Raw genomic sequence first — 69849 nt, 5'->3', positions numbered from 1 at the left:
TTAGATAGACATCCCTCTAATCCTCTAAGTGATCACGTGATCCAAATCAACTAAACCATGTCCGATCATCACGTGAGATGGAGTAGTTTCAATGGTGAACATCACTATGTTGATCATATCTACTATATGATTCACGCTCGACCTTTCGGTCTCAGTGTTCCGAGGCCATATCTGTTATATGCTAGGCTCGTCAAGTTTAACCTGAGTATTCCGCGTGTGCAACTGTTTTGCACTCGTTGTATTTGAATGTAGAGCCTATCACACCCGATCATCACGTGGTGTCTCAGCACGAAGAACTTTCGCAACGGTGCATACTCAGGGAGAACACTTATACCTTGATAATTTAGTGAGAGATCATCTTATAATGCTACCTTCAATCAAAGCAAGATAAGATGTATAAAAGATAAACATCACATGCAATCATAATATGTGACATGATATGGCCATCATCATCTTGTGCCTTTGATCTCCATCTCTAAAGCATCGTCATGATCTTCATCGTCACCGGCATGACACCATGATCTCCATCATCTTGATCTATATCAATGTGTCGTCACATGGTCGTCTCGCCAACTATTGCTCTTGCAACTATTGCTATCGCATAGCGATAAAGTAAAGCAATTATTTGGCGCTTGCATCTTATGCAATAAAGAGACAACCATAAAACTTTTGCTAGTAGCCGATAAATTCAACAAAACATGATCATCTCATACAATAACTTATATCCCATCACGTCTTGACCATATCACATCACAACATGCCCTGAAAAAACAAGTTAGACGTCCTCTACTTTGTTGTTGCAAGTTTTACGTGGCTGCTATGGGCTGAGCAAGAACCGTTCTTACCTACGCATCAAAACCACAACGATAGTTTGTCAAGTTGGTGCTGTTTTAACCTTCGCAAGGACCGGGCGTAGCCACACTCGGTTCAACTAAAGTTGGAGAAACTGACACCCGCCAGCCACCTGTGTGCAAAGCACGTCGGTAGAACCAGTCTCGCGTAAGCGTGCGCGTAATGTCGGTCTGGGCCGCTTCATCCAACAATACCGCCGAACCAAAGTATGACATGCTGGTAAGCAGTATGACTTGTATCGCCCACAACTCACTTGTGTTCTACTCGTGCATATGACATCTACGCATAAAACCAGGCTCGGATGCCACTGTTGGGGAACGTAGTAATTTCAAAAAAAATCCTACGCACACACAGGATCATGGTGATGCATAGCAACGAGAGGGGAGAGTGTTGTCCACGTACCCTCGTAGACCGAAAGCGGAAGCGTTAGCACAACGCGGTTGATGTAGTCGTGCGTCTTCACGATCCGACCGATCAAGTACCGAACGCACGGCACCTCCGAGTTCAGCACACGTTCAGCCCGATGACGTCCCTCGAACTCCGATCCAGCCGAGTTTTGAGGGAGAGTTTCGTCAGCACGACGGCGTGGTGACAATGATGATGTTCTACCGACGCAGGGCTTCGCCTAAGCACCGCTACAGTATTATCGAGGTGGACTATGGTGGAGGGGGGCACCGCACACAGCTAAAAGATCAAATCAATTGTTGTGTCTATGGGGTGCCCCCTGCTCCCGTATATAAAGGAGTGGAGGAGGGGGGAGAGGGCCGGCCCCTATGGCGCCCTGGAGGAGTCCTACTCCCACCGGGAGTAGGATTTCCCCCTTCCAAGTAGTAGGAGTAGGAGTCAAGGAAAGGGAAGAGGGAAGAGAAGGAAGGAGGGGGCGCCGCCCCTCCCCCTAGTCCAATTCGGACTAGTCAATGGGGGGGGCGCGGCCTGCCTCTCCCTCTCCCCTAAAGCCCAATAAGGCCCATATACTTCTTCCCCCGTATTTCCATAACTCCCCGGTACTTCGAAAAATACTCGAACCACTCGGAACCTTTCCGATGTCCGAATATAGTCGTCCAATATATCGATCTTTACGTCTCGACCATTTCGAGACTCCTCGTCATGTCCCCGAGCTCATCCGGGACTCCGAACTACCTTCGGAACATCAAATCACATAAACTCATACTACAATCGTCATCGAACTTTAAGCGTGCGGACCCTACGGGTTCGAGAACTATGTAGACATGACCGAGACACTTCTCCGGTCAATAACCAATAGCGGAACCTGGATGCTCATATTGGCTCCCACATATTCTACGAAGATCTTTATCGGTCAAAGCGCATAACAACATACGTTGTTCCCTTTGTCATCGGTATGTTACTTACCCGAGATTCGATCGTCGGTATCTCAATACCTAGTTCAATCTCGTTACCGGCAAGTCTCTTTACTCGTTCCGTAATACATCATCCCGCAACTAACTCATTAGTTGCAATGCTTGCAAGGCTTAAGTGATGTGCATTACCGAGTGGGCCCAGAGATACCTCTCCGACAATCGGAGTGACAAATCCTAATCTCGAAATACGCCAACCCAACAAGTACCTTCGGAGACACCTGTAGAGCACCTTTATAATCACCCAGTTACGTTGTGATGTTTGGTAGCACACAAAGTGTTCCTCCGGTAAACGGGAGTTGCATAATCTCATAGTCATAGGAACATGTATAAGTCATGAAGAAAGCAATAGCAACATACTAAACGATCGAGTGCTAAGCTAACGGAATGGGTCAAATCAATCACATCATTCTCCTAATGATGTGATCCCGTTTATCAAATGACAACTCATGTCTATGGTTAGGAAACATAACCATCTTTGACAAACGAGCTAGTCAAGTAGAGGCATACTAGTGACACTCTATTTGTCTATGCATTCACACATGTATCATGTTTCTGGTTAATACAATTCTAGCATGAATAATAAACATTTATCATGATATAAGGAAATAAATAATAACTTTATTATTGCCTCTAGGGCATATTTCCTTCAGGTGGAACCTGTCTCACGTAAGTGTACGTGTAAGGGCGGTCCGGGCCGCTTCATCCCACAATGCCGCCGAATCAAGATAAGACTAGTAACGGCAAGCAAATTGAACAAATCATCGCCCACAACTACTTTGTGTTCTACTCGTGCATAGATTCTACGCATAGACCTAGCTCATGATGATGCCACTTTTGGGGAACGTAGCAATAATTCAAAATTTTCCTACGTGTCACCAAGATCAATCTAGGAGATGCTAGCAACGAGAGAGAGGGAGTGCATCTTCATACCCTTGAAGATCGCTAAGCGGAAGCGTTACAAGAACACGGTTGATGGAGTCGTACTCGCGGCGATTCAAATCACGGAAGATCCGATCCTAGCACCGAACGGACGGCGCCTCCACGTTCAACACACGTACAGCCCGGGGACGTCTCCTCCTTCTTGATCCAGCAAGGGTAGAGGAGAAGTTGAGGGAGGACTCCGGCAGCACGACGGCGTGGTGGTGGAGCTTGTGGTATTCCTGCAGGGCTTCACCAAGCTCTACGGAGGAGAAGGAAGAGTTGGAGGAGGGAGGGGCTGCGCCAGGGAAGGGGTGCGGCTGCCCTCTCTCTCTCCCTCACTATATATAGGGGGAAGGGGGTGGAGGAGGCGCCCTAGGGTTCCCTAGGGGAGGGGCGGAGGCCATAGGGGAAACCCTATATGGGTTTGGGCGCCCCCACCCCTAGGAAACTTGCCCCCCAAGCCGGGAGGGGTGGCTGCCCTAGGGGAGGCGCCCCCACCTCTCCAAGTTACGTGAGAGGGGTTGGGAGGGGCGCACAGCCCCTTAGTCGGCTGGTGTGCCCCCTCCCCTTGGCCCATAAGGCCCCCCAACGCTTGTCGGGGCCTCCGAAACACCTTTCGGTCACGCTGGTCGTCACCCGGTACTCCCAGAACAATTCCGGACTCCAATACCCTTCGTCCAATATATCGATCTTCACCTCCGGACCATTCCGGAGTTCCTCGTCATGTCCAGGCTCTCATCTGAGACTCCGAACAACCTTCGGTAACCACATACTATTTCCCATAACAACTCTAGCGTCACCGAACCTTAAGTGTGTAGACCCTACGGGTTTGGAAACCATGCAGACATGACCGAGACAACCTCCGGCCAATAACCAATAGCGGGATCTGGATACCCATATTGGCTCCCACATGTTCCACGATGATCTCATCGGATGAACCACGATGTCGGGGATTCAATCAATCCCGTATACAATTCCCTTTGTCCATCGGTATGTTACTTGCCCGAGATTCGATCGTCGGTATCCCCATACCTCGTTCAATCTCGTTACCGGCAAGTCTCTTTACTCGTTCCGTAACGCATGATCTCGTGGCTAACTCCTTAGTCACATTGAGCTCATTATGATGATGCATTACCGAGTGGGCCTAGAGATACCTCTCCGTCATACGGAGTGACAAATCCCAGTCTCGATGCGTGCCAACCCAACGGACACTTTCGGAGATACCTGTAGTGCACCTTTATAGTCACCCAGTTACGTTGTGACGTTTGATGCACCCAAAGCATTCCTACAGTATCCGGGAGTTGCACAATCTCATGGTCTAAGGAAACGATACTTGACATTAGAAAAGCTCTAGCAAATGAACTACACGATCTTGTGATATGCTTAGGATTGGGTCTTGTCCATCACATCATTCTCCCAATGATGTGATCCCGTTATCAATGACATCCAATGTCCATGGCCAGGAAACCACGACCATCTATTGATCAACGAGCTAGTCAACTAGAGGCTTACTAGGGACATGTTGTGGTCTATGTATTCACACATGTATTATGGTTTCCGGTTAATACAATTATAGCATGAACAATAGACAATTATCATGAACAAGGAAATATAATAATAACCATTTTATTATTGCCTCTAGGGCATATTTCCAACAAAGCAGTGGTTGTGTAGTGCAGCGGCGCGGACGGTAGGGGATCCGGCACTGCTCTGTCCCGGGGAGCTGCAGTCGATCTTGCTCCCTTGGGGTGGTAGCTTGCTCCCTCCGCCGGCGGTCAACGTGGCCGAGACCGGGGGGCTGGCGGTGCTGGGCGAATTGGTGGTCGGCGCAGCATGGGGGCTCGAGGGGTGGCTCACACGGCCCGGCAGGCTCCTTTGCTGTGGCTGGGGGTCTACTATGGCTGCTGTCGGCGGGGGTGGAGTGTGGTGGAGTGTTGTGGACGGCGGTGAGGGTTTGGGTTCAGGTGGCGGTCGAGATCGACCGGCTTTGTCTGTGCAGGTGCTCGAGGTGAGTGACTGCGATAGCGGATGTCTCTTGCTGGACCTAGCGGGGATGCTCACCGGGGACTGGCGAGAGGGGGAAGGTCTTGCGCTGTCGGACTTGGTGGCTGGCGCCGGCGGAGATGGCCGGGCTGGGGTGCTTCACGCGAAAGCCTTCTGCCGACATCGTCGGCAACTTTGATGACGACGTCCTCGGGCGCCATTTCCCTTCATGAAGGCATCATTGGGGAGCTACCGTTGCCCGCTTTTTTCCTGTGCTCTGGGCGAAAGCCTCAGATCCTTCTCTGGATCGGACGACGACGCCATCTTTGATGTCGTTTTCCCCCTTGGGGGCGTTGTTTTAGGATTCATGGATCCACAGTTAGTCTACTGATGTCTGGGTTGGAGCGTTTGTTCGGGTTGTTGGTTTCTAGCACTAGTAGAAAAAGGGGCTTTTGTCCCGGTTGGTAAGGCCCTTTAGTCCCGGTTTCGTTACTAATGCCTCTCCCCTTTAGTCCCGGTTCTTACACGAACCGGGACTAAAGGGCGTGGCCACGTGGCACGAACCGGGACTAAAGGGCCCAGGTGAACCGGGACTAATGCCTTAGCCGCACGAACCGGGATAAATGCTCACATTAGTCCCGGTTCGTGACTGAACCGGGACTAATGTGAAAACTGCCCTGTGACCAAAGCCCTGTTTTCTACTAGTGTAGGGCGGTGGCGGTGGAGGTGCTCTGTGGCGGTGACCAATGCCTTGGTCATCCTGTGTTGATGGTTGACCTCTCCTTTTGGGGGCTCATGGCGACGGTGAGGTCTCAGTGGTCGGTGCTCTTCGATGGCGTCTGATGTTTGGTTGCCTTGCACAGTGCTCTGGTTCTCTTTATTTGCGATGGCGGCCGTGGTGTGGCCCAGAGGAGGTGCAGGATTGTTTCGGCGGATCATTGCCCTTCGGCACGGTCTGTGGCTCTCTCTGTCGCGACGTTGCTAGGCAGTGGGATTCCCTTCGACGGTGGTTGCGACTTCCTAGCTCTTCAAGGTGCTGAGTGAATGCAGAGCAGCAGACGACTTCTTCTCTTCATCTTCTTGGCGGCGGATCTCCTTTCGACTAATCCAACAAAGTTAGTTCCCGCTCTTCTCGGTCCGACGGTGGCTATGGGTGCTAAATTCTTGGTGTTGGCTGCTTGTGGCAGCTTGCTTTTGGTTCTCTTTCTGTGGTTCTTTGTTCGTAGCTTGCGTCCGGTTCTCCTTTCTGTTTTTCTTGTTCTCTGTTGGGTGTGTTGGCTGCTATCTCTTGTACCCGTTGTCTTTTATCTCTCTTATTTATAATGAAAATGGTTCAGGCCGGCGTAAGCCCGCCGTAGCACCGTCAAAAAAAAAGTAATGCTCCTAGAGGAGCAAGAGCTGCTGCCCTGGCTTCTACAACCTGCTATTTGGAGCTAATGGAGCCAGAAGGCAGGAACAACCACTGTTCATGCAGTGTGAAGAGGAGGTCCTTTTTAGCCAGAATGCACCAGAAGCTAGCCAAAAATGCTCTCTGTGATGAAGGTCGGCCTGATGATTTGCATGACTTCTTATCTCTGTAGTTTAGATGACAATGCGATGAAGTTCATGAATGAACTTTTGGTTTGGCATAGTTCATGAATGAACTCTTGTCTCTGTAGTTTAGATGACAATGTGATGAACTGCTCCTTTTGTTGGGGTTAAGAAGAACCAGATATGTCACTTTTGGTTCCTTGGTTAAATGTTCGTCCAATTTATGATTGTGCACGAATTGTGCAACATTTTAATGAAAAGCATAAAAACAGCAAAAATGTTGTCCAATTTGGGCCATAATGGTGCTCAGAAATATTTGAAACTTATACATGAAATCAATCATAAGCGTGGGAGTAATCTGGAATATTTTGAGCTCATTTCGATGAGCCATTTGAGAGAAACTTCAAACTGAATTTCAAACAGCAAAGTTTTCGAATTTTTCAAAGTTCTCAGAAAAAATTGAAATTTGTACAGGCAATCAATGATAAGTGTGGGATTAATATGTGAAAATTTGAGCTCATTTTGTATGATCCATTTGAGAGAATCTTCAAACTGGAAATTCAAACAGAAAATGTTATTAAACATTTCAAAGTTGCCAGAAAAACTCGAAATTTGCACATAAACTCAGTCCTTCATTTCTGACTAGTCTGGGAAATTTTGAGCTGATTTGATGAGCCATTTGGGCAAAAAACAAAAATGATACAAAAGAACAACATGTCCTCGTGGGCTCGAACACATGCCCTGGGGGAACAGGCAGCGAGTACATATCCACTAGGACAGGAAGGGAACTACAAACATCTAACTCATCTCGTTCCTTTTATCTAAAGTTTCTCGCCCGGTTCAGCCGTCAAGCAGACACTGTTTTGCGTGTTTTGTAAAAAGGGCAGACGGTATTTTGTCAAAATGGCACGCACGTGGTGGCATCAGACGCGGACGGTGGACCAGGTATGCCATGCTATCACCTCATACGAGTCCGTACGGAATTTCTGACTGTAACTGCACGCATTCGCAAGTTATATGACTGGATTGACGTATTTTACAACTTTTAGCATTAAAGTGAACAAGTTTTGTGACTAACGGTGATATTACCTTATTGCTAAATTATTTGACGCATATAGGGTGCGCGCAAAGCACAAAGGCATTCACAGATGTACCCCTATCTCTTCACAGAGGATCATCAGGGCATGAACTATGGATGCATCACCCACAGATGCCCCATGACTCCACTTAGATGAAGCAGATGAAGCCATGGTATTTGCGCAACAGAATAAACAAGAATATGTCCCCCCCCCCCCCCCCTTTGTTGGACCCCTCTTCAATATATGGAAGTACTTTTCCATCTTTCTCTACTTTTGTGGAAAAAAAACAGTTTTGTGTCAAAATGGCACGCGTGTGGCGGCGTCAGAAACGGACGGTGGACCAGGTATGCCATGCTATCACCTCGTACGAGTCCATACGGGATTTATGACCGTAACTGCACACGTTCGCAAGTTATATTACTGGATTGACGTATTTTTACAACTTTTAGCACTAAAAAACATCAACTTTTGTGACTAGCGGTGATCACTAACGGAGCTATGGCAAGGCTCAAAGGGACGTGACCCCGCCCAGGGCCGTAGCAAAACAAAGTTTTACATGCAGTTTTTCCCACAATAATGTATTGATTTTTAATTTGGTGGCATTGTTTTATCATCCGGTCCGCCCAACATTTTTTTGATAGCTCCGCCACTGGTGGTGATATTACCTCATTGCTAAATTATTTGACGCATATAGGGTGCGCGCACCCGAGAGCACAAAGGCATTCCCAGGTGTACCCCCTATCTCTCCACAAGAGGATCATCAGGGCATGAACTATGAATGCATCACCACAGATATCCCATGACTCCACTTCGATAAAAACAAATGAAGCCATGGTATTTGCACAACGAAAGCAACAAGAAATCCCCCCTCCCCCCCTTGTTGGACCCCTTTTCAACATATATGAGTACCTTTTCATTTTCTCTATTTTTTCTTATCTTATATCCTCAACATGCTCTCTTTTCCCCTTGGACTAGCTATTTTTTTTCTTAATGAGGAGGGTGCATCCTCCACAAGATCCCGTCTCACCCTGCAGGCAATAGCTTTTTCTCCAGCTAGGGAATCTGGGTTGATATGGCAGCTGGGACAGTCAGTCCAGCGTGGCCCGTTGGCCATGCCCTTGCTCTTCAAGTGATCGGTCTTTGGGGGTCGTAATGTTTGTCTGATGGCATAGATGCAGTCTACTTTGCGCTTTCATGTTTGTTTTTGTGTGTGTCGTTATGCGCGGGTGTGGTGAATGTTTGGCATACGATGATTTGGTTTGGTTTTCGCGTGCCGTTCGTTTGAAGAGGCCTTGATGGGTTGTTCATGTTGAAGTCGGAGCCGTAGGCAACCTCGAGGGTGTGCGTGGGTCATGTGGGTAGCCAGATTCATGAGTGCCCTTTGTTATGGACGTGCTGTAACGGTTTTCGACGGATTTTCGGTAACTAACGGGGCAATCCTCCTCTACCTTTATTTTAATGAATCTCGGGCTCTAAGAAACCACGTATTAAAAAAATGGTGACGGGTTTATATATCCGCCAGATGAAAATGAAACACATGAAGAATGTCATTTGAAATTTGAAATTTACATACACTTCCTCCTAGTTAGACAAAGCCCCGGGTCCGGATGGTTTTCCCGCTGAGTTCTATCAGAACTTCTGGGAAGTCATCAAACCGGTTCTCCTACTTTTGTTTAGTGACCTACATGCTAGCCAACTAGAATTGTTTCGCTTAAACTTTGGTGAGATTATTTTATTACCTAAGGTTAATGAGGCTGAAAGGATACAACAATATAGACCTATTTGCCTCCTTAATGTTAGTTTTAAAATATTTACGAAGGTTGCGACGATCAGGCTAAATACGGTTGCTGAACACGTGGTTCGTCCTTCATAGACTGATTTTATGCAAGGAGACACATCCTAGATGAAGTTGTTATCCTTCATGAAACAATCCATGAATTACATCAAAAAAAGTTGAATGGGGTGGTACTCAAATTAGACTTTGAAAAAGCTTATGACAAAGTCAAATGGCCATTTCTTCAACAGACTCTCAGAATGAAAGGATTTTCTGCAGAGTGGCGCGCTATGATCCATAGCTTCGTTTCTGGAGGTAGTGTTGCCATTAAGGTCAATGATGACATTGGACACTATTTCCAAACGAAAAAGGGGTTGCGACAAGGTGACTCCATATCGCCCATGCTATTCAATATAGTGGCGGATATGCTAGCGGTCATGATTGAGCGTGCCAAGGTTGATGGCCAAATTGATGGGGTAGTAAATCATCTAGTTGATGGTGGTCTCTCTATACTTCAATATGCCGACGATACGATTCTCTTCATGGATCATGACCTCGAGAAAGTAAGAAATCTGAAATTAATTTTATCCGCATTCGAGCAACTCTCAGGTCTTAAGATCAATTTTCACAAAAGTGATTGTTTTGTTTTGGCGAGGCTCAAGACGACTCCCACCTATACGCCGAACTATTCGGATGCGGGTTGGGCCAGTTTCCGATCACATATTTGGGGATACCGATACATTATCGGAGACTCACAAATGCTGAATGGAAACACGTCGAGGAAAGACTGCAAAAAAGACTTAGCAGTTGGAAAGGTAAACTGCTGTCTCTGGGTGGAAGATTGGTCCTCATAAATTCAGTACTAAGTAACTTGGTACTATATATGATTTCCTTCTTCCAATTGCCGAAAGGAGTTTTACATAGATTGGATTATTTCCGATCAAGATTCTTTTGGCAAGGAGATAGCGAGAAAAAGAAATATCGATTGGCTAAATGGAGTGTGGTTTGCCGTCCCAAAGACCAAGGCGAGTTGGGCATTCATGACCTTGAGGTTAAGAATAGGGCCCTCCTTGGCAAATGGTTGTTTAAATTAATGACGGGAGATGGTGTATGGCAAACCCTCCTGACAAGGAAATATGTGGGTTCCAAAGCGGTATCTCAAGTATACTGGAAGCCTGGGGATTCTCACTTTTGGGCAGGTCTGATGGCTACGAAGAAATATTTCTTCTCCTATGGATCCTTCTCAATTAAGGACGGCTCGGAAATTAGATTCTGGGAGGACAAGTGGCTAGGAAATGCCACACTCCGAGAACAATATCCGGCTCTATACAACATTGTGCGTCATAAGGGTGATACTATCGCCACGGTAATGGAATCATTTCCGCCAAATATGACGTTCAGAAGAGATTTAATTGGACCCAGACTTCAAACATGATATATCCTACTCCAGCGGTTGTCCATGGTGCATTTGTCACATGGGTCTGATGTATTTCGATGGAACCTACATGGGAATGGACAATTCTCAGTGGAGTCATGTATAGAGCGTTAATCCAGTCTGATGTGCCAGTTGATAATAATAAGAAGATCTGGAAGATGAAGATACCTCTAAAGAATAAAATCTTTGCATGGTATCTTCGTCGCGGAGTCATTCTTACTAAAGATAACCTTATTAAGAGGAATTGGCATGGAAGCCCACAATGTGTCTTTTGTCACCATGATGAGACAATAAAACATTTATTCTTCCAATGCAAATTGGCTCGTTCTATATGGTCAGTCATCCAGATAGCTTCTGGCTTGTATCCTCCTTGTAGTGTTGCTAATGTATTTGGCAACTGGTTACATGGGATAGATTACAGGTTCAGAACTATTCTTAGGGTGGGAGCGCTTGCCATTATTTGGTCGCTTTGGCCATGTAGAAATGATAAGGTGTTTAACGATAAAAGTACTTCTCTGATGCAGGTTATCTACAGGTGTATCGGGACTTTTTGTTTATGGTCCTCTCTACAACGTATGGAGAATCGAGGCCTGTTTACGGAGGTGTGTACACGATTGAAGGATACGGCGAGGGATATTTTTACCCAACATGGGTGGCAGCATGATCTTAGAATTGGCTCACCTCCGCTTTAGGCGTTATACATACTCTGTTTCTTTGTATTTCGCCAGCAGATCTCCAGCTGGGACACATGGATCTGGATCAGGGTTGCAACCTTGCAGGGCTTCACCGGCGACCAGAAACCTTCATTGTTCCTTGAGAAGCCCCGGCCAAATGCTGGAGAAGAGGAGATGCGATCAGATGAAAGAATGTCCAGCCTGGACAGATCAACAGAGCCTTTCTCAGGATATTGTTATTTCAGAATGTGGAGACGTTCTCCAACCTCTGCTTGTATTGATCTGGTGACAGAATCAACCAGAACCTGATTGTCCTCAAAATGTTCCACCAAGCCTGTTTGACAGAAAGCCACCGTACATTGTAAAATATCATGGAATTCCTAAATTTTCAGATATTCCACATAACATCAAAGCAAACAGTGTTAAGGGCAGAATTACTATTATTAGCTACCCAGTATACTTAGCTGCTGAAGTAAAATCATGTCCAACCCGAGCTCCAAAAAAATCCCTAATGACATGCCAGATATTTCTAGCCACCACACAGTCAAACAAGAGATGTTGAATGGATCCACGTTCGTTGCAAAAGAGACATTCTAATGGTTTAATAATGTGCCTTTTCCTTAGATTATCTCTAGTCATGAGTTTATTATGGGAGAGCAACCAGAGAAAAATGCTAATTTTGGGAGGAACCCTTAGCTTCCAAACAATAGGAATGTAGACATGTTGGACTCCCCTAAAATTGATAACATGATACACTGAACTATTCCGTCCGTTCCGAATTACTTGTCGCAGGTATGGATGTATCTAGTTGTATTTTAGTTCTAGATACATCCATTTCTGCGACGAGTAATTTGGAACGGAAGGAGTAGTTGAGTAATGTCAGTTGCTTTCTAGCTGCCAGATTAAAGAGTCTGTTTCTCAGACAAATTAATCCATTTAGCTATTTCTAATAATTGGAATCAAAGTTCCTTCAAAAACTAAGCTTGAGCTGGTTACCATCCGAAATGCCGGCTCTAACCTAAGAAGACTCATTACAAATTACTCCCTTTGTTCTTTTATATAAGGTGTATTTGTTTTTTTTAAAGTAAAATGAGTGCATGTTTGACCTAGTTTTTAGAAAAATATATCAGTATTCATAATATGAAATTTGTATCATTTGATCCATCATGAAAAGTAGTTTCATATTTTATCTATTAGGTATTGCAGAGGTTTTTCTTTTTATTCTATAATCTTGGTCAAACATTTAAATGGTTGGCTTGCACGAAAATCAATACACCTTATATTCTGGAATTGCACAACCAGGGTGGAGGTACCAAACCAGGTGTCCTCCCAAAGCCTAACCTTGCACCATTCCCCATCACCCACCGGGCCATGGCAGGCTCCTCTTCTTCCAAGCTCTCGTTCACCTCTTCCCCAATGGCGCCCAAGCATCGCCATGAGGCGCTTTCCTCGCTTCCCAGCGGCGGCGACGACTCTTCCTCAGGCCCATGCGGAGCCTCCCAAAATGCGGCCTCCAGCATCATGTCCCAGATGGGGATACCACTGACGGCCCTCCGTCCCTTGCTAACCCAGTTCCACGGCATTATACTAGGAAGAAAGGCAGAGCACCTCGGCCAGATAACCTTGGAGGCCATCTTTGAACACACACAAAACTCTTCTCCCTCTGATTGAACCCTTGAAGTTCAGAATGTGCTTCATCTCCCTGTCTATTTCCTCTTGGATGCTTATGGTCATAATCATCTCGGCATCTTCATCCGACTTTGACAAATCAAAGAATTCCTTTTGCATTAATTCATCGAGCTCCTTGTTTTCCATACTCCTCATCCGACAAACTCTTTGAATTCATCGTTTTGCCTACAAAAGAATAAAAAAGAACTGCTCAGATAATTTGTTGAACACATAGAGAGAAAGGTGCAGTCCGAGAATAGCCGGACGTAATGTGACGGCGAGAATGGCCGGGAGGAATTTTGTGGCGGTGGTGACGGTGCTGAGGGGTCGGGACGGCGACGGAACTAGGGGAGGGCCGACGTGGACGAGGGAGAAGAGAGGAGAGGAAAGGAGCTGGTCCGACAAGGTCTGAAGGTGGGGGCGGATTTGATGGAATTAGCGGTGGATCATGTTTGTCAAATCCGGCGTGGCAGACGCACCCGGGAGCATCCGGGCCTCCCATATTCAACCCAGATATAGATTGGATACGGGGTGTCGATCAGCATGGATGTGTTGACACGATTCAAGTCGTCCGTAGATGCTCTAACAGGGGGTGACACGGAGTGGATTGGACGAGGCCTATATTCTGACCGCGAACAACGCCTCGACGGCGGATTCCTCTCGCACGCGAATTCGTCGACTGCCCATGTCCCCCACTCGTCGGCGCACGGCTGGGTCTTTTCGATCGCTATCCCGATTCGCCGCGATCCACAACGCATTGCGCAGGACACGGCGTCGGCACCGGCACCTTCGTCGGCAGCGGAAACTTCATACTCCTGCAAAAATACGTATGCTCTCTGATGCATCTCGATTCTTCTGTTTTAGACCAAAATCGATCTCACTGCGCCCTAATCGCCAGTTCAGCTTGGAAATCCTAGATACTGCAGACAACAAGGCTAGCACGAGTCGACTGAATTTTTCAGTTAGTGTCAGTCGATTCGTGGACCGTTGGATAAAAATCGTGTGGCAGCTAGATCTTCTTCTTCCTCAGCTCCCCGACCGCCAAACGTGCCGCCGGCCGAACCGCCGGCCACCGCCACCCGTGGCCGGCGGCGCTCCCGCGACCGCCTCGCCGCCCCGCCCTCCCCAGAACCGCCCCCCACCGCGGGTCTAGCTGCCGCCCCGGCCATCCCTCTAGCCCCGCCCATGACTGGATTTTTTCTCCGGCGAAGTGCGCCCCCGCCCCACCACCGGCCCCCACCACCGCCCCCACCCTGAACCCTAAGATAGATACTGGGGTGATGACGGCGAGTCCCTTCCTCATCTCCGGCGAGGTCTTTCCTTATCTCCGGTGAGCTCTTTCCTTCTCTTGCCTTCGTTCAAAAATCGACTGACCCCGAACTGAAAAATCAGTCGACTGATAAGTAGCTAAACTGCCTCTAATAATGTGTTTTTTTCTTTCAAAAAATCCTAGATAATCAATTTCAGCAAATTTCACATTATTGAGTAGTTTCTGACTATTTTAGCTTCTGTGCACAATCTTTTGACTTTTCATCTCTGGTTCGTGAGGATTCATAATTCTTTTTTGCAAAATTTGAGTTTTTTTTTCTCGAATACGCACGAGTGTGCGTATTATATATTAAAGAAGAGGATGGGGATTAGAAGACCCCTCCATGTTGGAGCTACAAAGTGTTACATAGCCCAACTCCACCCGCATGTCTAGGCTAACTACTCGCGTCATTGCCCACCTCAATGGCCGCAATGGCACTATCCATGACTGATCTAAATAGGCCTGCCGCCATCCACGCCCTACACTCTACGGCAATCCTGTTAATTACAAAAGAGCTCGAGGGAGCATCTCCATAAAAAACAACCCTGTTTCTATGCTTCCAAAGCTCCCATAAGACCAACACCAACATGGCCCTTGCATCCTTGCCTCCCACGGCCATGCCCGTGTTGCTCAAGCACCATGCTCCCAAGTTCGACGTAGAGGTCGGAGCCCAATCTGGTCTGCCCCAAGCAGCGCAGACGCGCACCCACACTTCCCTCACAAAGACGCATTGAAGTAGGATATGGTTTATGCTTTCTTCCTCTTGATCACAGGACGGGCATGCCTCCTGGTGGTCCAGCCCTCGTCTTACCAACCTGTCAGAAGTCCAGCAGCGGTCCTGCAGTGCCAGCCAAGCAAAGAAACGACATCTAAGTGGTGCTTTGGACTTTCAAGTGAATTCCGCCGTTGGCACTGTTTCCTTTGCCCAAAACTTCGCCTTATATGCTGATCTTGTGGAGTTGGCAAGTATTCCTGGAGCATTTGCGTATTAACCTCCGGCCCGACGTCCAGCGCCCAAGCTGCATTTGCAATCCCTTGGCTGACCGTGCAAAATTTGAGTTGCATGAGCAAAACTGAGACATATATACTTGAGAACTCTGCTGTGTTGCAGGTAGTGGGTCAAAGGCTTCATCCACTGAAACAAATGGTGCAACTTGCGAGCAAGGTGAAGGTGTCCAAAATATGAGACAAGAACTTGGTTTAGAGGAGCTCCCAGAGGTATGTGTTGCTGGCAATGAACTATCCTAGTCACAAGGATTTTGTTTTTTATCACAACTGCTAGCACTAGCACAGGAACACGATGCATCTGGGCATATGACTTCGGCGATGAATCCGCAACTGCTGGTGTAATTCATTGCAGTCAGCTCAGCTACTAGCTACAAGCTAACGGTTGAACTTATCAACATCGGTTCTGCAGGACATCTTTCATCATATACATTCTCTCATGCCAATACAAGATGCTGCTCGTGCCGCGCGCCTGCGTGTCCCGTGGATTTCTGCACTCCTGGAGACACTATTCCAACCTCATACTCAGTGACCGTACGCTTGGTTTGCTTGGCAGAACATTTGAGGAAACGAAAACCCATCTCACTTATAAAGTTGACAAAATTCTTACAAACCATTATGACAATGGGGTGAAGGTGAAGACACTTAAACTTAGTCTTGGCCCTTGCAAAGATATCAAAGCCTCCTACCTCGACAGGTGGCTCCGGATCATTAAATCTGGGATCCAAGAATTTAACTTGGTGTTGTCTTTGATCATGAATAAAAGCTACAGCTTCCTGTGTTCGGTTTTATCTAATGAGGCCGCTGCAAGTTCAATTCAGTCTCTTAGCCTCTTTGGTTGCGCTTTTCATCTTCCCTTTTATTCCCGCTCGCGAAAACAGAAAAACTGACAGTTTGGCCCCACCTGTCGGGCTGACTTGGCGTACCTATGTGGACAATATGCTGATGTGGACGAGGGTCCCACATGTCAGCTTCCCTTTTTTTTCGTATTTTCTACTTCCTCCTCATCTCTCTCTCCCTCTCTCCCTCTCTCTCTCCCGACGGCAGCAATTCCGGCAGTCTCAACCGCTGCCGCCTCCCAAGTCGACCCACATCCCCCATCCTTCGCCTGCAACACGGCTTCACTAGTGTATGCCATCTCGCCGGCTCCACGACCGCTTGACATCCCGGCGTTGTCCGCACTGGCAAGGCCGTGTGGCGGCGAGCGGCGGCGCACCGGAGAGCTGGTCATGGGAGCCACGGGCAAGTGGTTGCTACCTCTCCGGCCATGGGAGCAGCAGACGCGTAGGAATCCGGGCCCGCTGATCTTCGCGAGCCGAGCGGCGGCGCATCTTCCGCAGGTCTCCGGCCACGCTGACAAGCGGGTGAATTTGGGCGGGACGGACAAGGCCTTTAGCCATGGGAGCGCACTGGTCCTTGATTTGGATGTCTAGCCATGATTACGATGGTCAGCGAGCGTCAATTTGGACGGCCAAGGTGAGTTCTCTGTGTGATTGTGTGTGCGCGTGCTCTAGCTTGATGTGTGTGTGCGCGTTTGGTGTTTGTGAGCATGTCTGCTCCTCGCTGACAGACCTCTGCCAGCCTGCAGTTGCCGTGTTGGTGGCGTAGCTCGTTGCGCTGGCCATGGCGGCTCGCCGGGCTGTGCGACGCGACGGCTCCCACGGCTCCTCGCGCTGGGCATGGCGGCCAGTTCGGCTGTCGAAGCGACGGCTCCCGCGGCTCCCGTGGAGGCAAAAAACGCACAGGCAGATCCGAGCGTCTCCTCTCTACAGTGGCGTTCACAGTGATCACCGGAGGCACGACGCAGCAAACGTACTCCCGCCGCCCAGAACCTGCTCGACGGAATGCCCCTTAGAAAGAGATGTGAAGAAGATAGCGTTACAGTCATCGACAGGTAGGACCCACGTTTTTTTTGCCACATCAGCTGGTCAAAGTTTTTATCTTCGCCACGTCAGCCCGACAGGTGGGGCCAAACTGTCAGTTTTCCTGTTTTTGCGAGCAAATCGGACAATCAGTGCTCCGCGTTACCGATTAGGCACAAAGTTGGTGGTTTTTTGTGCCCTGGCACAAATATGGTACCAAGTTGCTACCCTAGCCCCAAGTATGGTGATTTTGCGTAAATAACTCCCCTACTAGCCTACTGGCTGGTGTGTCTATTTATTTGGTGACTTTGAACGATAAGAGGTTGATTGGCCTTTAAATTGGAGATGTTCACCTCTGTAAGTGGGACTATTTGCTATATTGAGTTATGTGTCCCTGAAGATATTAGAAGTAGCATTAATACAGTATTAAGAAATTATCAGTGGCTGTTTGAACTGGAGATGCTAGTGCAGTGATGTTTTGTTGTAGAGTTTCGAATGGCGATGATGTTTCATCCCATCATTCCACTTTCAATGGTTGATGCGGGTTGGCAATCAGTGAATATAAAGCCTCCACCATTAGATGTACTACTGCTCTGGAAGTAACCGTGAGCAGTTTAGATTTGATCATGATTTATTTTTATTTTTTTGTATCAGCATGTTTATTTCATTTTGGATGTAGTAGCTTAGATGGTCTAGGACACTCTAGGCCGGTTGAAGATTCAGCTGTGCACGCAAGGGACACCAGATTTCGCTGTCCTAGCTTCAGTCTAGGGTCTGCCAAAGTTGACAGTCATTAAAAAGTTTTAAAAATTATTACCGGCCAATCCATCACCAAATAACAAGGGCACTTACAAAAATATGAGAAATAGTATCACCAAATATATCCTCCATAAACAGGACAAAAGGTTCAGCCTACTTTTTGAGCAATATTCACCAATTACTAGCTAAGTTTCAAAAGCATTCTGTAGTTATACTAACTATTTGACCACAATCATAATAGATTCTTGACCCAGTTAGAATCTACACCAAAGAAAATAAAACACCAGTAAGCAATTCACGGTGCGGACCAAAATATTCAGTCTCAGTAGAAGTTCAAACTTTTGAAACAAAACAGGTTAAAGCACTGTTTATCTGAAATAAAGCGGAACCCAGCATTTGCCAGATTGTGAACCATCAGTGCAGTGGAAAACCTGGTGCAGCGCAGCGCAGTGCAGAATCTGCACCAAAGAGAGAAAGCATGTCGGTAACCAATTCGACGGTTCAGGCTGAAGCATTCCAGTCTCAGTAGAAATCAAATATGTGCAACAAAATAGGCAGAAGTACTCTTTATCAAGAAATAGCTAGACACCCAACATTTGCCACAGAACAGATTGTGAAATGTAAACAACAGATCAGTACATTGCAGAACCACCACTCTCGATTCGTAACATTAAGACACCATAGAAGGCATGGAGAACAGACCGTTAGCACCCCAACTCTGATCATTGGTCGGCGGCAATGGGGACATTCTCTAGTGGCGCCATATGTGGCTCTACTGGAGCCGTCTGTGGTTCCGGTGAAGTCGGCTGCTGCTGCTGTTCTGCATCCTGTTGCGGCTGTTCTGAGCTCGTGCCAGGTTCAGGGTGGAAGTTGATTGGGAACTTGGTGACACGGGGCTTGTCAGCCAAAATGTTTCTCTGCACCCTGTCAAGTAATAGCTTTGCCGGGGGCTCTTCTCTCAGCTGCTCCTCGTCGTAATCATTGTTCACATAATAACCCACCCTCATGAACTCCTGACCCACGTAGGAGCATGTCAACAGCAGCACGGTGACACCAATGATGTCTTCTTCACGTATCTTCAAAGGGTCCGGTGGGTCAGCCTGAAATGGAAATGGAACATTAACTTCTAGATGCATATTTAGTATTTTAAACTATGAAGTTCTCTTCCAAGTAACAAAAGGAAAAATAGTGCGATGAATGAAGATTTGAAACTGTGCAAGGAATTCTAGGTTTACTGACCACTATGAAGATATTGGACTTGACTGATCAATAAAGCACATCTGTTTTTACCTGGAAGACAAAACGGTAGGTCCCAACATTGACAGGTCCAACAAGCACGCTCTCAAGTTGCTGATCATAGGTTTCGTCTTCAGCTGATCCAACATATGTGAGCTTCCATTCCAGATCTAATAGGTCACCCAACAAAAAATCATCAATAGTTTAGCAAGTCAGTACCCTCAAGAATGAACATATAGCAATATCTGTTGTCCCCCCCATAATATACGGAAATCAAAATCAGCTCAACTTAGATGAAAATTGCCCTTGCTGCATGGAATAGAACATATCATAAAGACCATAATTCGTATACAGTATTAGTGTGATGTATTCCAATACAGGACAACAAATTATGCTATTCTATGTTGATTGTGAGCAAACCACTAGCCTATTGAAGCAAAGGCAAATATCTCTGAAGTCTGAACTAAAGCACTGTTTCCTTGCTAATGATCCACAGTCCCACACTACTGAATGGATTTTTGCAGAACCAAAACAGACATCACAGGAGAAGTCCCAGTGGACAAGTTAGAATGGCATAAAAACATGACTGCATACATTAGGGCAGATGTGATTTTCGTACAGCTACACTACTGCAGGCTGCTTCACTATTTTCAAACAGGGATGCATATAATTAAGGGGGCAAGGAAGCTAGAACCAATTAACTGCCTAGTCAGCTGACAAATTTATTAATAAACTGCTAGGATAATAGATTCAGTCCCACCTGTATCAGGAATTAAGTGAAGGACATGATAACTGAAATAAGCCCAGATAACAGAGAGGGGCGTAATCAAACTAAATTCATTGTTGTGCTTTATACTTAACTAAGGTGACAAATGTTGGTTACACGGTTGTGTTTTGGGGTGTGGGGCATCGGTCGTGACACGATCTTTGAAGCCCCATGCTCCTCCTCTTCGCAATTCTTGGCTGGAGGCTGGGCAAGGCAGGTTCACTGTCGCTGCAATGGGTGTTTGCCGGCGTCTACTCACCTACTCTGATCCTAGGCTTGCCGAAGATCTGCCTACACGGGTGGTGCATCCACTCATACCTCGGAGGTCATGTCCCTGTGTTGCCACAGAAGCAGTTTGGTTGTGAGCTTTCTTGGGCTCTGGTGCGGCTGCCGGTAGGCACTCCTGGTGCACTAGGCCTGGTTCCTTTGTTCTCATGCTGTGCTAGATCTAGGTCAGCTAGGGGTTCATCTTTTGGTCATTCAGTGAGGATGGTAGTTCTGTTTTTGTTGCTGCCAATATTCGTTATTCACGTTTGCACTATGCTAGTGCTTTCTTAACAAAAATTACACGCTCGAGAGGGGGGAAAAGTACTCTGGAAAGACCATCTGACTATGTAAATGACAAGTTAACAGAAGAAAAAAAAATCCAAGCTCAATGTAATTTCAGCATCAACAAAAAAAAAACAGAGCAATAGCTTCTGTGCTAGAACAAGGAGACAGCAGCTTCAGACTTGGCTCCACAAAATCCTCTGTAACCGGTTCTCTTGGTCACGGATCAACATCTAGTACCTAATCCAGAGGAGTAAATCGATCCACCCGGTTGCCTCTGAATCCAAGACGAAGCAGCGAGCAGAGCATTTCCGTCACACAGCCAGGCCAGTCGTTTACCCAGTCACAGCTGCAGAAATCGCCAAGATGTAGTGTACCAGAGGAAGAACTCGGCGAGAAACGCGTATTTCGTGATATTCAGAAACGTGCACGGCACACCAATCGCTGCTACCTCTGGAGGGGACAGAGCAGAAGAGAACCGAATCGAAGGCCGCCGGCAAGGTTCGGCGGACTCGAGAACGGCGCCTCCTAAAACGAAACCCTAGCGCGCCGCCGCCACGCACGAATCGAGCGAATCAGAAAGAGGGGGATGGGAGGGGGGAGCAGTTGGGGCGCGGGACGTACCGTCGTCGAGCGGGACGAGGCACTCGTAGGAGATCTCGAACTGGAAGGGGTTGAGGAAGGCGGTGGGGTTGTCCAGCACCGCCACGTTGGTGATGTTCACCGCGCTCATCGCCGCCGCCGCCGCCTTCTTCCGCCCACCCGGCCGCGTCTGATATCAATCGATCGAGGAGCGGGGGCCGCGGCGGGTCGGGATCTTGCGGGTCCGGGTGGAGGTGGAGGGGGAGCGGTGAATCAAGCCGAGGGAGGAGTGGGGCGGGGCCTTTTTGGAGGAGGGAGCGCAGCGGGGGCGGGAAAGGGGGATTGGGGTTGGCGGGAGACGATTTCGAGGGCGGCGGCACGGGGAAGCCGACTCCAGCCAGAGCCCTGCGCTGAAATCCTGGCTACTGAACCAACCGGGCCGAGACGGCGGGCTCCCCTGCCCACCTATGTGCGGCTCGGAAACCCCTATTTGCCGCTGGTTGCGGCAAATTGTCTTTTTTTTCTTCTTTTTTCACCTAAAAAAAAGGCAAATTGTCTTTTTTCTTTTCCTCCAGCAATGCGGCGAATTGTCGAGTCTACGCACGCACAGGCAGAGAAGAGCGAGCGTTTGAGCGATCCGGGTTCTGGGAACCTTCGGAGGTTTCCAGCCGGGTTTTTTTTTTCTTTTTCTTTTAGTGTTTCTTTTTCGTTTTTCTTCTTCCCTGTTTCTTTTCTCTCTTTTTTTCTTTTTTACTTTTATTTCCTTTTCCTGTTCTTAGTTTTCTTTCATTTCTCAACAACTGCTCAGAAACTTAAGAAATTGTTCGATTTTTTGGAAAATGCTCTCTTTTCAAATTTTAATAAGAAATACCAAAAAAATAATTTCAAAAAATTGTCCACTTTTTCTCTAAGAAAATTCGGAAAATCAAAAACATTTAAAATTCCAAAAATGTCGCATCTTTTCAATATTGTTCACAAATACAAAAAAAACATGTTTCCAAAAATAAATTGCAAAATCAAAGTACATGGAATTGCGCAAAAATGTTTGCTTTTCTGAAAAACTTGTTCATGTTTTCAAAAAAATTGCGTTTTCAAAAAAGTGTTCATGATTTCGGGAAATGTTCTCATTTTCAATTTTTGGGTGTAAATATTTCATATGTATTTAAAAAGGTATAATATGGATGAAAAATAGATGTCAAAACATATTTTCAAAAAAAATATTAATCGTGTATGTGAAAAATGTTAAACATGTATAAAAAATGTTTATGTTAAATCCAAAAACGTACAAATGTGTATGAAAAATATAGACATGTATTGAAGAAAAATTGAAATCTAAAATATATTTGAAAAAATATATATTAATCATGTTTTGGGACGGAGGGGGTATTAAAAAATGTTAAACATGTATAAACAAATGTTCATGATGTATGCAAAAAATGTAGAATGTGTATGAAGAAAAGTAGACATTAAAACATATATTAAAGAAGATGTTAACCATGTATAACTGAAAATGTTAAACGTGTAAAAAATCCATAACATTAATTGTTGTGCGGTGGAACCTATAATAATGTGTTGTTCTTACTTGAACAAAAACATATTTATGATTATACCCTCTAGGCAAGCATGCACAAATACAAAGGAGTAATTAAGATAACATCTGACCATAGCATTAAACTTTAGGGTTCCAATAGCCCCTTATGCAACAGTTCATAAACTTAGGGATTGGTAATTTCTGTCACTCCAACCACCCATCATAGATAAACTAATCGCATATAGCTCTTCTCTAGGCCCTTACGGTGAAGTGATATGCAGTCGATGTTCGCACATCACAACTAAAGAACACCACATCATAATATCAAAACATTGAACTTTGTTTAACTTCACATTATTATACTAGAGACTCTGCAGCCCAAAAGTATCCTGGCATACTCAGGTTTTTTAAAAGTAGTAGGGTCCAACTCTAAAGTTACACCAACCAAAGATCCAACATAGGCCACATTCTGCTCACACCATTAATCAGTTGGAACATTCCTGACATGTAGCCAAGCTTTGTTAAGGGACATGATGCACCCACATCATTCATTCAATGGGACCAACGAACCACTGATTTTCTAGATTCCAATTCCATGTGCTATCCTAAATATTAGGCACACTATACTATCCTAAGATTGGGAATCTCAACTAAACTAAGTGAAACTGATAGTCCTAGTAATGTACCTACATCCAGAAACAAAAAAAAACTTTAAACTCATGCTCAATAGCTCTAGAAGTAGCACTCCCTCACTAACAGTGATAACCACACTACTATATCGTCCCTTAACTTTTTTGAAGTACTATAGTCAGAGAAATATAAGAATACTGGGCCAAGAGACCTTATCCAAGAGCCGTATCCCGCAAACAACCCAATGCATTCTTAACGCATGATTGTGTGACAAATCTGAGTAATATGACCAAGGTTACTACATTGCTTACACCTAATCATAGGGTAATCAACAGGTAAGTGTCCATGAACACCATAGTTCATGCAATGGTTGAACTTATCTTGAGAAGGAGCTTGAAGGTTCCTCTGCGACACCAGTTGCTTTGTTGCGGTCCGAGAATATGACCGCCGACACGAGCATCATTAATTCTAGTGCACTACTCTCCTTGAACCTCATAGGCCATCTTGTCGCATTGCTCGTTGATGGGATCTGGACCAAAATTACCAGAGTTTTGCTAAGATCCTTCTGAAGCTTCGTGGTACCAGTCATAATTGTGCCCCTGGGCCCGATCTGATTTACCTCTTCCCATCTGACACCCCCCGTTGTCGCGTCGGCCACCCTAGAACCATACTTCACCTTGATCGTCCATTGATCTCGATGGCGTGGTGGAGTCTAGAGGTGGTGGAGTAGGAGACATATATTTTTGGCTACTTCTGCAACGGAACAAGGATCACTTGCAACCTTGCGCGGTCAAAACCCAAAGGATTCAGTGCTAGGAGGGACGTAAGCCAAAGCCCGTGTCGTTTCTAATTTGGTCCGTCTTCGTCCTCTTGAACAGGCCACTCGATATGCCCTAGGTGTGTCTCTTTTGGCGGATGTTTTTTTTTTGCGCCAAGATGAATGTAGATTTTTTTCGAGAATCGTGTAGATCCAAATTTTGTTACAAAAAACATGGCACCTTGCTTGGAACCAATGATTGATTGTATGGAGTAGCATTTTCAAATTTCGAAAACCACCTTTGCTTGGTCGCGGATGGATGAGCATGACCCCGGTCAAAAGCTGTCGAACGTTGGCCCACCCAGCAGGATCCTCCGCCCTCTTCAATAGACGCTCGACACGTGCCTAGCTCGTCGTCTAAAGCTCCAACCTTTCTCTTGTCTTCCTTCCCAACAAGACCCACCTCCGGCCGGCCTCAGAGTGAGCAAGAGAGAGAGAGAGAGAGAGCGCGGCCATGGCAGAGAAGGGGAGCAAGAAGGACATCGGATCCGTCCTCATGCAGGCCATGCTGGCCGCCAAGACGGTGCGGGCGTAGCGCGACCGCCTCCTGCAGCTCCAGCACCGCCTGCAGGACCTCCAGGCCGACGCCGACGCGGAGGCGAACGGCGACGCCAAGCTCGGGGGGCTCGCGTCCAACCTCTTCGAGGTCTACTACATCGGCCTGGAGGCCGGCGCCCGCATGCTCACGGCCTGCGTCGAGATCGCCGTCAAGAAGGGCGTTCGCTTCGCCCCGCCCAACCTGGCTTTCGCAGTCATGCCCGACGAGCAGCTCCACGACGCGCTGCTCGCGCAGCAGTTCCCGGCCCGCCCCAGGTCCCAGGCCCAGGCCCTCGACCGCGTCATGGCCGCCGTCTTGGCCATCAAGCTGCTGGAGGAGCACCTCCTCCCGCGCTGCGTCGAGTGCCTCGCCGGCGGCAAGGCCCCCGTCCCCGGCAAGACCCCCGACTCCTCCTCGCCCGACAGCAGCCCCGACAGGGACGACGACCCGAACCCGGTCGCGGCCGCCATCGAGGCCCTCGCCAAGGTCGACCTCTCCGACGACCCGGACGCCACCGCCACCGCCAAGCCCGGCTCCAGCAAGCCCCGTCAGGCAGCCAGAGGCGGCGGGGCGGCGACGTGAACAAGTCGCTCGACTACCTGTACCGCGCGTGCAGGATCGCGAGCCTCGCCGTGAAGCACATCGACGTCGCCGTCACCGTCCTCTCCCGCTTCATGGAGCCCAAGAGGCTCGCCAGCCTCGCCGAGTTCTGCGACGACCACGCCTACATCTCCGAGGTCTGCCCAAACTTGCTCTTTTTTCTTCTTCTTCCTCCTAGTCCTTGATGAAAATGATGAATGAATCCATGGATGGATCTGACACACGGTTCGAATCCATTTGTTCGCTTGCTGCAGGGGGGCTTCTATCTAGCATCCGATTGACTGCTTCACCTCATCGATCAAGCCATGCTCTCCTTATCGGTCTTTTAATTTACCATCCAGACCAGATCGACCTGTGGTTTCAGTTCAGTCTCTTCGTCAGATTTATCTGCTGCCATGCTCTTCTATTTGTGCTCAATTAATTCCTGGACGGCCGTGGCTATCAATCTTAGCTTCATCAAATCAATTTGGGGTAATCAATGTAGTATTGTAATCATGTTGATCTGCATCTTATCTTATCTGTGGGACAAATGATCGAATCGGATGAGCTATATATCTTAATTAGATTCATGTATCGTACTAGTTCAGATGTCGTAGCTGCATCATGTTCGTGGTCGATGGAATCGAATCGCATCCGCATGACAAAATTAGGAATTTGGACGTGCTACTACTATGTGTTTTAGTAGTAATCAAATGTTCTGTGATGCCATTTTTCTGTTCGGATCCTAGCAAGCTTGCATCCCCGGTTTGTGAACCGTGTTTTCTTCTATGTGGCGTAGCAACATTTAGGCTGTGTTTGGTAATCCTCCTACATGCTGGTTTATCTGCGACTGATCGACCAGGCACAGTTTGTTTGTTGTCCCTGTTTATCCAGAATATTTGGTGACCTTCTGCCTTATGTCATTATGTGTGGTGTTCCCACTGCTTCTTTCGAATCATTCTATTGAAGATACAAGTATATAGAACCAGCGTACATGATCTGGACCTTTTGATTCCAGTTGGATTGCTGATCGAAAACGAGCTCCTATCAGTCTCTTATTGTTCATCGATATATGATGCAACCTTTTGATATGAGTGCAGTTGGCTCAGATTACTCTCCTGCATGCTACAAACCTGTGTTAAATTAATTTCTGGACGAAATGTTGTAGGTAGTGTAATGTTGATCTTGGACATGCTATATGTGAGACAACCGAATCAGATTCAAATTGCAGTTTTCGCGCATGTCCAAAATTGGGATTTTCTGGGATTTTGGACATGCTAGTTGTGTTTAATCATTTTCTGGGATGGCATTTGCCTTGACATAGGATAGTAATTTGGGTTGAGTAATGTTGTTATGCATTTTCTAGGATGGCATTTGCTTCGACATAGGATAGTAATCTGGATTGAGTAATGATGGAATTGAATTGCAATTTCAACGCATGCGAAATTGGCATTTTGGGCATGCTACTAGTATGTGTTTAATCGTTAACTGGTATGGCATTTGCTTCGATCACAGGATAATAATCTAGATTCATTAGTGAATGTGTGTGTCCGCAGTTCGTTAATTTTGTTCTCAATGGTCACCGAGAAACTCACGGTGAACTGCATCCTCATATGCCGGTGGTTTGGGAGCATGCATTAGTCATAGTATGCTGCCACTTTTCCAACATGTAGTTTCGAAATCGTCTGCCCTGTCCTAGTTATTCTGTAGCTAGGAAAGGATATATATTAGTAGCATTGGCGTTACCCTTAAAGAAGAATAAACTAAAATAAAAAGTCAAAAGTCAAAATAATTAAGTTTTCAAAGAAAGAATGAATTAGTGGAATTGGTATTATTAAAAAAATGTTTTAAACAATAATAACACAATTTGCCCACAATTTGCAAGAAAATTGAGTTTTTTATAATATGCAAGGATAACATATAAAATGGAATTTCCAAAAAAGCAAGTTCTCCAAAAAACAATAAATTAGTGTCATTGGTATTATTCTTAAAGAATAAAATAGAAAAATTAAAGGAAAATCTAAATAAGTTTTCTAAGAAGAATCAATTAGTGGCATTTGTATTAGCCATAGAGAATAAATAAAAAACAAATAAAACAAGTAATGAAAATTTGCACATGGTTTACATAGAAATTATGTTTTCTTTTTAATATGCAAGAATAAGCATATATATTGGAGTTTTCTCAAAATAACAAGTTTCCTAAGAAGGAATGGATTAGTGGCATTGTATTAGCCTTAAAAAAGAATGAGAATGACATAAGAAACTAAAACAAAATCAAATTGATAATTTTTTCTAGGGAAGAATGAATTAGTGCCATTGATATCACTCTTCCCAAAATAATAAAATAAAAATATGAAAACACTTAATGAAGTTTTTTGCACGTAATTTACAGTACGCATTTTCAAATATGCAAGAATAAGCGTCTATTACTGAATTTTCTTTAAAAAATAGTTTTATAAGGAGAAATAAATTAGTGGCATTGATATTACCCTAATGAAGAAATAAAATGAAATAAAAATCAAAATAATCAAAATAATGATTTTTTATAAGGAAGAATGAATTAGTGACATTAGTATTTCTCTTCAAGATAAAGAAAATTAAATAAAAACTAAAAAAATCAAAATAATGAAATTTCCTATGGAATAATGAATTTTTCTAAGGAATAACGAATTAGTGGCATTGGTATTACCCATTAAGAAGAAAATAAATGAAATAAAAACTAAAACTAAATCAAAACAATGGATTTTTTGTAAGGAATAATTAATTAGTTGCATTGGTATTATTCTTTAAGATACACCGTCTCCAACACCGACATGAAGTTTTTCGGTGCGGTAGCACGAAAGGAGACAATGTGGCCATCGGGCTCGTCAACCATGGAGATCGTAGGTTTGCTTCTTTTTGCTCTACATGTTGGTCAATTCATTGATTCACTCAATTTTTCAACTTGATAATCAGTTAATCACCACGTTGTATAGCCCGAACAAGTTAAGGAACACAACTCCTACACAGTCTATGATGAGCTCGAAGTTAGCCAACATTTATCGGTCGAAACTGAAGCTAGAGGACCAGAACACACAGTCATGCCATCTGCTCTGCAGGACAGTGCCTCTAAGACAAACCTACGAAATAAAAAACCCAACTCAAAGAACCAGATCAAGGGAATCGACTCCCAACAACACAAAATACCATCAGAGCGAGAATGAGGGAGGGAAGACTTGCTCCCTGTTCGACAATAGCTCCATCACCACACCACAGACAACTAAGGATCAAAACCTTACTAAAAAACGCAGCTGCCACCATCGACACGAAACAATGATGTACATGTCCCTTTTCATTGCGGGAGTAGCGAATGGAGAAAAAGGGGAGTGGTGGGGGGTGGGGGTGATCACGTTGGGAGGTGGTAGATCAGCGGTGTCGTGGTACTACCTTCGTCCAGGTTACTGGTCATATTTCTACAGTGAATTTAACTAATAAATATAATTTATACATAGCAACAACAAAAATTCAGTAAATATTACTCCCTCCATCTCTAAATATAAGTCTTTTTAGAGATTTCAATGTGGACTACATACAGAGCAAAATGAGTCTATCTACACTCTAAAATATGTCTACATACATCTGTATGCAACTACTATCGAAATCTCTAAAAAGACCTGTATTTATAAACAGAGCGAGTACATTTAAATACGGATTCAACAAATATTTTTTATGATATGCCTTAACATTTTGATTTTGCTAGTTAAATATGCAGTCAAACTTTGATTCTAAGATCCCCAAGAGAGAGAGGTTTCACGGTACTATTGATGGCATTTCCCAAATGATATTCATCTGCCACCTTTCGAAATTTCTAAAATTGCACGTCTGGTTAGTGGTAGCGAAGGGAGCACACCACGCCGGTCAAAAGGAGTCAACGTGCAGGGTGAGAGGCGGTTCTTGTGAACAACATTGCCCTGTCGCTCTCCAATAGCCGCTCGACAGGTGCCCCCCCCCCGGCCCTCTTTTCACCTGTTTGCATCCTCTATTGCTCGTTCACCTCCTCCGAACAACCCAATAGATGCTTTCAGAAGTTTGAGGGATTGTAAGGCTTGAAGGGGATTTTCCCGATGCCAGTTCCGGGGTCTTGGACTGATCGGACATGCAGGGCAACGGGGATTTTCAGGGCAATGTATACATGCTGCACAACACTGGGCAAAATTAAGTTGAGCAAAAATTAAGTTGGGAGAGGGAAAGGGACAGAGACATGTGTGTGTTTGTGTGTGTGTGAGAGAGAGAGACAGAGAGAGGCACCTAGTGAGTGAGAGAGAGAGAGAGAGAGAGAGAGAGAGAGATGGAGTGTGGTAGACAGAGTGGGGGAGCGAGAGAGAAATATATAGGGTGTGAAAGAGAGGATATAAGGAGGGAGATTGCATATTAAAATGAGAGAGAGAGAGAGAGAGAGAGAGAGAGAGAGAGAGAGATGGAGTGTGGTAGACAGAGTGGGGGAGCGAGAGAGAAATATATAGGGTGTGAAAGAGAGGATATAAGGAGGGAGATTGCATATTAAAATGAGAGAGAGAGAAAGATATATATATATATACACACATACATACATATATATATATATATATATATATATATATATATACATACATATATATGGAGAGAGAGAGAGAGAGATGGAGTGTGGTAGACAGAGTGGGGGAGCAAGAGAGAAATATATAGGGTGTGAAAGAGAGGATATAAGGAGGGAGATTGCATATTAAAATGAGAGAGAGAGAGAGAGAGAGAGCTTTGGTGTGAAATATAGCAGAAGTGCATAGTTACTTGTTTGAAATTCAAAGTGTGTGTTGATGGAGGTGGAAGGAGGGATTGGGAGCCGGATCTGTTACTAATTGAGGCGGCGAACATGGACCGGGGTTGTGGAGATAGTTGGTGGAGAAAGATGAAGATGTTGAGTGATTTATTGATAAAAATGTAGATTGCATATGTGCACGAGAAATCTATAGGTATACGTTAACTTAACTAAATCTTCGTATTGATTATATATATATTGCTTGTGCGGGATGGTTATGAGTTGAGAAATAAATTTTTATTATACTTGTTGAAGTACCATTCAAATGAAGCTAAAAACAACATTCCTGACCTTGTACAGGAATATCTGAAGTGCATCAAGTTGATCTTAGTTTATATTATATGTGGATCATTGCTCTTTATGTATACATCGTGAAGTTACATTTGAGGTGAAGTGGATTTCAATTATTTTCCAGTTGTTGCAGGCTATCTTTTCTAGACATATGAAATATGATATACATTATATGCGCAATCAGATAAAAATCTATATGTGTGAAATTTAATATGCATTGTATTCATAGGTGTGAAAAAAATTAATATAAATCCCATGACAACGCACGGACGTTCTACTAGTTTAGGTAAAGAGGAAGTGTGCCTGGAAAATCTGAGAATGGTAACTGTTATGTGATTTTGGAGGAGCGAGTTGAGTGATAAAAGGAGTTCGACCTGCCTGTTAGTTAGATATGTCAATCTATGTTTAGAGGAACAAATTTTTTTTCCATTGGAGAATAAACATTGTGAGCCTAGAAATAGGGCTCGGAAAAGAGATAACATGTAATTATAGGGCACAGAATTCAGGACAAAGAGTAAGCAGGGGCAACGCTGAACAGGCTCTTGGTAACCAGCGAGCGATTAACACGACACTAATCAAACAGATAAGCTTTACAAATAGGATCAAAGTCACTCCACATCTCCATCTAACCAGCAGCCCCTACCACATCATGGACGCCTTGGTACTACTGCTCTGCTCCCTCATCTCCTCACAAGCCCTCACCACCCCTGCACCCTCGGCAGGTCCAGCCCCAGCCCCAGCCCAAGCGCTTCCGTCTCCTCGCCCCACCACGACCCGCCTCCGCATCGTCGTCGACGACCAACAAGGGGTTTGGGACTTGGGTGGCCGATGCGAGGACAGGTTCCTGCACGCCTCCAGGGCCAGCTTCTCCTAGTTCAGGCACCAGCATATCATCACCCGCTCCCTGGACGTCAGCATCGGGTGTGCCTGCACGCACAAGGATACATCATTAAATGGAGTTATTGCTAACTTTCGGTTGTCTGAACAGTTTCGCTTGATGTTGCGCACTACTAAGATTGAGCATACTCTCATTTATGGTCTGCAACTATTATCTCTACTCTGTAGCTAGGTTATATATGAAGTTACCTTCAGATGAGTATGATTGGATGTTGATTGAAAAGTTTGGTAATGTGACTGAGATTTTAGAAAGTTGCAGGCAACTTATGAAGAGAGAAACCAAAATCAAATGCAGCTATCAAGTACTCACAAAATTCAACCAAGTTCTGTAAAAAAATCTTGTTAATGTTACTAGTACAGTCAAGTTCAATCATGCTGCAACCAGGGCAATATTGTAGTGATCTTAAATTTGTGTGTTTCTATGTTTCAAAGGAAGGGTGTGGGTCCAGAACTCAGAAGGAAATTAAAGAGGGAGCATATACATAAAGGCCAGGAAGATCATTAAAGGAGAAAAAAAACCATTTCCACACAGAAAGCAGCAACAGCAATCCGGCAGAAGAGTCGTAAGGTTCCATCGCAACACTACACTAAACAAGATGATATATTGGTTGTATAATGATCAGAGTTTAATACCAGAAAGGATTGATTTCACAGACTAGTGACAGTGTGAATCACAAAAGTGCACGGCCAACAAGTACCGCTGTAAATCATTATGCGTGAATTTGTTTTGCGTGTGGAGCCTTAACTTAGAGAATCACCAACCTGACCCCCATCTGCTTGGGCTGGGCTGTCCAGCAACCCCCAACCCCAGCCCATATGTGTGGCTGATTTGGAGTTGCCCAGATGCGTTCGCGACTGACAGTCCAGACCCACGGAAGACCCAGCAGTCTGCCCCGAAGCTCACTGGTTTGCCTGCCCACATTCATGGCGCAACTGTGCTGCCCAAGGAGCCTAGCCCCGGCTATTAAAGCCACACAACGAGGGCCAAACCCTAGCCGCCCACATTAATTACCATCCTTTTCCCCTCCCATCCGTGTCGCCAATGCGCCATCCCATGCGAGCCCATCATCCACCATGATCCTCGAGGTCGCCACTACAAGATGCTCACTCTGCAGTGCCTGGAGCGCCGCGCAGAGCTCACTGCCAAGGAGGCAACAACTACGCGTGACGCACGGCCTGCATTGCGGTCGGACAACCTCCGACCTCTGCAGAGCCAAGCTCGGAGGGGGGCATGGAGGTTGGCCCCGCCATCGGGTTCGAGGTGACCGACGGCGTGGCTAGGGGCGAGGGCATCGCCTCCTCATGGTGGAGGAAGCAGAGGAGCAATCCCGAGGCGCCGCTCGAGGCCGAGTGCGTAGATGCAACCACCTCGCCTTCACCGAGCTCGAGGCCGGCCCCGACCTCTTCACTGAGAACCATGCCATCCTCGCGTCCCTGGAGGACGAGTGGTTGGTGGCGGCGAACTGCCGCATGAGACACCTCTGTGATGTCAAGTGGGAGCAGCTCTTCGTGGAGGATGTCGACGACGAGGAGAAGCCCTCGAGTCGCCCCGCCGCCAACGACCATGAGGCCGACAGCTCCGATAAGGGGGTAATCGAGCTCTCCTCCCACGACGAGTAGGGTAGTTTGTAGTTGTTCAATTGCAATTTTCCTTTCTTATGTAGTTTGTAGTTCTTTTTTGTCCCCACTGTGTATGAACTATGTATGATCAAATCTAGGTTCCATGCTTTTGTATGGAATTGAGGTTAATGGGGGCCGGCCGGCTCGGACACATTCGTATGTATCTGCAGACATATTGAGGGGTGTGTACATGTGTGTGTGTGTGGGGGGGGGGGGGGGGGGTGTCAAAATAGGCCATTATGGTTGAAGATGCTCTAACTACGGATGAAATAAGAGAGATATAAACAGGTGTGAACCGAAAACAATTTGGGATTTCTAAGGAAATAAAAAAATGTGCAGGAAAGGATGCCAAAATTTAGAACAATGCTTCTCTAAGACAAGTGCATTAATTCTGACAAAAAATTTCAGTAGGTTGCATAGATTAACTTGATGACTTTGATAAGAGCTTCGTTTATGAATGATAGGACATGTTGAAAGGATATTGCTAAGTGACAAGGTTTTCAGATATAATGGACCAAAAGAGAACATTGCATGTTGCACAAAGGATTAAAGGAATGCCAAAGGTATCGCTTCATCTATCTCGATACATAACACAGAAGTACTACCAATCTCAGTTCGGTTGCTTTGCAAAATTCCTACTGAAATATGCATTATAAGGCGCAAAAAAGTTATAGTTTATTTAAAATTTCAAAATATAGTTTGATTTGTCTAGCAAAATATTTTGTAATTATATATTTTATTTAAAAATTACTATCAAGAATAATCAAAATTTCATACCAGAGACCAAATAAGACTTTTGAACCTCGGATATATTTTCATATGAAATCAATCTACTGAGATAAATTTATGGGTGAAGTGGTCACCAAATAAGAATTATAGTGGACATTTCTTTTAGCTGAGAATTAGTAGAAATGATAAGTCTTGGTCGACTGAAATAAATGTTTCTAAGGTGATTTTGCAACGTCCTAATTTAGAATTGTACCTGCTCCTTGTTCATTAGCTTGGGCATAAAAAAACAAAATAGTTGTTGTAATTTAGTGTTTTTCGCAGTTTCATGACACCACTAAAATGCTACTCCTAGTTTGCAAAGCCATTTATTCAATTTGTCTAATTACCTTAAAATGGCAAACAGAATAGAGAAACAGATAAATAACAATTAGATTGATCGGCTTTTGCACAAGCACAGAAAAGTACACTCGCTAAAGCGTGTAAACAATAACTATGATTACAATAATGGGCTGGCAAGCATGAGACAAATTGTGTGATAGTGATAGTGATAGTCATGAAGGGAAAGAAGTAACTGGCATGCAACAGAAAGTTACCACTTGACACTGTTGGTGACGATAATAACGATGGTGGGAAGTTGCAATATATATGTGACTGTTTGGGTGATGATGCATCACACACCCTCTCAAGCTGGAATGTGTTGACGTCCTGTGTGAAGTAACCTGGCTTGACCAACAAGCCACGATACAGGTGCAAGTGCCTCCCCACTGCACCCATGAGCAAGGACCCATAATCCAGCGAGATTGTCTTCTCCTCCATCTGCCACTGGGTGGAACTCCCACCGTTGTTTCGCCAAACGGAATAAGTAAAGCGAGGTGTGTTAGGTTTAGGCACAAACATCACAGTCATGCCTTGGCCGGCCTCCGCGATGGCCACATCATCACTCACACCTCTGACACAGGGTGGGTGGTCAGCCATGGAGAACTCCATCCTCCGGATGTCAAGCACGAACTATTTTTCAGTCGAACCTGAAATCCAGTAGAAGCGACCATTGGCGTAATGGCGCGACACGAATGAAACCATCCATGTCGACGGCACGAAGCCAGGTAACGACTCGCTCCAAGTCAGGGGTGGAATGGCTCGCCATTGCCCTGTGCAGGAAGAGAAGACAGCGGCCATCGGCTTAGTTTGGAGCAGCGTCATCCAGATCACTCTGACGTCTCCTCCGTAGCAGCTGCCTCCTGGTCATCGCCGGGAGGGCCGAGGAAGGTCTCTCTGTAGGATCCGCTGAAGCGCGGCCCTTCAATCATGAGTGTGTCAATCCACAAAGCGACTAGGTCATGGGGGAGCTCGGGAAGTAGGAGATACTGCCGGTGCAAGAGGTTGCACACCACCATCTCATTGAGACCCTTACCGGCGCGGAGGGGTCTGCTGAGGAGGACGCGGCCGTCGCGGACATCCAGCACGGACCAGTCCCGGGAGGAGTCGGGGAGGAAGTCGAAGGAGAAGTCGGCGGCGCTGGCCGCCGGCGCAGAGAGGTGAGGCGGGACGGCGGGGTGGAAGCAGTGCCAATTTGGGTCGAGGAAGCCGAGGAGGGGCGGGGGGTGGAGCTTGCGGAAGCGCCTGAGGAAGGATCGGTCGGCGACGAGGCGGCGGAAGGAGACGCAGGCGGCTGAGGCTCGGATGAGATTCTCTGGGGTGGGAAGGCGGAGGAATATGTCCACCAGGAGCTTGTCGGGGATCGCTGGCAAGGCCATTTTCCGGCCGCCCTCCGGGGTCGGTACTGGCGGCGACGGCTGCGGCGGCGGGTGTGTGTTGGTGCGTGGGGAATTAGCAGGAGACTGCGTGTGGACTGTGGAGTACTGCGTAACTGAGCCAACGACATAAATGAACTGCGGAATACAAAGTCGGCCCGTGTAAAAAGGCTAAGCTTTGCGTGTGGGCTGAAAGTGTTGACTATTGCAGTTCTATACATCTAAAAAAAATGCCGATTCTCAAAAAAAAAATATTGCCACCCCTAAAAAAAATCTAAAAAAAATATTGTCATTCTATCTATATACCTATACCAATATAAAAAGACCCAGAGGGGTAGATTCAATTAATCTCGGCCATCAAATCATGTCAATCCAACGACCTAGACTGCTTCAATGTCGAGCGCTCAATACGTTTAGCGTGCAGTTAATTTCATGCGAAATATAGTGCTAATCACATAATAGCATGCAAATAATATCCTACTTAATATCTGCATGCACTTAATATACTTCCAAATTAACGTGCATTGCACGTACACATTGACTAGTGTCGAAAAACAAAAGTGTTGCCATTCTAGTTTATTTTTCTGAAAAAGATATCCTCAAAAAAAAAAAGGTTCAGACTCTGATAGGTCTAGATTCTCGAAAAAAAAACACTACTAGGTTTATTGCTTCACGAAGCCTTGTAAACAAAGTTTCAATCGAACTGCTGGAGAAAAATGGGAGCAAATGCATGGCATTGTATGACTAGATGCTGCATCGACGTTAGTTACCCACTGTGGACAAGTAAAAAAATCATGAACATCAACTAAGGCCCAGTTTGCAATTGTGCCAAAACTATAATGTGACTAGTGGCATGGGAGGCTGATGGAAAACTTCACGTCCCTGAGGCTTGACAACTCTTCTCAAATACCTCGCTCGTCGCAAGTCGCAACTCAAGCAACCATCACAACACTGTATAAACCAAATGAAAGATGGGCGAAACAAAAAGGATCAAAAGAAAGGGAGAGAAACGAGGTAGCCCACTTGGCATCTCACCTAAAAAAATGCCGCTCCGTTAGCTAGCTGGTACTACATGGTAAGCACGTTCTAGGGAAGAGTTGTGCCGCCATAGTATTGTTCCCTTCGTTGTAGTCGTCTTGGACACCTTACTTTGGCCACTCATCTCCTTGCGCACCCTCTGCAGCTCTGCCGCCCGGCCCTACATTCTTCGCAGGGCCAGCAAACCGAAGAGGAACCATACATCTACCACTCCAACATTACCATACCACGGACGAACATGTCTACCCAGGGATCTGAAAAACTGGAATGATGAGATTGAGGATTTACGGGAGGAGGATCTTCAATAACGGTCAGAAGTAAGGATCATCAATAAGTGTGCCATCATTATGGCATACACTCTAGTAGTTGGTTTGAAAGTCATCCGGGACTAGCGCTTTTGTGGGCCACGGCTCATCCTCCTCTATGGCTTCATCTCCAATCTGACGAAAATATATTTTCACGCTCTAACCGCCGGCTCAATCATGCAGGCTATCGTGTTAGTGATTCATGTTTAGTTCTCTCGTACATGCAATTCCCTTTTTTCGATTGAACTCAAGAGAGAACCAAGCGGTGCGGGGTGGCCGTGAAATTGTCTTCAAGCTCGCCTACTTGCGGCGTTCGGAGCATAGTCTCGGCAGGCCAAGAAGTGAAGAAGGTGCATAAGTTCTTATATATAAGAAAACCACCAATGTATGCACAAACTATTGATAAAAGTTCTAATAAGATCTACTAATTTGACTAAACTATAAGGTTCAATTTCATTGGTTACATCTATAAATTATGAAAAGTAAGTTTTCCCTTTATAGAAAAGGGTTTCTTTTGTTGTCTCCAGAGTTTATGGAACACCATATTCTAGGAGCACAAGTTATGTTATTGAAAATTCGTTCTTCTAGCAGTCCCGGTTTGAGCATTCCATTCCCCTTTTCAAACCCCACTTCTTTTCATATAACAATCCTTGATCGATGAGAGAACAATACCCATTTCAAAACATTTCTAACGGATTCCTTGGTTTGAACCGACGAAGTAATGCCATTGTAGCTTTTGCGATAAATCCCAGCTATTCAATTGAAATTGTTATTGGTTTTTGTTTGAAAAAGGAGGTCTCCTGATGAAATGATACATAAAATCATTTCACGATACAATTTAAGGACCATCAATTTTCCAAAAGAACTAGGAGAGGTGAAGGCTTTTCCCACACCCCTTTAGGCAATTAGAAAAAAAGATAGAGTCGACATTGGTAGGCTAATGAACACCGCATAAGAACCATAGAACAAGAGCTTGCCTTCCAAGTACAATCACCTACTCAAATCCTCCATCGATTTCCTTCCAATCCTCAATATGCGGCTTGTGGTAATGGATCGGGATGTTGAGGTATCGAAAAAGAAGAGTGTTATACTTAACCAACAAATCCAAGAAAGCTGGCCACCCTCTGGAGCCCGGGTGAACAAAAGTGTGAACATCTAAAACCTCGTTGCACCCTTGATGACTGGACATGTCGTTTGCACAAACTTGCATTGGAAGGAAAAGATATTTGATTGTCTCATCCTTATGGCAGAAACAACACTTTTTACTAGGGCAATTGCATGTGTCCGGTTGTCCTAAGTTAGGATAATGCCTTTGTGGATGCAAAAAAAAAAAACCTTGATTGTAAGGGCACCTTCATATTTCAAATTTGTTTAATATTCATGGCATGATCATAAGAATGGGACAAGTGCATGGGAAAGAGGGCCATAGACGGAAGGACGGGCATACTGCATACATGATGTTGTTAAGCAGAACAAGACACTCATACAATATATATGTCGAATTGGATGGGGTTTGAGTAAGGTGGCGGGGTTCTCTAGCACCACCACGTCGGGGATGTTCACCACGCCCATCAAAGCCATCATTTTCCACCCACCCGATCGTGCCTACCAATTGAAGAGAAACACAGTGGCTCGAGATTAAGGGTCTTGGTACATGTGAAGGCGTGGCTAGATCGGTGGGCACAACACGGTGGGTCCTTTTTTGGGAAGGAAACACGGGGTGGAGGGAGCAAAAAATTGAAGTTGTTGAGAGACTTTGAAGACTGTAGAGAGGCGAAGCATGGATGACACGAGCGCCACGACAGCCGACTAGAGAGCCCTGAGTTGTACATCAAAAGAAAGTTCATGTGTTTGCACATTAAAAAAAAGTGTATGTGTATGTAGAAAAAATTGTTCATGTATATCACAACAAATGCATGTGTGTCTATCAAAAGATATGTTCTGCCGCAAGAAAAAATGCCCACGTCTTTCAAGAGAAGTGGTCGTGTAGCTTGTAAAAAACTTCATGTACTTATTTTCATAAACTTCATGTGCCGCTCCATCGATTTGCGTAGGAGAACTAAAAATATCTTTCTTCTAAAAAACTCAGAAGATATGGTATTTTTTATGCGAGCTTCCCTGAAGCTGAGGTTACCCGAAATTTTCTCCAAAAACATATGTATTTGCACATGAAACTATAATAGAAGTATATATTACCCTAATACTAATAACTACATAGAAGTAGAAGAACTGATGGAGCGGCTGCAACCCAACGGCTAGACGAGACGCGTCGAATATATGGATGGCTAGTTTGGAATCTCCATCGAGCCTGCCCCATACCACGAGCTGGTAAAAGGATTGAACGTTCGCCTCGTGACCGTGCAGTGACCCGTCCCGTCGCCCCTTCGCAATAAAAACCTCCAGTCCTTTGGGCAACTACACGGCTGGCTCCATTGAAGACCTCGCCCACCCAGTTTCTTGAAGGATCCCCTGCCTGTGTTTGTGCTGGGAAGACTTCCACTGAACTGAAGAGGCCCGGTCAGAGCATCTACATACGGACCTCTAAAACCCGCCTCATACGTTCGGGCAGGCCACCCGGTCACTATCCGGTCATGATTTTTGACCCAGACGGGCCCCTCAAATGGCCCTCAAACGTCCGGGCTGGTCGGCACCCCCCATATTCAATATGGGACGGATAATGGGGCGCCCGGATGCACCGGGCACGCCCGGCACGTCGGACCCGACAGCCCGTCCCCACCTCAAATTGCACCAAATTCACCAAATCCTTCCTCCTCCTCCCGTCATCCTCCAACCATTCCCGCGTCCGGACCCTCGCCGGCCTCCACCCTTACTCCCAATCCTCACCTCGGGTCCCGATCCACCGCCGAAGATGTCGTCCAGCCTGACCCACACCGCCGCAACGGAGACGCAGTCCGCCTCGTCCGTCGGTGGCGACTTGCAAGGCGGAGAACGTCGCCCGCAAGTTGCGGCAACGCCGACAGCGAGAGAGGGAGGCGGCGACGGCGCGGGGAGGTTGGGCGTGGTGGAAATTGAGAGGGAGAAGATCGAGTTGGACAAGCAACAAGCGGTGATCAAATGGGAGCTCGAAAGGCCAAGACATTTGGCGACATAGAGCTTGAGAAGGAGAGGTTGCAACTCGCACGGGACGCGGAAGATGCGAGGATCATGTTGGTGGATGAGACCCTCTATGATGAGCATGCGAAGAAGTGGTTTGTGGACAAGAAGATGGAGATCAACGACCGTAGGAAGTATGAGGCGGTGAGGGCGGCTGTGGCTCGGATGCAGGCGGAGGAGGCAGCCCGGATGCAGGCGGAGGATGCTGCCCGAATGTAGGCAGAGCAGGACGCATTCCGCTCGGAACAGGCGGCCAGCCGGTGATCCGAGACCATCCGTCATGCTCGTACATTGATTTCATTTTGCCATGTCAGGTTTGTTGAACTATGATTTGCTTTGCTTTGTTTTGAACTTTGGCATTCTGACAGTTTGTACCGTATGATCGACGTGCATGAATTGTATGGATTTGAGGATCGGAATTTGCGGTATGCGGATGTGCGACGCAACATTTGAGGGGTGCTCGGTCAGTGCCCGCGGGCGCGTCTGCGGGCGTTTGAGGGACCGGATTTGCCAAGTCTGACTGTAGATGCTCTTAGTTGTTCCATCCAAGGTTGCTGGAGATTTCCACCTTACGCTCGAAGATGGAGGGCTCCGACTATGACTCCGCGCCCCCGTTGACGCCTGTCCACGCCGGTTTGACCATAGAGCAGATGCAGGCGCAATTCCATACCCGTGTCTCCAGCGGTATAACCTGCTCCTCCTCGAACATCACTGGTTGTCGGAGGGCCAAATCTATGGCGAGCACGCGAGTGCGGAAGCCGTGGTGGCCATGGCCGCAGCAAACCATAACTTTGTCTTGGAGCAGTGTACGATCTACGAGGCCGCCAATGCTCACGCCGCCGCCGCTCTCCACGAATACGCAACACAACCGGACGAGAGGGTGGCGTTGGCTTCGTAGGCAATCGCGGACGAGAACCCCAACATCTGTGCTTCATACGCGGCACAGACGAAATTTTGGGCGTTTGTGGCACGAGGAGAGTGCTGGCCCGCCACACTTTCATCATGGACCTCACGTCCACTAGTGACGGGCAGGTCGCGGACTCCAACGGGGATGAGTAGAGCACGGGAGGTGGCGGGCCTCGAGTCCCAAGTGGGGCGGTCTGTCTCTCATGTTACACTCTTCCTTGCTGACGACAACACCTTTACTTCACGGGTTTCATCCCCGCCGGTCATGGAGACAGCCCTAAACATCTCCTTGATATCTCTTGTACCCAAGGTCCTGGAGCTGAGAGGTTTTATCTGTGTCATTAAGCATAGATACCACCTCCTTGCTGTCAAGTTAAACATGGACCTTGTTATCTTCCCGTTCGTCGCTACTTGGAGAGCTCGCCTGCTGGCCAGAACTTTCGTAAGCTCTGGATCAGCGATGTGTTGAAAGATGTGGAATGGCCCTGCCCTGAAAGCACCGTGATGGCCCGCAGTACCACTGAGGCCAACTTCAATCGTCGACCCCAAACAGAGTTTGTTTTGTCTGTTTGGGGCGGCAAAACGGGCGCCGTGTCCAGTTTTAGACGTCCGCCTATCGATGCACCCAACCGGCTGCGCCATCTCAACTTGTCCACAAGGACATGTATTTTTTTGCAAATAAAAAGTAGATCGGTGGAGTAGACAAAACACATTTCGGCACGAATTCACTCGCCTCGTCGCGCCCTTGCGGCAGCGCAAACACCCGACGCCTGCTCCAGCGCGAGGGGAGGAGATGGAGGCTATGGCGCGAGCTCCAGCGGCGCTCCTGGTCCAGCGCGCCCGGCCGCTCCCCTCGCCGCGCCCGCGCCCCGGGCCCGCTCGTCTCGCCGCACCCACGCCCTAGCCCCGCGCCCGCGCCCTGCTCGTCGTGCCGGCCGCCGGTTGCCCTCGCCCTGCCGCTCACACCCCATCCGCCCTGCAGCTGCCGCCGCCGCCTCGAGCTCGCGCTGCAGCTCGTCCCGCCGCAGCTGCCCGTCCAGCGCGCGCCAGAGCCTGTCCGCCCGCACTCCCCGCAGCTGCCACCGCCTCGAGCTCGCGCCCCACCCCGCAGCTCGCCGCCGCAGCCCGTCTGCCCGCGCTCCCCACAGCTCGCCTCGCTGCTGCTCGTCTGCATGCTGAGCGCCGCGGCGCAGCCACCGGTCTAGCGTGGTGGGTAAAAAAGGAGGAGGAGAGAGAGAGCGGTGTGGTGGGTGGTGGGTCCATTTGTTCGGATGAAAGACGGGCCATCATCTGCATGCAGTGGACACAGCAGGACACGGGGACGCAGCAAACGTCTACTCCTATGTGTTTGGGTCACATTTCCTGTCTGTTTGCTCCACACGGACACACACGATGAAATGGGATCTAGCGTTGGAGTTGGGCTGACTCGTGAGCTGTACGTGAAAGGAAAGATTAATGTGTTTGCCCAACGGCTAGATGAATGAGTCGAATATGGAATCTCCATCGAGCCTCATAAGTTGCTGCCCCATACCTCGAGCTAGCTAGGTTCACCCCGTGACCGCGCAGTGACCCGTCCCGTCGCCCACTCTCCGCGCTCCTTCCCGATGAAACCCTCCCGTCCTTTGGGCACCTACTACACGGCTGGCTCCATTGAAGACCTCTGACCTCGCTCACCCAATTCAAGGATCCCCTGCTTGTGCTCTCGCTGGGAAGATGGAGAAGGAGCTCTAGCGGTTCCACTGAGCTGAAGAGCCCCGGTTAGTTATTCCGTCCAAGGGTGCTAGAACTTATTGCATTAGTATCTTCTTTGATGGCTTGTTATTTCCTTGAATCGGTATTCTCCTTCTGCAACTATTTAAGCTCTGAGGAGTTTCTCTGGTTTCAATCTAGGGCAAAAGCCTACTTGTTCAGTAAAGAGACATCGATGTTTCGATACCATGGTCTAAATAGTGAGAGATTCGGCAAGAGAACATTTTAATGGCTGATTTTATTGTTTTCCGGAGTGGCATTCAGATCCCCTCCTATTAGATGCATCTGGTTTTACTACAATGGTTATGCATACTCTTTTTTTTACTACTGTATATAAGAAATACCTGAATAGTAATATGGTTTACTGATCCAACATAGACTATTCGTGTAGCAATGCACAAGAAGAAATAAATTATTCGTGCATCAGGGATGGATGACTGCATAGACCTCTGTTCTTCATCAGAAGAGGAAGGAGGAGGAGTCCCTGCAGGGAGAGTCGAGTCAGAGTCTGATTCTGAATTTGATGAAAATACTGAAGGAGTTGATTCAGATTCAGATTCGGACTTTGAAGGAAATGGCAAAGGACATGGAGTAAATCATAATGGGCATGGGAAAGGAGGAGTTCCTGGAGGGGTAGCCGAGTCAGAGTTTGATTCAGAAATCGGAGAGCATGACAAAGGAATTGCAAAGAACACGTACATCGGATCAAGGTGCAGCGTGAAGAAAATGTACAACTTGATCCATGGATTAGATGAAGAGAAGAGAGGTTATGTGAGGGAGATTGGTTTTGGGGGCCTGCTTCTCCTGCCAAAGCTCATGAGGACAAATCGGCACTTCCTCATGTGGCTGCTAAGCAAAGTTGATGAGGAAGCAAGCTCTATCATCACAGGTTACCGCAGGGACATACCTTTCCATGATAAAGATGTGGAAACTGTGCTGGGGATTCCATGTGGCGGCGCACCGGTGCAGAGTGAACAACACGGTGTTCCTGAGAATGTGATAGCAGCGGTCCGAAAGACTCTCGGAATATCCGAATCGGAGCGCGACATAGGTCCCGTGGTTGCGATTGTGAAGAAGAAGGTCAGGGGCCAAAAGATGACAAAAGCAGAAATATCAAAATTCAAGATTGCTTTTGTTATATGCGCGGCGACGTACCTGTTTGCCCCAACAATGAAAAATGACTACTTTGTGACAGATTACTGGGGCGCGCTTTTATTGTTTGTGCAGACATTCTATTTGGATAACTTGGAGGTGACTGGTGGAAATATCCCACACGACGAATTTCCCAGGATACAGTTTTACACGACGGAGGTGATCAACGCGATAGTTGAAGACGACACGAGGTCACGTAAGGGAGCAGAACTTGTCACATATGGCCGATTGCTGGTAAGGACAAATAGAACCTATGCACCAAATACTGAACTTTTTTTTGTGTGTTATATCATATATTCACATGAAGCTTTGATCATTTGTCACGGAAAGCCACGTCATGAAGCACTGGTTTGCTATCAGAGGAACCCCGCGAACAGGAACAATGTTGTTGGCACATCAAATGTGTTTAACAGAAGCGAATCTAGGTGCGCCGAGACCGGGTCTACGACCATAGATGAGGTAAAGTCGGTGAACAAAAAATATCTTTATTGAATCAGTATGAAGATTGAATCGCTAGTTATGGATAAGGTTTCATAAATGTATTCTTTTTCAGATTAAATTGCAGAGTTATGGGTAAGGTTTCATAAATGTATTCTTTTTCAGATTGAATCGCTAGTTATGGATAAGGTTTCATCCTTCGCAACGGCTTGTGAATATGTTTTGACAAGTTTTTCAAGGAAGAAGGAAGAGGAGAACCAGAGGCACCAAGCTGCCTTGACAGACCTCGAGAACCAGTCGCAGCAACAGGTCAAGAATGAGTCGAGGAAAGTGAGAGATCAACTGAAAATACTGTTTGCTGGAATTAGGCATCAGGATGGAGTAAGCCGGAATATGAAGGGAAAACGCCCTTTATATGGAGATCCAGGTAAGACTACCAGCAAAGCGTAATTATAATGGTAGGAGCTGTTTTGGTTAATATATTTGAGGACTGTAGTGGTCTTGGTGCTGCAGGTCACTTTGCTTAATTGATATATATCTTTAGGCTAACCTTCACATTTCTTCAAATTCACAGCTCCAACTGAGGATGCTGATGTTGGTTGCCCTAACTCCGATATGCCTCAAGATAGCCATTCATCACCAACTGCGGAGATACCTGGCCATGGATCTGAACTGGCGCGTCTTGGTATCAAGAGGGTAATTAAAAGAAGGAAAGAGTGACATTTTATCATCGCTTGTCCAGTTCACATATATATCGTGGCCGGAATAATTCTCTCTTGAGAAAAGTATGTTTTTAGTCCCTCAAGTTTCCAAAAAGTACAGACTTGGTCCCTCAATATTTTTTGGTATACATTTGGTCCCTCAAGTCTCAAAACCGGACAAGTTTGGTCCTAAACCAGATTTTGACCCTGTTGACCTGGTTTGAGCGCCACAAAACCGCCCGATGAACAGTAAATTCGAGTTTTAAAAAAAACTTCAAAAAAATCTGAAATTTTTTGCGGTCCAATATGCTTACATGCGGACCCCAAAAAATTTCAGTTTTTTGAAGTATTTTTTAACTCGAATTTACTGTTCATCGGGCGGTTTTGTGGCGGTCAAACCCGGTCAACGGGGTCAAAATCTAGTTTAGGACCAAACTTGTCCGGTTTAGAGACTTGAGGGACCAAATGTATACCAAAAAATCTTAAGGGGCCAAGTCTGTACTTTTTGGGAACTTGAGGGACCAAAAACATACTTTTCTCTATTTTTTTAAAAGGAAAGGTATTAACCACTTAGCCATGTATTTATTATTTAGATGATTTAGGGACTTTTCTGGTCCTGGGCCACCTTGCAATTCCTAAAAACATTGCCATTTATTTGTGTCGATTACATAGGCACACTTGATTGTATACTTAAACAGAACTTTTCTTTTTTGGAACAAGACCATGTTTAATGTTGAATATCTGGTGCATCGCGTATGTTGAGCAACTGCAAAATGTACTATGCCCCAGCGGATCCGTTCGCCGCCGCTGATCTCATCGCTACGTCGACGACAACCATTTGACGCCGCCGAACCCCTTACCATCGAGTGTCTCCTCTATTATGAGTGCAAGCAACAGGAGGTGTCCTCTTGGCACAACGACGTGGTCAACTGGTCACTCCTTCATCGACAGGTTCTTGCGCTCGGTGGATTACTTCCACGGTTCCACAGTGGGAGGACACACTCAAGCTATGGTACGTATCTCTTCCCCTTGGAGGCCCGCACTCTTCATGTGCTGCTGGTACTGGAGGATCCACAAGCGTCAATGATACAGATTAAGAGATTAAGTAACGTGCACGTGTAATCTTTGTAGGTTCAGGCAACGTCTCCACCCACTCGCAAGTTCAACTACATTGGCTGAGTGCAAGCAGGATCTGTAGTAATACTGAGTACTTACAAATGCATAAAGCTCTGTCTACGTCTGCACAAGGTAGAATCACAATGAACTTGGCCCTTGATTATTTTTGTCATGAGTTGTATTTCAGTGGATTGACCTGTGGTCGGAAGTGTGCCTTGTATACCACACCTTTGAAACTTTGTTAAATCTGAATTGTGTGGATGGCAAGCAGTACATCAGGCTTTGTTTCCTTTGTACTGATTTAATATACCTGCTGGTTCGGCTGATTAGTGCTACGCTGTGTGGATGGCGCAAGCAGTACGTCAGGCTTTGTTTCCTTTTTACTGATTTAATATACGTGTTGGCCCGGCTAATTAGTGCTACACTGTATAAGTTCACAGTGGACTTGCAATTGCTCAGTAACTGTAGTAGATGGAAATGTACCAACATGTCGTAGTTATGTTGTTAACTTGCTATATTGCTCCTTTCCTTTTGTAAGGTATCTCGGACTGTGGGATTTTTTGTTCAACATTAGACGAAATATTCTGCTCAATTTTTATATTCTACCATTTGTTTCCCACACTTGTCTTTTGAATTGTCCATTTGTTATTTGGATTTTTTTAGATTTAACTGTGTATCCGACACACGTACAATAATAATTTTGTTTAGATATGAAAATTATAATATCATTGTCAGGAACTTCTACACCCGATTATTTCTCATATATTTGGGGTCTGATGCAGCAAAGGTAATATCTGCTTTGTGTTTTTAGATTGATAACAATGAATTATTCCAGATGTAAAAGGAATTGCTAAAATCAACTAGAACTGATGCTACATAAGTTTTTGCTTTTCATAATTAAATTATTTCCCTCTTGATAAAAAAAACCATACTATTCTAGAGAACTTAGTTCACAAGACAGAAAAGAAGCAAAGGTGTATTATGCAACTTTCAATAAGGTGGAAATAAACAAGACTAGAGGTGGGTGGAGAGAGAGATAGAGATGTTACACATGATTCATTCCTGAACCACTAGAACTTGTTGTTTTTTCTCTCATCCGTTGGCCATGCCCATCCTTAGATTGGGCTTGATTTGTATTTATGCGTAACTGTGCACATTTTGGTCAGCTATGTGTCATGTTTAGGCTTTTCTGCGCTGTCTCGGCTGAAAGCCATTTTTATCGGAATGTTGGTTGGTGCATATAGTTTTACTGCCATGTAGAAGAATGAAGTACTTAAGTGCTATTTGTTTCTCTGCGAACGAAACTAGGTGTCTTTGTTACAAGTAAATCAGGATAAGAATGGAAATGACCCTGTTAGATCCCCATAAGTGGTACCGCAGTAGCCAGGAACAGATTGACGTAATCAACGGATGAATTGGTGTGTGTTAACCATTTAATTTGAACATGGTATGGCAATTGTTGCACTCTGTTTTAGTTAGTTGAAACTGATAGCCAGGAACGCATCTTTGTAGTACTTTTCCGTTAAATTTGTAAATATACATTTTGCTTCAAGCAATTTGCTAGCTATTCAAGTTGGCAACTAGCTGGCATCATGTGATGTTTCTTTTCCATGTTATTAAGACTTATACATAACTTATTGTTTACATGGTGGTCCATTATAACTATTGTAAACTAAATTTTTTCAACAAGGAGATGTCTGCATATAACACCTTCATAATTGTTATTACATGACTATATGTTGTGAAATCATTTTTCATATGTCTATTTTTTTTTCATCACCCCCATTTAGAAATGAGCCTTCTGTTAACTCCTGATCTTCCAAGTCATTTTCTGTTCTGACAAACTTGTACCTTTTCAGACAGATCATTGTCAGCGAGTAAACAATTGTTCAATTAAATACTGGCATTATGTGCTCTATATTGGGAATTTCAAATGGATAGTTTTGACATATTTTCTTCAGGAGAATTTTTCGGAGCTTGAGTAAGCAATTGTATCTACTTATTTTGTTAATCAGATTTGTAGCACCCGATATGTTTAGGCAGTAGACTTATTGGTCCAGAGAAGGATTCCCATGATTCACCAAAAAATTGTTGTACTAGGGAGTTTGCTTGTTTTGATAGAAATAGTAGTAAGGTGTGTATTTGTACGTATAACATGTTTGGTGAGAGAGAGACTTGGATATTTCTCCATCCATATTTTACTTGTTCTGATGTAGACATGCAAACAAGCCAAAAATGATCTCTATGGAATAATGTTCCGGACAAGACATAGGGCTTTGTTCCTATATTACTATTTTTGGGACCCTACATTCTTTTATCTATAGCATTTATGCTTTATGAGCTGCATTTATAAATGGATTATATCAGTGATATTAGCTATGTGTGTGGACGGATATACATATGTGTGAGATAATTTGGGGTTGATAGGAAATCATTATTTTGATGTTTTGTTAATTGAAGTTTGATCTTATGTTCTAACTGCAAACATGTGTGCCACGTTTCCTCAATGTGAAGCGAAAGAAGGTCGTCGCGGTGGTCGGCTACCAGGAGTATCTTGTTTGGCCTTGTACCATGTCGGATTGTCACTATTTTTAAAATCTACTTATGACTATTTTGTAAAGGTATGTTGCAGAACCATCTATTTTTAAAATCAATATAATGCCGTTGAGATTGGTGAATGAGGCTTCGAATAAATTTGAATTCAAATAAATTTTCTAAGCACATAGCTTTGTTGGCATATAATATATTGGTCAAATTGATTATCTAGGAACATGTGCACACCCCATGCACTCGTAGTAGTTATATTTTCCTCTTGCATTTGTTAATTTAGGGATTCGCTTTAACATAGTCACGTTAGACCTTTTTTTGCCAAACACAGCAACTTAGATACTCCATTGAATAACTTACCATGTGTTGGTATTTATTGCTATAAATAACACTGAGCCTTGTTCATCACAAATCTGTATTGATATGTGTTGTGCTCTCTTTGAGAGAAGTGAACTCTGAAAACCCTCCTCATTCCGAACAATGAAAATTCTCAGGCTGAAAGTACAAACTTTGTAGGACAAATTGACAGATTTGGCGAAAAATGGGCGTATTTGGAGCCGGATGGAAAGATTGGCAGATTTGGAGCAGGGTGACGATGGAGCAGCCTTTTGTCACAATAACAAAAGAGCTGAAGTGGAAGGGCTCATGGAAGAAGAGATGGAATGACAATGATGCAACCTTGACGTGTGGCTGTTGTATGTATTTGAGGTACGCAGGAAAAGAACTCTTAATGAGGTAAAGTGATGGGGACTCATCTAAGGCGGAGATGGCAACTGAGCCCAGAGGCAAACATGGCATTGTTCATAGTCAGTTTGTGAATGAACATGTGGTGGAAAGAATGTTTCCATGTCCATATGCCTCCTTTTCTTATTATTCGTACTAAGGTGAGGTGCCTTATATCTCATCAGTTGTCGACATGGAGTTCCCCATGGTGTCCTATTTGGAGCTCTATTTATGATCATCTCATAATTCAGCATCAGCCTTACATTTATCCTTCCAATCTTAAAAATCTATGGAAACCTAACAATAAAGCTTGGAATGAAAATCTTATTTACTCTCTGTTTGATGCTGAGGCAGCAAGCATTATTCTCCAAACCCCCATAATTCAAACGGAGGGTAAAGATATCATGTGTTGGAAACACACCCCAACAGGTAAGTGCACTACTAAGAGTGCATACAAGCTATGTGTACAGGTTCTTCATCAAGAATGAGCTCCTCAACGAAGGCAGGTGTTTACTCTTGTGAAAACACTTTTTTGCTAGGTTTGGAAAGACAATAGCATTGCTCCGAGAATTCAGACGTTTGCTTGGAGGCTTCTTGAGAGAGCAGTTCCAACAGGCATGCGGGCTGGTATGTATGCCAGACACATCTCCAAATACTGCTCCATGTGTGAGGCGGAGGAAGATGACATTCATTTATTTTTCTCATGCCCATTTGCTAAAGCTGCTTAGTTCTTAGAACCATGGTTTCTTAGGTCTGATTACTTTGTGCAACATTACAGATCAATTCCTAATATTATTCAAGCAATCTTAAGTTCAGGACACCACTATGCTTCCATATGCAATCTAATGACTTTTTCTGGTGTATATAGAAGGCGGGAAATGACAAACATTTTGGAAGAAAATAGGGACATCCAACTCAGGTGCATCAAGCTGCTCAAGCTATAATGAAAGGGCTTCAGGTAGAGTCCAAAGTTACAGGTTTTATCGGTCCACCCTTCTGACAGATAATCAGGTACTTGCAAGAGCTGCAAATGCTGGCGAATTTCAAACCCGGGACATTGTGAAATCCATTCACAGATAGCAGAATACTTCATTGTTTCCAAGTCTCTTATGTTAAAGATATATCACATCAAAAGAGATTTGAATGGTGTTGCTCATAACTGTGCAAAGGACTCACTGAAAAAGCTTTGTATTAGCTACCACATACTATATTAGCTCATACTGTATTGTATCCCCTACCACATACTGTATTAGCTCAACTGATAGGAGTATCCAGTGTCCAGTGTTGCTCGCTTTGAGCAACTTTGTAATCTATGGATTTCGTATCCTTGATGTAAGATGTGTATGAAAGATCAATAAATAGCGCCCTCGGGCGCTCCTTCTGTTAAAAAAATTGCATGGCATACGTAGTAGAATGAGACAACAAAACAATGGCATAGAAGCCACATGAAGAGTCAAGGGGCAATGAGATGATGATTTATGTATGGACAAAGAAGGCGATGAACGACATGTTCAATGGAGAAGAGAGGCTAGAGGGGTGCATGGTGTTTGTTGAAATACATAGAAGATACTTGTGTTTGTGTTGTGGTTGAACATTACGTGCAATGAGTTTGTTCGTAGGGAGTAAAATGAGCATTGTTTACAAATTCATTTATTGGCCCGTGGCAACGCACGGGCAATCTATTATTTTTAAGTATGGCACCCAAATAATTCATCCATGACATGTCTTGAAATTAATTTATTCTACTGATTATTCAGAACATGAGTTTTAGATTTTGTAGTCCAAAAAGATGATAATGAAATTGAGAGAAGAGAGTATGCCTAGGATCTATGAACATGATGTGTGACAAGAGATGGTATGACTTCTTTAGAGAACCATCTTGATCCTTCTTTTTTCTTCATATATGGCCAACCATTGATTATTGTGGTGCGGAAACTCGTGAGCGCTAGAGATTGTGGCACTATTTAGAGGGTTGGGCGGCAACTCGGGTAGAGGGAGGTAGTGCGTGACAACATTTGCTGACTGTTGATGGTGGAGGCAAGCGGTTTCGTAGGTAGAGGTGGGCGGGTGAATAGACTGGACGAAGAAAAAGGTATGCAGAGGGAGGAAGAAGAGTAGTAGCAGCAGCGGGTGTTGGTGGCGGAGGAGAGGCAAGGGGTTAGCGGTCTCGAGTGCGGGGTGCGGGAGGTCGTGGGCACCAAAATGGTGGTAGGTTTTAGAGGAACGACTGGCGTCAGCGTTGACGGAGGTGGTGACTTGAGCAAGTGGCGACGTGTGGCAACACTCGCTGGCTGTAGGGTGGCGGTGGTAGGTGCTTAGGCAGGGAGAGGCGGGCGGGTCGATAAAGTGGTCAAATAAAAAAATCTGCGGCTACGGGAGGAAGACGAAGAATTAGAGGCAGGTCATCGTTGGATGAGAAGGGGCAGGGGATTAACGGATTTTAAGGCGGGGTACAGGATATCTCAGGTGGCGGAGATGGTGGTGGTGTTTAGAGGGATAGCCGACACATCATGTTAGAGCATTTCGTTTGCACCATCCATCCCGAACAATCACGGAAAATAGAAGAAATTGCTGGAACTATGTTATAAAGATCTATTTGGGTGAAGAGATAAGGAATAATGTAGTTCATGACGGTCATTTTCAACGTCTACATATTTTCAGCCTTGTCGGCACAGGAACACATAAAGTGAGGGGTGCGTGGGTTGAAAGAGTGAGAGGGCTGGTTGTGGTGAGAGAGTGACTGAGGTCAGAATAAGGCTAGGCGGTAAGCTAAAAAAACTGGATAGACAATATTTCTGATTGTGAGAGAATTTCTTAAGTGCATCAAGTAAATTTTAATTTGTAACATATTTTTAGTTAGATAATCACTCTATATGCATACATCGTCAAATTGTTTTTTTAATCAATTTACATTGCAAGTAAAGTAGACTTCAATTATTACCCAATTACGCCCATGCTATCTTTTCTCTACATGTGAAATTTGACTTGCGTTATGTTTATATAACTTCAGTAAAATATTTCAAAAGCCCGTGGCAACGCACGGGCATTATACTAGTTAGGAGGTAAGTCGTGAATTCAATGGACATCATTTTTCTGCTAATATTGATCGGTTGAGTTTTTTTTTAACACGGTTGAGTTTGATTTAGTTATACTCAAAGTTAAACTCACATCTCAACTGGTGGCACGAATTATGTCACTAAATAAGAATAAGATAAGATTGGCCGCATCGGATTTCAACTCACTTTTTTATTTGCAATAATAATATATAAACTCAGAAAAAGGTAGTACCAATCAACACACTATCTTATAGTAGTGTATTCCGTTAATGCCCACCCGTATTTGCAAGTATGGGCTGCGGTATACTTGGGCACTTATTTTGACACTCTTCGTAGGAATCGTAACACGGTACGTCTGGCAGAGTGACGCAGCATATGCATTTCGCCCACCAGGTTCTAAAGTTTTCACCTTTGGTCTTACAATCTCTATCGAGACAAAATTTCAAGGTAAGTTTGCTCTCGTCAGGTGACGAGACCAGCGTGGTCGTGTTGGCATGGTCATCTTTGTAGGTGCTCTCGGGCTCACGACGACCTATTACATAGATAACATTATATACTGTTATCAGTCCATAATGTGCATATAAATAAATATAGAAAAACACTACGATAGTGATGTGTACTTACATTGTCCAACCGTAAGAAGGCACCCAATGAAAAAAACGGCAATTGTGTACGCAGCGCTCCCCTTCATATTTTCCACGAACCGCATGCGAGATTATGAGGTAGTTTTAGAAGCAATCTGATGCAATGGCATAAAAACTCACCCTCGCCTCAGTATATATAGGCATATGCATTAATTATGGCATATGGATTAATTGTCGATGATCACGTTTCATATACAGGAGCATGACACATATGCGCCGTGTGAGACGCTCCTCGCTAGGAATGCGTATAATCACCATAAGTACGCGGTGAGGATCTGCGAGGGAGGTTACCACGCATCAGCGCTGGGATCGGCAAGATTAGTAATCATAGTATACGCATCAGTGTTCCCTCAACAACAACAAAAAGTATACGCATCAATGCTGGGATCTGCGAGATTAGAAACCACAATATACGCATTATTGCTGGGATCCGCGAGGTTAGGGCATCCCAACGGCTACCCGCTAATTTTCTTCCAAATCCGTTCCGTGGACAAGGGGGACCAGTCCACGGACACGGATGCGGGAGGCCGCTATCCAACCATGCCCGCATACATTTCACCAACAATACGAACAAACCGGACGAAATTCGTTCAAACCGGGTGGATTTCATATGAACACGTCCGGATTTCATATAAACATGACGGAATTCATTAAGTTTTGGACATATTTAACCTAAAAGCGGAGCTCGTTCGACTATAATACCTAAACTAAATGATCGCCTGCGCCTGTTTCCCATGTCCGGCCATAAGCCCCGAGAACTGAAGCTTTGCCTTCTCCAGTTATGCCTCGACGATCTCCAACTCCGCCTTCAGAGCCCCGGGAACTGAAGCTGTTCGCCTCCATGTTGCCGCCAAGTGACTAGTCGTTTGACGATGCTCAGCCCACCAAACCTGGTGTCGACGGGAGGGGAGGAGTAGTGGCCTTCCTGAGACCAGAGCGGCGGCGACCTACCGTGCACTACTCTTCCTCACTACCGGCAGTGCCCGCGGACGTTGGCTTCATGGTCATGCCGGTGGGGCCGGCCTTGGCGGTGTCCTTGCCGTAGTCGGTCTTGCCCCACACCTCGTCCGCCGCCTCGTCAAACTCCTTGTAGGCAGCCTCCAGTTCAGCCCGACGTTGGCGGTACCGCTAGTTGGCGAGGTGGATGTCGCGGGCGGGGCGGTACGACTCGAGCAGCGCCTCCTGCTCCGCCACGTCCGTGTCTGTTGCGATCTCCCTGTCGGCGGTGATCTGCTCCTCCTGGAGGAGCTGGTGGTTGTAGGAGGCGCCACCCTGCGCCTCCCGGAACTGCTCCTTCCGCACCATGTCCATGTAATGGGCATGAGCCTCGCCGATGGTCATGGTGCAATGCACCAGCGGGGATGACTGGACAAGGAGGGTGACGCCAACTCATCGTCGACCGCGTCCTCCATTGGGACGTCGTCGTTCTCCGGCTGGTTGCCGGCCAGCCGACAGCAATGGCGGTCATCTCCTTCTTCTGCTCCAGCGGGAGCCCGTCCCAGAGATCTTTGGCACGCAAGGAAGCCATGGTGGGAGTGGTGCGAAGAGGAGAAAGGGATCGGAGGCGGGTGACTACGGCAATGGCCGGGGCTCCAGTTTATATAGCAATGATGGGCGGTAGAGGGATGGACGAGTGGCGCCGGAGTAGATGGGAGGTTCGGGCCTCCGAAGAGTAATACCCTACATCTTGATTGTGTTTGTTATTCATGGTGGAGGGATACCTCATGCGAAGAGTTACAATGGCATAGATGAGATTGCTACCGAGAGAGTTGTTTCTACAGGAGTAGATGAGAATGAGAACTCCCTAGCTTCTCCTTATATACTAGGTGGAGGCTAGGGTTTTACAAAGGAAGATGCAATATAGGGTTGCCGCCACACTAACTTGGAGGTTAAGTTGTTCGCATGGTGCTTATCTTCTTATTTAGGCTACCACCGCCGCTGGACCTTGTGGGCCCTCTAGCAGGCCTTCTGCCGCGCTCACCTCGGTGAGCCACCCTCAGTGTATGACACCGTCTGTAGCCCCCGAGCATGGTGGAGGTCGCATAAGTGGGTCTTGGAGACCTCTAGTGGACTCCTCCCTTTGCAGTGCTTGTCCTTGTGGTTTTTCCTTCCGAGAGCCCGGTTCGAGACCTTTGTGACTGGCAGCCCCTTATCAGGACTGCGCCGGCTGACCTCCCAAGGCTTTGACAGTTGTTGACATGGCCCAACCAATAGAATCGATGTCTTCTGGGAAGCTGTTTGAGTGGATCCCGTCAATTATGAAATGTGATGATGACGGGTCCGGAATCCGCGCACCCGCACCTCGCAAAATGGGAAACAACGGAAGACATGAGGCAGATGTCGTGCCGCGGGGCCCGGGGCTTTGGTTTTGAGCCGGCTATAAGGAGGGAAAAGGTGGAGGGTTTTCTCCTTCCTCGCTTTCACCCACCTCTGCCTCTCCGCCTTCAGTCTTCAAGCGTGCGCCACCGTCACAACTCCCCTGCCGCTCACATGCACGACTCTTTTTGACTCCATCCTTGTCATCGACATGGCCAAGACCAGGAGCGAGAAGATTGCTCGGGCTTCCAGCCAGGTTCCACCCACAGCCAGGGCGGAATGGAAGTGGAAGAGGGCCGCCTCAAAAGGCGGCAAGAAGCAGCCGTGGGAAGCCCCCAAGACCATAGGAAAGTGGTTCCCCTACATGGCCTCGTCCGAAGAGCTTCAGGTCTTGGTGGATGAGAGATTGATGCGAGCGGATCTGGAGCACCGCCTTTCGATGGGCGAGGCTACGCCGAATCCTCGTGCCAGTGAGCACGTCCTCTACCTAGAGTATTTTGGGAGGGGGCTCGTATTTCCCCCCATAGCTTCGTCTGTGGGCTGCTGCGCTTCTACGGCTGCTAGCTGCACCACATTCTGCCCAACGGAGTTCTTCATATCACCAACTACATCACTTTCTGCGAGTGCTTCCTCGGAACAGCTCCTCATTTGAGTTGTTCTAGTATTTCTTTTGGGTCTACGTCCAGGCAAATGGGGATGCCGTCTGCAACCTCGGGGGAGCCATCCTGCAACTCCTCCCAAACTCCAAGTTATTTGCCACGGACCTCCCGAAATTTGTTCAGGAGTGGCACAAGTCGTGGTTTTTACGTGAGCGGGCTCGAAAACAACCTGCCTTATCCCAAACAGAAGCTGCGGTCCTGGGCTCCAATGACCAAGCTATCACCGGGGGCCAAGATGCTAGGTGAGGCCACCGCCCGCCTGGAGAAAGGTGGCTCCAATGACCAAGCTGTCACCGAAGGCCAAGATGCTAGATGAGGCCGCTGCCCGCCTGAAGAAAGGAGGTGTGATGGGCGGTCATATTATCAGGACGTGGGTGGAGCACCGTGTCCTTCCTCTTCAGGCCCGGCCGTCCCCGATGTTGGGGCCTGAAGACCCGACGTGGGTGTCCGGGGACGAGCTGGGGTCGGAGCAGGTCGAGACCCACCTCAACTTCCTGATGGGGCCCAAGGCGATAGCATACTGCAAGAAGGCGGTCGTGAAGGCCTTAAGCGTCGACCACCCTCCGAGTGGCATAAGTGTCAAGACCTGATCGACCGCGACTTCAAGAATGATGTTGGCATCCTTCTTCTGTCCTTTGAATTGCCCATGCCATGTTGTACAACAGTTCTTCCACCTCCAGTGCATGCAATCAATTGAGCCAAGCATACCTAGAAACTCATGAGCTTTGTTCATCTCCAAAAGTTTCTGAGTGTCCTAAGGATTGGGTGCTCTCAAATACTCTGGCCTGAACACTCAACCACCGCCTTTAAAACTTTCCTGACGCACAAGATTGAAGTGCTCTCTCCAACTGCCAATTTATCATCAATAAAATAGGCCGGAATACTATATGTCATCATGCGCAATGCGGCAGTCACCCTTTGGATAGTGCCATGTCCAAGATCTCCGCAATCCTCCTCTACTCGAAGAAGTTGGCAATGTGAAGGAATAAATCCGAAGACATCCTAAACCAGCGTCTAAAGTATCACTCTGCATACACCAAATTTGGAGCAAAATAGTTGAGCATCAACCTATTGTGACCATCTTGCATCATCCTCCTCATGGCCAAGAATGAAACCACCATGCTTCAGCCTCTTGTTGTTGTATTAAGATCAAAGCAATGCCCTCTTGTTTGTTCATGTCATGATTCTCTTTGAACGAGGAATCATCCCATGAAGAGGATTCAAATGAACTCATCTACGATACAATAATTTCCATTACAATCTACTCCTTTGTGCACAACAAAAAAGCGAGAAGTGATAGGCAATTCCTCAAACACCTAGTGTGCGAGGAGTAAACTGGCTGGCCACTCGTCGGAGTCGAGGTGATCACTATGTCGGGTCGAAATGACCTTGGGAGGGCCTCGTTGACGCCAGGGAGGTCGAGCTTGTGGCCAAAAAGGGTGATGTTGCTTCGTTGACGCCGCCCGAAGCAGCGGCGGCCTGGCTTGGCCTGGTCGCGTGGTTAGCAACGACAACCACTACTCGAGCTCAACGGCCAGCAGCAACACTCCTGCGCCCGTCATGGGTCCGGAGCTGAGGGGTCGAGCGGCGGAGTCAGGGGCGGACCGGCGACAGTGACGTTGGCAACCGAGATTGAGCTGGCGGTGGTCGTGTGTCTGAAGTTTCTCGCTGCTAGTTGGGCTACGCGTGCTGCGGGGTTTGTTTTGCAACACCGCTGCAAATTTGCAGCACAAGAGGAAAATTTTGGGGTTGTCAAAAAATTTACAGCACTGGAGACAAGGCAGCTATTGAAGCACCATTTTTAGGCCCAAATGCCCTAAAAATAATCTTTAGGCAGCTGCACTATTATACATCATCTGTTCTATTGGAGATGCTTTTAACCGGTCGCGCCAAAACTACAAGCTCTTTTGTCTCCAAACAAGGGCAACCACGGCTCCTCTCTTCTCGAGAATTCCTAACTTCCTCTTCTCTACCCATATCTTGTTCATTCTGGAAACACGTCAAATTTTATTTTAAGTTTGCTTTCAGCTGAACATGTTAGAAAAGATTTCGTTGAAATTGTTCATTTGGAAATTTCCCGACTTCAGTAATTTTAAGTCCCATAGTTTGGCGCCTTCTAAAGCAGGCAGCACCCATAATACCGGCGCATAAACCGGAGATGCCGCCTGTCGGATCGGCGTGTCATCTGACAATTAGTCCGCCATATCATTGGCACATCTCACCGGGCCTACCCACCGCCTTACATGATATGGCAGCAGCACAATGACACGTACATGCATGCCACCATGATAGGCGCGGCAATGGGGGGTGCCATTGGTCAAAAAAAAGAGCAGGTTCTATACCTGACCGTTCTGCTTTCCCTACCCTAGCCGCCGCCAACAGCCAGGCGACTAGGGAGGCGATCTCCTTCCACCGATCTCCTCCGGCCGGTGCGCTGGCCCCCTCTCCCTCCAGCCGCTACTCCGGCGATGCCCTTCACGGTGGTGTCTTGGAGTTCCGTTCCTCCGCTCTGTAGTTAGGTTTTGGATTTGTAGGTCGTGATGCGTCGTTGGGGTGGTGGGAGCGGCGCACAGACGAATAAATCTGCCTCAGCTTCACTCCCATACCGGCGGTGCCCTTCACGGCGGTGTCTTGGAGTTGATGGCATCGTGCCTCTGCCGATCCTTCAGATCGGCAGCGTTAGGGTTCATGGATGGTGTTGGCGACGCGGCGGCGACGACTCCATCAGGTGTGTCTCTCCTTCTGCTCTGTCCCCGCTGCTATGGCGTTGTCTCCGACGTCATGGTGGAGCAGGGAGGTTTTGTCGTTCAGGAGTACGCGCAGGCGGTTGTCTACGCAAGTGACAGCTGGAAGATGGAGAATCTTGTGTGGGGTCTGTGGTTGAAGGCCGACAGTTCTGGTTTCCTCCTCCGACGTCGTCGTCATGCGGGGGTGTCAGTTCTGAAGTTCGATGGCGTGTTCGGGGACATGTTGCCCCGGTCTAATTCTTTCAACGGCTATGGTTTTGCTTCTGGCAAACTACTTTGGAGGTCTGCAAAGCTGCTGATCAGCGATGGAGCCGCGTCGAGCTTGGGTGAAGAGGTGATCTGTTTTTTTACCCTTTGGTGGCCGCTTCGGTGGTGTCGAAGGAGAGGGACAGACGTTGGTATTTTGCATAGGATTTTTCTATCTTTTCAGTCTTGTATGGTCGGTGCTTACGTGCCTTGTAACTTGATCTTTATTCTATATAAATGAGACACGTATTATTATGCAAAAAAAAATGGGGGTGCCACTTACCCTGGCGGAACATTTTTTAACAACACCAGCTGCCATGGCGAACCTTCATGTGCTACAGCGCCAACGGAATTGGCTTTGTCTCAGACAAAACATGCCACACGCACAGTATGACCACGCTTGTTATTGGCGGATGAACTTGGTTGCAATTGTCTTCAAAAGTGGGTTGCCTGGTCAGAGAAAAAACATGCCACACAGTATTAGCTTTGTCTTAAGTTGAACTTGTTTATATAGAAAAAATATATCAAGATTCACAATACCAAATCAATATAGATTACGATGGAATTTATTTTCATATTCTATTTATTTGATAATGTAGATGTTGATATTTTTAATATAAATCTTGTTGAAGTTTACAAATTTTGACTTAAGACAAACTTGATATGCGGAGTAAAAAGAAAAGAGTGAGTACTTAAACCCTTCGTTTCAAAATAAGAGTTGTGGTTTAGTTTAAATTTGAAATCATAACACCTACTCGTACTACCTCTATATCAAAATATAATACGTTTTCGTGGAGCCTCCATGGAGGCCTTTTTTTGAAAAAAAAATCAAAAATCAAACTTTTCGGTGTCAAAAAATGTGAAAAAAATTGTGCAACTAAACAAGAATGTTATGTGTATGTGTGTAAAATTTCAGGATGAAAAACATTGAAATGCGACCTGTACAAAAAAGACAAATTCATGGCTTGGAAGGATGAATAGTATCACGTGTTAAAAAAATCCAGATTTGTCTTTTTTGCACAGCCCTCATTTCAACGTATTTGTCCTGACAATTTACACACATGTGTGTTATGCCTTCATGTATATCTGTGTTTTTTTTCAGAATTTTTTGAAACATAGAAAATATGAAAATTGATGAAATTCAAAATTTTCAAAACCGAGATCCATGGAGCTTGGCCTCCGAAGAGAATATTCGGTTTTCGTGGGCTAAAAAAGTCTACAAAAGCGTCTAAGATTTTGATATGGAGTATTTTGGAACGAAGGGAGTAAGTTTAAACAAAGGTCATGTAGTACTAGTAGTGGGCCTAGTGGCACATTCATCAGTCTCTCTATCCACCGACATCCGTACTACTAGCATTTGATCATTGCACACCCCATCTATTTCTCCATCTACCGACCCCGGTAACAGCGTTGATCATCATGAGCCGATCCCGGATCATTGCACACCCCATCAATTTCTCTATCCACCGACAGCATTTCCGGCATCTAGTGCCTCGGGTACCTTGGGCAGTTGAGGCAGTAAATGCAACTAACCAATGTGTGAGTGCACAGCATGCATGTGAACGCCCTTGACGACGCCGTTCGTCAAGTCAAGATATTTTGTGGTTCTCCCATGAGAAAACGTCATGTATTCTGGATAGGTTCTCCCATGTGCGCCATCGCCACAACGTACCCAGCTCAGCTAGCCCTAGACTCCCCCAGCCAGACCAACTCAACCAGAGTAGAAACCACCAGCCAGCGGAAAGAGAGGGGGGCATGGCTGAGCTCGCCACCGGAGCCGTGAGCTCACTGTTGGTCGTCATCCGCAGCGAGGCGCTGCTACTGCGTGGCGTCCGGGATGATGTGCAGTTCATCAAGGAGGAGATGGAGAGCATGAAGAGCTTTCTGGCGCACCTGGCCAGGTGGGCACCCCCAGGTGGCGAGCATGACGAGCAGGTGCGTACCTGGATGAACCAGGTGCGGCTGCTCGCCCAGGACTGCAACAACTGCATCGACCTGTACCTGTATCGGAGGAACCCCGATATCCACCGCGCGAGAGGCGGTCTCCGGCGCTACCTCTGGTGGGCAACCTGGTTACTGCACAAGCTGGTCGCGCAGCACCGCGCGGCCGAGCAGCTGCGCCAGCTCAAGGAGCGGGCGCGTGACGTCGGCGAGCGGCGGTTGAGGTATGGCGTGGAGGTCCCGGCCAAGTCAGGGGAGGGGCAATCGCCTCCGGCACCTGGGCTAGCAGGGGCGGCACCTTCAGCACGGACTGCTGTGCGAGGTGGTCATGCTGCTGGGGACGATGACGGTGAAGAAGAGGGTGACGATCAACTCATGGGGGCAATGACAATCGGCGGTCATTCTGGTGGTCGAAGAGCCTTCATTGAGCCTCGCACTTTGGACGACTACGTCAAGGCAAAGCTACGTGATTGGGTAGATGAAACTCCTACAGAAGCCGGCGAGACTTTATCCGTGGTCCTTGTGGCACCGAACACTTATCAGGACCTTCTGGCTCTCATACAAGAATATTTGGTTTTTTCATCGGATTCAGACCTCGACTCTCATCCCTCGGTTTTGCCAGTGGAGAACGGCTACAATCGCTTTGTCTTGGTTGACATCCCGGCCGTGCACCCAAAGTTTATGCGGCTACGACCCAAGGAAGTTCTCTTCTACATTCTGCGCGAGCTCAGGCAAAGCACAAAAGGCAGAGTGGGAAAGAAGTATCTTGACCCCTTGGAAGTTCATGTAAGAAGATTCCAAATTTACAATCAAATTCACAGTGAAAAGAAGAGGGCTCTTGCTCTTCTCAAAATCAAGGAGAAGATCAAAAAGATGAAGATTTATGAAAAGCTTGACAAAATCAAAAGTGATATTCAAGGTCGACTACAAAGGGGCGACAAACTACCACAGCTGCAGGGTGAGTTTCACCAGCTGCACCTAGACGTACTCCTTCAGCTGCTGCTCCAGGCAGCTGTTGCTGCGTCTCAACAAGACCAAGGGAAGAACAATGACATGCAAATGTTACCAGAATGGGACAACATCAACAATAACATCATCGTCAAGAAGCTTAAGGAGCATATGGAGGAGGGGGGCGGAGGAGGAGGAGGGGAAATCGGAAGTCAGCAGCCGACATGGATTCACCTCGATGAGGCACAATATGCACACATCCTGTGGAAGCTGTTCTCCAAGGGCTGCTCCAGCAGCAAGCCCCTGCAGGCTCAGGACAGATGGTCGGACAAGCAAGCTACAAAGACCACAACGGCGGACAAGCAAGCTACAAAGACCACCACTGCTGAATTGGGTGAGGATCAAATCAAACCAATGATCCACAATGCAAAGGAAGGCACCTTACAGGAGCTGCAGAAAGGCGAGTATGACAAGAGTGAAGGGACAGCTGAATCTGGTAGTGTTCCGGATCAAAACCCAGAAACTGTTTCTGAAAAATTCGGTCAGATGATGGAGAAATTAAAGCAGGAGTTCAAAGAGCAGCTCAAGATCAAAGGTCTCGTGGACGAGATTAAGCGTAATTTGGAATATATTTCGGACTGGAATTGTTATGAATGTCCTCTGTTTATCCTCAGAGTTGATGAGCTGATGGATATTGCCACATGGGAGGGTACCAGAAATGCTTTGAGCCTGCTAAACTGCAGTGCCGATTTAATGATGGTCACCAACACAAATGACGTCCATCTGGCTAGAGAATATTGCTATCCACAGCGGGAACCTATAGCTATAGACTATTCTCTTGCTGGCCTCTACCATGATACAGTGCTCCAGCTTACTAGCCAGCAGAAGAATAAAGACAACTACAACCCCCAAATTTTTCATGATATCTTGTCCGAGTGTGAGCCACATGAATTCTGCATGAAGATCTTCACTCATGCTTTGTATGCTAACCCCAACAGGAGCAATGAGGAGTTACTCAAGCTGCACAGCACCTTGCAAGCTTTGCCAAAATCATTCAACAGCATCACTAAGGTGATGTTCAAGTTCTCTTACAACGATCTGCCTAAAGAATACAAGTCCTGCCTACTGTACCTAGCTATCTTCTCTATGGGACACAAGATCAGGCGGTCAACCTTGATTGGACGGTGGATTGCAGAAGGGCTGACATCCAATGAAGATTGGCTCAGTTCTGTGCGTCAGGCCAACCAATGTTTTGACAAACTCATTGACCGGTGCCTCATTGATCCTGCTGATATTGGTGCTGCAGGAAATGTCAAGAGCTGTGTCGTAGGTGATCTTTTTCATGGATTCATTACCACCATCGCCAGAAAACAACACATCGTGGAGACACGGCTGTCACATCACTTGGCTCGCCACTTCTCCATTTTCAACGATCTCCAGCTCCGTGGCTCTGATAGAATTGATAAATTCTTCCAGGGGCTCTCTGAATCATCTCGAGTATCCCTGCTCAAGGTGCTCGATCTAGAAGGTTGTCAGTGCTTTGGGAAGAACCGGCAGTACCTCAAGGACATCTGCAGCAAGATGTTACTTCTCAAGTATCTAAGCCTCAGGAGAACAGATATTACCGAGCTACCTGGTGAAATCAACAACCTCCGTGAGCTAGAGGTATTGGATATCCGAGAAACCGATGTGCCTCCACATGCAACAGCAAATATCCTGCTATTGAAGCTGAAGCGTCTGCTTGCTGGTCACATTGATCTGAATGCAAGCAAGTTTGGCTCTAGTAGCCGGGTTCCCCGTAGGATCGGCAAAATGGTAAACATGGAGGTCCTATCTAATGTCCAGGCCAAGCATAGTCATGATTTGAAAGATATTGGAAAGCTATGGCAGCTGAGGAAGCTAGGTGTGGTTATTGATGATAAGGATAGCCACCTCAGGAATTTGCTTCAGACAATCAGTGACCTCCATGAGTCCCTCCGTTCTCTGACAATCACTGCTAGTGTTCCGGTAGCCACACAATGCGAGGGTACTCCTTCCAGTGCAGAGTCACCAGATGGCATTGGCTCTCTCCTAAAAAACCATCCGAAAAGTCTTGAGAGTCTAAGCATCAGGGGAATCAGTCTTGTTCCATTGTTCATGAAAGGTAACAACAACAAACTTGCCAAGGTAACTCTTAGTAGCACCCTGCTGAGCCAAGATGATCTGGAAGTCCTTGCCAAGCTGCCCAAGTTACGGTGTGTCAGGCTCCAACATATTACATGCAACGAGCCCGCGCTCAACTTCAAGAAGGGTGAATTCAGATGCCTCAAGTACCTTCTTGTTGAGGACTCGGACTTGACTATCACTTTTGAGCATGGAGCAGCATGTGAGCTCGAGAAGATGGTTTTGTCTTTCAGCAAAGGTTCTATTTCTGGAGTTGACAGGCTTCCAAACTTGAAAGAGCTCGAGTTGAATAACAGCTTCTGCGGCAGGCTGCTATCATCATTTGGCAATGTCTCACAAATAGCCAAGCTGACTCTTCGTGGTACATTGCTAGAGCGAGACGCTCTACAAATACTCGCCAAGAAACCAAATCTACGATGTCTCGTGCTCTTGAACGAGTCTTTTGGTGGAATACAGAATGAGATTACATTAAAAGATGAGTTCTTATGGCTCAACCATCTTGTTGTTGACTGCTCGGCCATCACCAGGATCGTCTTCACCAGCGGATCTGCTCCTAGGCTTGAGAAGATTGTCTGGTCATCTTTCACATCTCTCTCCGGTATCCACAAACTTCCCAGTTTGAAGGAGCTTGAATTCAACGGTGGTCAAGTCCCCGATGAGGTGAGAGAGGGCATTGAAAAGCATAAAAACAAGCCTAGCCTTAAACTTATGGACCAAAAACTTTAAGACTGAGCAAAAGGAGATGAACAAGAGGACGACGACGATGCTGCAAGATTCTCTTTCTGCTGGAAAGAAACAGGTTCGACGCTGGAAGGGCCTCTTCTCCTTTGATCCCATAGTGTGGTTTGCGTGTGCTAGTGTGGATTGCAATCTGTTCTGCTTGTATGTTAATTTCTTTCTGCTGTACAACTAAGTATGTGTGTTTACTTTCTTCACATGGGTGCCTTGTGACTCTGACTGGGCATAAATGGTCGCATCTATGCTTGGATTTGAATTTGTGTGGCTTTCCTCTGTATCGAACATCATATGTATTCATGTAATAAGTGCAATGTTTGTGCACACATTTGACTTCTTATTAATGTAAAGTGTGATTTCAATATGTTTTGATTGGGCTCTGCAACTCAAAGATGAATTGGTGTGTGTTCATGAATCATGATATAGTTACCTGTAATGTATGTAGGCATCCGTTGCTTCAGACCAGCTGAGTAGCTGTTGCACTAATCCCTGTGTGGGTACTTGAAGCAGAGCTTTATGCAGATTAAGCATGTGCGATCCACAGTCTATCTGCATCTTCTGATTGCCAGGCAACAAGCATTATTCAGACACCTGCATTGTTTGATAGTATAGTTCAGAAGGGTATTGAACTATTGATTAAGTTGGTGATTTGGCCACCTGCATGGGTGCCTTAATCGATGATGCTGAGCCCATTTATTCAGACATAGGAATAACGCGTACAGAAGGACAGTTTCAACCCAGGCATTTATCTAGCGAAGCATTGGATATATAAATGGTTACCGGAGGTAGAAGAACAAGCATGAATCATCTTCAACCAGTGAACTGCCGATGCAGAGAGAGAGAGAGAGAGAGAGAGCCCATTTATTCAGACATAGGAATAACGCGTGCAGAAGGACAGTTTCAACCTGAGCATTTATCTAGCGAAGCATTGGATATATAAATGGTTACCGGAGGTAGAAGAACAAGCATGAATCATTTTCAACCAGTGAACTGACGGTGCAGAGAGAGAGCATGAGAGGCAGTAGAGTGAAATGATGGTATTGCACCTCAATGGCTGCCTTCGGCGCGATGACTTCGAAGAGCTGGAGCCTGGAGGCTTGGGTTGTTTGGCATCGCACCCTTCTCCGCCGTACTGTTTACCATCGACTCAATGAGAACCAAGCCGTCACAGCCCTGCAAGGCTGCAATGCAAGGTGTTTAAGGTGCTATCAGTTCCTCTGCTTCTAGGATAGGATGTGTGCATCTAAATTTCGGTCACCCATTTCTCATTCCTTAAGTCGGAACTAATAAACAGTACAAGCGCCGTACCTATTCTACTCATCTATCTACTGCAATTCAGAAAGAAAGAAAAATTGTGTAACGATCTACAGCGGTGGAAAAGAGCACTAGCACCTACCAACCAATCCATTTTGAAATGTGCAAACACCTGCAGCAATCACGGCTGTACACTTCCTCATGTAGGAAATCAAATCGAGGCACGAGACCTGCAGAAACAGAAGCGCACATATTAGGCATATATCCGATGGAAAAAATTAGCAGGAAAAATGTAATCTCTGCTGCTCTTATTCCTCTTGAGACCAGCGTATCGGAAGGAGTTGGGGGAGGTACAATACGTGCCCCATCTTCTCCTACCTTGGAAAATCCGTGACAGATGACGAGCAGCAAAGCACGACACCGACAGTGGCTTGTCCTTCCTCTCATTGGTGCCGCGCGATCTTGTCGATTTCGATTGGGACCACCAAGGAGGGGCAGGTGCCAGCAATGGCATTATGGCAAAGGGAACCAGAAGCTGCGGCGACGGCGCAGCCGCGTCTAACAGCAGCCGCCGACCGTGTCCAGAAGATCGAGGAAGAGAGGGAGAAGGGTGTGTGGTCTGTGGTGTGACGGTGGCGGCGTGGATCCGGATGAGACGAGGAAGTCCATTTTCCTCCATTGACTCGGCAGCTCCCACTGGGCATATAAGATCCTAAAACCCTTTCTTTCCAATGCAATTAGGTTCTAATCTTATGCTTAAATCATCATCTTCAACAACTCCACTTTACACCAAAGCTGCCCATACTGGAAGAATTGGTCATAGAAAACATTTGATCGTTAAAACTTAAGTCTGCTAGAGAAACACAGTGGTCGATGAAAAGGTGGAATATGAGAGAGAAACTTAAGCGCTCATGTAACGGGATCATCGAATTTATCACCTTCTGCCCGTAGCAACACACGGACACGGGCATTGTTCTAGTCATAGTATAATGCAACAATGATACGTATTTTTGTTGGAAGAAACGCATGACTAGCCTTTGGATTTTGTATCCATGCCGGTCGAGCCAACACGCGGGGGGCTAATTGTGACCTGTGAGTTCTTTGGGCCAATCAAAGAAAGGCCCCAGGGAACGCAACATATACATGGCCAGGTTTCGAACAAAAGAATGATGTTTGTACTCTTACTAAGCAATTTACTCGAAATATACATACAATCAGACATCAATCAGGTCAACACACATATAATCATCACTTCTTCAACCAGCATAATAATCTAAGACCACCATGATATTACACAGATGAGACGAAAGGAATTACTTGAAACCCATCACAGCAGGACATGACAAGTAGGGAATCCAATGCAAGATCACTACCGACCACGCATGAGCACACCGTTGCACCTCACTCACTTCTTAAGCACACTGCGACACAATAAAAACAGCATGGAGCAAAACGATTAGATTTGCACTATGAATGTGGTAACAATCAAGCAGGCGTGTAAAGAAATATGAGGTAGATTTTCATTCAGCAGCTGGTCCAAACTCAAGCTACTTAAACTTGCAAGCTGAAGTTTCTTGGCAGAGAAATTACTTGCTTGTAAAGGTAGGCAGCAATACCAAGTATGACGCAGAGCAGGATAATGTCGATGCAGAAGTAGTTAACATTAGGCCAGCTGATGTAAATGAAACAATCATGAACTAAGGTCCTTGTCGCTTATATATGGAGCCACAACATAGGTAGTAGCGATCTTGACACGAAACGATCTTCTCAGACGTCACCGAAGATCAATAATACCTGCGCGAGCACCAGCGCTGCCCTGCAGGGGAGAGATAGATACAGTTAGTGTATATAAGTAAGATTTGGAAACACCAGAAGCAATTCAAACACCCATGTAAGCATCACCCATCCCGACGTTTAATTTGCAGATGCATAAATACTTGTAAGCTATCACGTATGGTACGTGTGTAATCAAGCAGTAAGACTAGGAATCACTGTCGCTATATATTTACACCTGCTACATGCAAAAGATGGTTATGTTGCAGAATAAACTCAAGGCATCTCCCTAATAATCAGTTGGCAGCATGTGGCCTGATTATATGGCAGATATGTCATATGACAAGAAAAAAACGTAGGTAAATTTGGTAAGCACATCCCCAAGTCACAAAATGTTATGTACTATAGTATGATCTAAGCAGCCCGAGCCACCCACAGATAAATTCAGACAAGTGATAGAAAGTGTTGAAATTATTGTTTGTCTCTCTCCGTCAGTTTGGACTTTTGGATGAGTTGGCTCGAGCATGACTTCAATAGAAAGTACTACAATTATTAGCATCTAGAGCACGACAAGAGGTAACAAACTAAGCATAGAGAAGGAGATGAAGACTCACAACGCCAGGAGCCCAAAGAAAAGAAGCAAGGCTGGGAATCCAATCTCTGGCTCTCTCGGAATCATCACGTCGTCGATGATGTAGACAGCCAGGCGGTCGTGGTCGACGACCATCTCGGTGACAGCAGCAACCGACGGCGACGGCAACGGCGAAGAAAGTACCACGATATCTTCGTAGACATCGATGGTGAGCATGCTTCTGGAGCCCGGCAAGGGCCCCTTATCAAGCGTCGGCACCTCCTCCCCGTTGATCAACCTGAGCGCCTCCTCGGAGCGACGCGACGGCACTCCATGGTACAGAAGAAGGGCGACCTGCGCGTAGGCGCTGAGCTTGTTGAATCTCGGAGTGAATGCCGCCACCGCCTCGTCGTCTGGGCAGAAAATGGTGAGCCCCGCATTGCGGGCCCTCTTCTCACCGAACACGTCGAACACGTCGGGGGTTTCAGCCTCCTTCTCTAAAAAGGAACGGAACACCTCGCCCACGCCGGCCGTGGTGGCAACGAGGCCGGCGAAGGCACCACACCCCTTGTCAGACAAGATCTGCTCGATCATGAGGCCCCCCGACGTGGCCTTGGCACAGGGGACAAGCAAGAGGACGGCGATGGCGATGGCTCCGGCGAACGGCATGTGGTTAATTCGATCCACTGCTCGTCCTAGCAGGCAGAAGGAACGACGCAGGACGCTCAGTCCCTGCACGACACAGAAGCGGAGTAAGCAGCCGTAGCAGGAGCACACAAAATGGCCACGAAAAGCAGCGGTACGGGCCGGCAAGAAGGAGAAGCAGCGGCATGACAGAGCGAAGGCAGCGCACGAGCACGCGGGGCCGGCGGCGGCGAACAGCAGCACCTGCATCATGGCGGGGCGGCGCGTCGAGCTGGTAACCCTAACCCTAGATCGCCGGCCCGGGCAAATTGGGTGAGCGAGAGAGAGACAGAGGACTGACCTAGCCGCCGCCGTCGAGGACGACGGGGAACCGCTGGGAGGAGCCGCCGCCGGCGAGGACCACGGGGAATCGCTGGGAGGAGCCGAGCAGACTAGTGGCCCGATGGCGAGGGAGTTTCTCAATTCTTCTCATCGATGCCGATTAACAGTGTCATAAGTGCCACCTGCCCACTTGGGCCCTCGACCGGTTACATGGCCTGAGGCCCAACTGCGCTGCTGCACTTTCAGTCCGCTGCAAGTTCAGGTTCAGATATCTGAACTTCATTGTCTCAAAAAAAAAAAAAAGGTATCTGAACTTCAGGCGTGACATTCGCCCTTGCTTGAGCAGCTGCTTCGCCCCAAATGTCGTCGTCGGGGCAACGGTGGCACAGCACCTCGTAGTCCTCCCATGTCGACCACCGGACTTGGAGTTGAGTGATCGCCTTTCTTCAGCAGGCGGCGATCGA

The 69849-nt window shown here is 46.4% G+C and overlaps 5 protein-coding genes, 1 long non-coding RNA gene and 1 pseudogene across 24 annotated transcripts; 5 read left to right on the top strand and 2 right to left on the bottom strand.

Annotated features, from left to right (window-relative positions):
* Window positions 1-13911: 13911 nt before the first annotated feature.
* LOC123175714 (uncharacterized) lies at window positions 13912-16232 on the top strand. Its single transcript, XM_044590293.1, has 3 exons — window positions 13912-14122; window positions 15716-15822; window positions 16022-16232. The coding sequence occupies exons 1-3, from the start codon at window positions 13981-13983 to the stop codon at window positions 16139-16141; spliced, it is 369 nt and encodes a 122-aa protein (XP_044446228.1). The 5' UTR covers window positions 13912-13980; the 3' UTR covers window positions 16142-16232.
* A 414-nt stretch (window positions 16233-16646) lies between these two features.
* Window positions 16647-17908, top strand: LOC123182974 (uncharacterized). Of its 2 annotated transcripts, none has more exons than XR_006492385.1 (2): window positions 16647-17085; window positions 17198-17908. It is a non-coding gene; the product is annotated as an uncharacterized lncRNA (long non-coding RNA). The 2 variants fall into 2 exon arrangements; XR_006492386.1 differs by having other exon boundaries at window positions 17191-17908.
* Window positions 17909-18299: 391 nt separating this feature from the next.
* LOC123182973 (probable histone chaperone ASF1A) lies at window positions 18300-21704 on the bottom strand. Its single transcript, XM_044595693.1, has 4 exons — window positions 21406-21704; window positions 19521-19636; window positions 18933-19330; window positions 18300-18688 (listed from the first exon to the last, which is right to left on the bottom strand). The coding sequence occupies exons 1-3, from the start codon at window positions 21512-21514 to the stop codon at window positions 18953-18955; spliced, it is 603 nt and encodes a 200-aa protein (XP_044451628.1). The 5' UTR covers window positions 21515-21704; the 3' UTR covers window positions 18300-18688; window positions 18933-18952.
* A 3008-nt stretch (window positions 21705-24712) lies between these two features.
* Window positions 24713-25664, top strand: LOC123160643 (uncharacterized; annotated as a pseudogene).
* Window positions 25665-42509: 16845 nt separating this feature from the next.
* LOC123182972 (uncharacterized) lies at window positions 42510-50732 on the top strand. Of its 14 annotated transcripts, none has more exons than XM_044595691.1 (11): window positions 42510-44075; window positions 44172-44300; window positions 44445-44706; window positions 44854-45992; window positions 46112-46228; window positions 46832-48077; window positions 48611-48717; window positions 49160-49351; window positions 49721-49795; window positions 49906-49993; window positions 50238-50732. In XM_044595691.1, the coding sequence occupies exons 1-4, from the start codon at window positions 43119-43121 to the stop codon at window positions 44997-44999; spliced, it is 1494 nt and encodes a 497-aa protein (XP_044451626.1). In that variant the 5' UTR covers window positions 42510-43118; the 3' UTR covers window positions 45000-45992; window positions 46112-46228; window positions 46832-48077; window positions 48611-48717; window positions 49160-49351; window positions 49721-49795; window positions 49906-49993; window positions 50238-50732. The 14 variants fall into 14 exon arrangements, 11 of the variants coding, with proteins under 11 accessions (XP_044451626.1, XP_044451627.1, XP_044451625.1 ...); XM_044595692.1 differs by having other exon boundaries at window positions 49717-49795; XM_044595690.1 differs by having other exon boundaries at window positions 49717-49795; window positions 50235-50731.
* Window positions 50733-52645: 1913 nt separating this feature from the next.
* Window positions 52646-69535, bottom strand: LOC123182971 (fasciclin-like arabinogalactan protein 2). Of its 5 annotated transcripts, none has more exons than XR_006492379.1 (10): window positions 69405-69535; window positions 68463-69151; window positions 67692-67891; window positions 67393-67496; window positions 66218-66305; window positions 65868-66002; window positions 65252-65412; window positions 59318-59484; window positions 53047-53341; window positions 52646-52954 (listed from the first exon to the last, which is right to left on the bottom strand). XR_006492379.1 is itself a non-coding variant. In XM_044595681.1 (4 exons), exons 2-3 carry the CDS (start codon window positions 69086-69088, stop codon window positions 67843-67845), a joined length of 675 nt encoding a protein of 224 aa, XP_044451616.1. In that variant the 5' UTR covers window positions 69089-69151; window positions 69405-69499; the 3' UTR covers window positions 67228-67496; window positions 67666-67842. The 5 variants fall into 5 exon arrangements, 2 of the variants coding, with proteins under 2 accessions (XP_044451616.1, XP_044451615.1); XR_006492380.1 differs by having other exon boundaries at window positions 52648-52954; window positions 53047-53161; window positions 69405-69531; XR_006492381.1 differs by having other exon boundaries at window positions 52649-52954; window positions 53047-53107; window positions 69405-69530.
* LOC123182970 (uncharacterized) lies at window positions 60632-65183 on the top strand. Its single transcript, XM_044595679.1, has one exon. The coding sequence runs from the start codon at window positions 60790-60792 to the stop codon at window positions 64810-64812; it is 4023 nt and encodes a 1340-aa protein (XP_044451614.1). The 5' UTR covers window positions 60632-60789; the 3' UTR covers window positions 64813-65183.
* Window positions 69536-69849: the final 314 nt, after the last annotated feature.

The sequence above is a fragment of the Triticum aestivum genome, chromosome 1D (genome assembly GCF_018294505.1).
Source record: "Triticum aestivum cultivar Chinese Spring chromosome 1D, IWGSC CS RefSeq v2.1, whole genome shotgun sequence".
Classification (NCBI taxonomy): domain Eukaryota; kingdom Viridiplantae; phylum Streptophyta; class Magnoliopsida; order Poales; family Poaceae; genus Triticum; species Triticum aestivum.
Note: the sequence above shows the minus strand (reverse complement) of the source record. Positions and strands in the feature narration are given on the sequence as shown.

Bases quoted from the DNA above. Each gene is read 5' to 3' on its own strand.
- LOC123175714 (XM_044590293.1), top strand. From the start codon at position 13,981: ATGTCCCCCACTCGTCGGCGCACGGCTGGGTCTTTTCGATCGCTATCC. The intron at 14,123-15,715 runs GTATGCTCTCTG...GCTGTGTTGCAG, and splicing joins TCATACTCCTGCAAAAATAC to GTAGTGGGTCAAAGGCTTCA. The intron at 15,823-16,021 runs GTATGTGTTGCT...TCGGTTCTGCAG, and splicing joins GTTTAGAGGAGCTCCCAGAG to GACATCTTTCATCATATACA.
- LOC123182973 (XM_044595693.1), bottom strand. From the start codon at position 21,514: ATGAGCGCGGTGAACATCACCAACGTGGCGGTGCTGGACAACCCCACC. The intron at 19,637-21,405 runs GTACGTCCCGCG...GTGACCTATTAG, and splicing joins CCTCGTCCCGCTCGACGACG to ATCTGGAATGGAAGCTCACA. The intron at 19,331-19,520 runs GTAAAAACAGAT...TTTCCATTTCAG, and splicing joins CCTACCGTTTTGTCTTCCAG to GCTGACCCACCGGACCCTTT.
- LOC123182972 (XM_044595691.1), top strand. From the start codon at position 43,119: ATGGATGACTGCATAGACCTCTGTTCTTCATCAGAAGAGGAAGGAGGA. The intron at 44,076-44,171 runs GTAAGGACAAAT...TGTCACGGAAAG, and splicing joins TCACATATGGCCGATTGCTG to CCACGTCATGAAGCACTGGT. The intron at 44,707-44,853 runs GTAAGACTACCA...TCAAATTCACAG, and splicing joins CCCTTTATATGGAGATCCAG to CTCCAACTGAGGATGCTGAT.
- LOC123182970 (XM_044595679.1), top strand. From the start codon at position 60,790: ATGGCTGAGCTCGCCACCGGAGCCGTGAGCTCACTGTTGGTCGTCATC.
- LOC123182971 (XM_044595681.1), bottom strand. From the start codon at position 69,088: ATGCCGTTCGCCGGAGCCATCGCCATCGCCGTCCTCTTGCTTGTCCCC. The intron at 67,892-68,462 runs GTGAGTCTTCAT...TCTCCCCTGCAG, and splicing joins TTCTTTGGGCTCCTGGCGTT to GGCAGCGCTGGTGCTCGCGC.